The sequence below is a fragment of the Muntiacus reevesi genome, chromosome 2 (assembly GCF_963930625.1).
Source record: "Muntiacus reevesi chromosome 2, mMunRee1.1, whole genome shotgun sequence".
Taxonomy (NCBI): Eukaryota; Metazoa; Chordata; class Mammalia; order Artiodactyla; family Cervidae; genus Muntiacus; species Muntiacus reevesi.
In genome coordinates, this window is record NC_089250.1 from 70,249,853 (window position 1) to 70,320,362 (window position 70,510).

Sequence of the window (70,510 nt, forward strand, 5' to 3'; positions counted from 1 at the left end):
CTTGTGCAGATAACCAGATTCCATCTGGTACCAGAGTGACCTCCCTGCTCACTGACTCCAGGCTTCTTAGGTTCTGGTATAGACAAAGAACGTCACCTGAGTCACTTCAGTAAACAAAGGATGTTGCCATCAGCCACTGCAGCCAGCCCTGACAGTGTACCCTGAGAAGATTCAGAATGGAGAAAAACAGGATACTGGCCCTAGATAGTTAAGGTGCAAATCAGATGAATAATGTCAGTACACCTAGACTTTTGGATCTTCCTCTACGTAGAAAAGTGCTAAATTCATTAACTTGAGATGTCTTTTCTTTAATTAACAATAATCACTTGATGTTCTGACCCCTGTTTTTATTTTTTGTTTTATAAAACTCCTGTATAGGAAATTCCCTGACAGACCAGTGGTTAGAACTTCGCACTTTCACTGCCATGACCCTGGTTCAGTCCTCGGTGGGGAAATAAGATTCCACCAGCCGCGAAGAGTGGCCAAAAACAAAAAATGAACAATTTCTTGGCTCCTCTCTTACTTCTTCAGAATAGTTCCCTCAGAGCTATCTGAGAGGCTGTATGCCAGTCTTAAGTCCTCAGTAAGCCTGCTGAATAAAATGTGATTCTCGACTTTTAGGTTGTACATGTTTTCTTCATTCAGAATGTATTGGTCACCTGGCAACTGGAGACAACTGCTTCCTATCTCTGTCCTTGCCAGTGTTACAGCAGGTAGGTAGCTAGGAGAAACAGGGGCGGGGGCCAAGTGGCAGGAAATCACGTGTCTTGTAAACAGCGGGGGTCCATGGACAGACAAAGAAAAGCAGGAACCTCCAGACTGACAGGAAACCACACATTTTAAGTGATGTGTGTTCTGGAAGCAGACAAAGAAAGGTGCCCAAAGGCGGGAATCTCCTGGGTCAGAAAGTAACCTGTTGCTCTTTAAGCTCTCATTACAATAAAATTAGCCTTACTGAGTTAGATAAAATGTTCCCATCACGCACCAACGCCATGACTCTTCAGATCTAAGTTAAATAAGGACAAAAATACTTCTTCCCCTTCGGAAAATGGAGCTGGGATGAAAATCAGGGAATATGACCCCCTTACTCCTCCTTCCCCAGAGAATATTCTACCCTTTCATTTGTATCCCCCTTAGAGCCAGCTTGCCAGAGAAATCCCAGGGCAGTAGCTCCTCACCTGTCTGCCTGCTCCCGTTCTGTGGGGGTATTCTTGCTTAAATAAATTCTCACTTTACTTTCCTAATCTCCTAGCTTCGTTTCTAAATTCTTTGAGACAAAGAAAGAACTTTAACTGAGAACACCAGGTTCTTTTTCCTAAAATGAGACTAATTAGCCATGTGAGAGTATGTGCTGTGTGCAGTGCAGCTTCCTAGACCTGAAAGGACAAGCATGAGAGCAGCTGAAGAGTAATAATAATAATAATAATACAATAACAACAAGTAATGTAGAGCTTATCACGTGCCAGGAATCGTTCTCAGGGGTTTACATATATCAAATTATTTAATCCTACAACCACCTCATAAAGTAGATAACCAGTGTAGTGATCAAGAGCATAGACTCTAGAACGAGACAGCCCAGGTTTGACTCCCTGCTTTGCCATTTATTAGCAATGTGACCTGGGGGAGGCCTGTGTCTCAGTGTCCCCATCTGCCAAAAGAAGAGACTACTATTGTTAGCTCATAGGAATAGATGAGTTAAAATTTGTTGTTGTTCAGTCGCTAAGTCACATCTGACTCTTCCGTGACCCCATGGACTGCAGCACACCAGGCTTCCTTGTCCTTCACCATCTCCCAGAGTTTACTCAAACTCATGTCTATTGATTTGGTGATGCCATCCAACCATCTCATTCTCTGTCACCCCCTTCTCCTCCTGCCCTCAATCTTTCCCAGCATCAGGGTCTTTTCCAGTGAGTGGGCCAAAAGTATCGGAGCTTCGGCTTCAGCTTCAATCCTTCCAATTGATTGAATATTCAGAGTTGCTTTCCTTTAGGATTGACTGGTTTGATCTCCTTGCTGTCCAAAGAGTCTTATAAAGCAATAAACCAGTGGCTGAAGGTGAAAGTGAAAGTCATTCAGTCATGCCCAACTCTTTGGGACCCCATGGACTATACAGTCCATGGAATTCTTCAGGCCAGAATACTGGAAAAGGTAGCCTTTCCCTTCTCCAGGAGATCTTCCCAACCCAGGGACCGAACCCAGGTCTCCTGCACTGCAGGTGGATTCTTTACCAACTGAGCTATGAGGAAGCCCAAAGCAGTGGCTAGCACATAGTAAAAAGCTATCTAAGGTCTTGGTAAATATCACTTTTATAGATGAGAAAACAGAGGCACAGAGAAGCTACTTGCCTGTGATCCCACAACTAGTAAACATGGAGTTGGGAATCAAATCCTGGGCAGTCTGGCTTCAGAGCCTGGACCCTTAAATACTATGCTCTAGCAATGAAGAGGGGATGTCATCATGAATTACTTTATAAGGGAAGTAGGTGGGGGAAGCCCTGAGATAATTGCTGAGGAAGCTTCCAGCATGGAACATGTCAGTGTTTCCTCTGTTGTGGTAAGTGAAGTTTGCAGCAGCTGGCTGGACTGTCCCCAGGTGGCCAGAAGTTTCTGGAGAGTGATCTGAGGCATAAGCAGGGGCTAAGAGGCTGAGGTTCAGCCCTGTGTCCCCAGGCTCCCATCTCAATTCATTTACTTTTCTCTCAGCACTCCTTCCAGGACATGGCATGAAACTCATGGTAAAATGGCAACTTAAAATGGAAAATCATTGCTAAGACTCTAGGAGTTTAAGCATTGTGGTAAACTGAATTCAATGCAACCGCTGAATTCTGGGCCTTGGGGATACTGCTGTGAATTGAGGAACCCCTTGGACTTCAGCAAGCCCATAGTTCAGATGAGGACGTCCATAAGCCAGCAAGTAGACTGTGGGCTGTGGGCTCTTAAGGATCAACAGGAACTAGTTTCGGTGGGAGAGGTGGGAAGTGTATCCGCCCCATCAAAGACCAGGAGGCTGAAGAGTTTCCTCTCGCGAGGGGCAGGGTGGTGATCTGGCAGAGTACTATAAACCTGATTGCAGAATATTTTACCCCGAGGGAGAGGACAGAGATTTTAAGTTCTAGAGAGGCAACATCAGGTTTGCTTTTTAGGAGGCTTGCTTTGGGCTGCCAGAGCAGGAGCTGGAGTCACTTGAGTTCGAGGCTGGAAAGGAAGAAGGGAGTGCGTTCCAAGTCTCAGCCCTGGGCTAGGTCTAGGTGAGGAGGCCTCTTGGGGGTGGGGGGTGGGGATAGGGGCCTAGGAGCTGCTTGGACTAGCGCTGGGCTCTTTGCACAGGTGGTTTCCCCCGGCCTGACTCTCCCATCCTTGCGGCTCAGTCCTTTTTCTCAGTCTTCCTTCCTCCAGGCCTGCCCTACGGCTCTTGGCCGGGCCACACCTCAGTCACCGGGTTGCGGGGTCAAAGCCGCGCCCACGAGCTCTCAGCCCTAGGAGCTTCAGTGCGGTGCCCTCAGGCCCCGCCCCGAGCACGGCCCTCCCGCTGGCCCCGCCCCGCGTCGCTCGCTGGCCCCGCCCCCGCGCACCAGCCCGCCCGCGCGCTGGCCCGGGCGGCGCCGACGCGCTTGGCGGGAGATAGAAAAGTGTTTCTGCGAGCGCCGGCGGCGGCCGCAGTCCCTGTGAGCAGCGGCCGGACCTGCGGTCACCCTGACGCCTCACGGCCCCGGGGCCCGGAGCGGCCGGAGCAGCTCGCACTCTGACCCCGGCCCGGCTCCCGCTCCGGGCTCGGCCGGCGGGCGGGCGAGCGCGGCGCGGCCCGGGCCGGGGGGATGTCGCGGCGGACGCGCGGGTGAGCGGAGCCGGGCGGCGGAGGGCCCTTCCCCCCTCCCCAGGCGCCATCCTCCTCAGCCCCGACCCCTACCCCCACCGCCACCCTCGCCGGGGCCCTTCCGAGCCGGGCCGGGCCGGGCGCGGTTGGGGTCGGCAGAAAACTCAGGTGTCCTGCGTCGCCCGACGCGGGGAGACGCCGGGGGTGCGCACGAAGCCGGGGGGCTCCCGGGGGCCCCTCGCTTGGCACCCCCGGGCCTGCTGGGCCTCGGAGCTGGGGCGGGCGGGTCTCCTGGGACCCGGGCCAAGCCTATATGATGTCATTTTGTCTCCCGCCTAATTGCGGGGTGGGAGTGGGACGGTGGGTGTCAGCTGGAAGGGCCTTTACCGGGGAGGGAGGCGACCCCTGGAGAAGAAAAATGGTTTTCGAAGTCGCGGTGGGTGGAAGGCCAAAGCATGGAAGACGCTTGTCTTTCGAGCCTTTGGCGGGGGGGTGGGGGGGGGTCTGCTTTTGCGAGTGGGCATTTCTTAGCATTCGGGGAAGCGCGGAACACTCGGCTCTCTCCCCTGACCTAGGAGGGTTGCTGGGGCCGGGAGGGACTTTTTGGTCCCCCACCACCTGGCCTCGGGGCCTTAGGTCGGTCTCGCTCCGGAGACCTCCTTCCTGTTCGACATGCGGGGGTTGGGGCAGCTGGGGTTGAAAGCGAAGGGAAGAGAGACTGATCTGTGCCAGCAACCCCTGGGGCGGAGGCGAGAACTGCAGTCTCCATTTTACTTATCCCCCCAGAGTTTGAGTGGCAGAGACAAGCCAGGAATCAGGTCTCTGGGCTCCACGTCCCTGTCTTACACCTGTTCCTTCAGTGTCTGAGTTCTAGGCTTTTCAACCAGTCTGGGAGTCACAGTACAGAGTCACAAGGGGTTCTGACCTGTTCCCTGCCAGGATTCATGCATCCCAGATAGCCTGAAATCCACTTCAGGTGGTGTCTGCCTTCACAGGCTCAGCAGATAGATCTGAGAGGCGATGGTTGCTGCTTTCCCTAGGATTCTTCTCAGCAAGGAAGCATCTGATCCCTGGGCAGATCAGGCACAGGGTGTGTCTTCCTCAGGCCATGGTTTCTCAGGGCAGCTCCAATTCCCTGGAGTTATTTTCTGGGCAGGCACTTGTCAGGCCCTGAATTTCTGGTTCAGGAAGTGTTCACTCCAGGCAACAAACCCAAGGCCCCTGACAATCCCCAGGTCCTCTACCATCTATGCCCTGGGGCTCAGTGGAGGAATCGCGGCTCCCAGGTGAGGGATAGGTTCTGCACTCTGGAACCCCACAGCATTAAGTTTGTTTCTTGGCCCCTTGCTGTAACTCTCTTCTGCACCAGTGCCCTGCTTCCTGCTCAGCTTCTGACTCACCCCAGCTGGAGCAGAGCCCAGCACATGGAAGGGCATAGAAAGGGTGTGTGGGACCTCCACGTGGTTGCCACTACTGACTTAGCCCCTGCTTTTCCCGCTGGGATTATGAGAGGAGGACCTGCAGGTGCAGGTTAACCCCTGCGAGCTTCGTGTGTGCGTGCTAAGTCGCTTCAGTCGTGTCTGACTCTTTGCAACCTTATGGGCTGTAGCCTGCCAGACTCCTCTGTCCATGAGATTTTCCAGACGAGAATACTGGAATGGGTTGCTACACCCTCCTCCAGGGGATCTGCCTGACCCAGGGATTGAACTTGTGTCTTGTATGTCTCTTGCATTGACAGGCGGGTTCTTTACCTCTAGTGCCACCTGGGAGCTCAGTTTTCACATCTATTAACTGGGAATAGTGAGAATGCATGTGAAGTAGACAGTCATTACTGTGATGGTAATATAAATATATTAAACCTCACAGAATTCTCCCAACCATCTGAACTGCTGTCCCCGTTAAATAGAGTATTGGAGCTCCAGAGTGTTCACACAAAAATTACTTTGTCCTTGAAGGAACATTTGCTGAGCATCTGTTAGAGGCTGGGTGTCAGAGAACCAAAAATAGTTTTAGAACAGAGGCCGGGGGCAGTTGATGTTAAGCCAGCTTCCTTCTGTTATTAGTATCTTGTAAAATTTTTTCCACCTATTTTGTGATGGTAGAGGACTCCATGAATTGGGTTGGGAATGACGAGACAAGGTTGAATTCCAGCTCCCGTGACTTGTGTTGCTGGGTTTCGATGGCGTCTGTCCCTTCCTTACCTAATTCTAAAAGTTGACTTATGTTAGCATTTCTGATCGACTAAGAGGCGACAGCTTTGCATGTTTAGTCATTCATTCCTATATCTGGCCATTTCCAGAGCAAACATTTCTTAGGCATTTTGTTGCCATCCTCCGAAGGCAGATAGGGAGGTGGAGGTGACCTCTGTCCTGGTTGTCAAGGAGATAGACAGTTGCAACCTAAGAGCCTATGTTATATGACAGGATTTCTGAGGTGCTGTGGGGAGTGTGGGAGTGACTAGGGAGATGCTGAGAAGGGGAAAGGCTGCAGAAGGAAGTCCTCTTCCTTCTTTTGACACCTGACCTCTGCTTGGAGACTTTGACTTTTCCTACTTGAAAATTCATGACTAAAGAATGTCCCTGACAGAGATCCACCTGAGTTGGAAGGGTGCTCCAGTGAGTCCCAGACGTCCCTGGGGGTGGTTAGCGTGATCTTCATTTTTCTAACTACGTAAATAGGAAGATTTTGGAGTGACTTGGAAAATTACTTGTTAGAAAATAAAACCATCTAGAATTCAAAGTTGCTTGTATTCTGATTTTTTGCTCCATAAATTAGACCTGTGTGTAGGCAGGGATTGAGAAGGGGTATGGAAAAATGGACATAGTTACTGAGGTAGTTTATTTTATTTTTTTAATATATTTCTTTGGCTGTGCTGGGTCTTAGTTGTGGCACGTGGAATCTCTAGGAACTCTGACTTGCAGTATGTGAGATCTAGTTCCCTGACCGGGGTTCAAAACTAGACTCGCTTCGTTGGGAACATTGAGCCTTAGCCACTGGACGACCAGGGAAGTCCCTGAGATAATGTATTTTAAATGGTTTTCTCAGATAACCAATATTTCTTAAAATCCTGGTGCATAATGATTACATACATCTTTGGCTTTAATCCTTAAAATATCCATGCAAGTTAAAGTTTAGTTACTGAAAAGGAAATATGAAATGGGTGTCTGGTGTTGAATATCCTAATATTCTTGGTGAAATCTTTTTTTCTTGTAGCTTTTGAAGTCATAAGGGTGTTGGTGAAAAGACAAGAATAAAAAAATAGACCATAATTCTATTTCTTCTTTTAATATTTATTTTTATTTATTTCTTTGGCTGTGGTTGGTCTTAGTTGCCACATGTGGGATTTAGTTCCCTGACAAGGGATCGAACCTGGGCCCTACGCATTGGGAGCTCAGAATCTTAGCCACTGGACCACCAGGGAAGTCCGCATAACCCCATTTAATCAAAAACCTTTTAGAAAGGGGGAGGGTGGAAGTACCTACATTTGTACCTACAGTAGAAGCCCACCTCCCTGAAACCTTTCCTTTGAGGTCACTGGCCTCTGTCCACAGTGTCCATCCATCAGGTGGCAGATCTTGGAGATGCATATCCTTGACCTTTGACTTTTTTTCCCCTGCAGTGAGGAGCTGGATGAACTGCACTACCAGGACACAGATTCAGATGTGCCAGAGCAGAGAGACAGCAAGTGCAAGGTCAAATGGACCCAGGAGGAGGTGAGTGACACTGAGGGGCAGTTGCGGGGGATGGAAGTGATGGCAGCTGTGGAGTGGAGGAGGGGAGGGCAAACTGAGAACCGAACCTGGGGTGTGTCTGCCTGATGCCCCGACCAGTATGATGAAGGGGGGGGGGGGGGGGCGCTGTGGAAAGAAGCCAGTGGGACCTCTGTTCTCTCTGATGCTTCTCAGAGCATTCCTGGACCCTATCAGTATTGAGGACTCTGAGAGGGATGTATCTCTGAGGACCAGCAATTGTGCTCTCTGGGTAGCTGGCGTGTTCTGTATCCTGAACTTGAATCGTGCTGCTTGTCCTGTAACTGCTGGGAGGTTGAGTCAAATCTGCCAACCCCTACTTTATTATCATTTAGAAAAATAATAATTGTATTGAGTCTGTAATACCGAACTCTGAATTGATTTCTTTTTATTCTTTAATCATGTTTATGGAGTGTATATGTATAGTGTATATATATATATAGTCAAATGCACCTTTTTAAAGTGGAAAGTTCCATCACTTTTAATAAGTGTGTATTACTTACATAAGTGCCATCTTTCTGGCTTGTTCAGTGTAATGTTGCATGATTCAGTACTTTGTTCATTTTTTCTTGCTGAATAGTATTCCATTGTATCGTTAGACCATGGTATGTTTCACTTGTTGATGGGCAGTTTGGCTGTTTACAGAATTTGCCTATAGTGGCTAGAGCTACTATGAAAATTCTTGCCTAAGTATTTTTGAGGATTGTTTTCATTTCTCTAGGCGGGATAGTTTGGGATGTTCACGGGGTAGATATATGTTTAGTTTTTATAGACTGTCGAGTCTTTTTGTAACTTGACTGTACCATGTTAAACTGCTATTGGCCTTATCTTTTTATTCTACGTCTGTTTTCCTGGATGTGTTTGGTTGTGAGTCTCTTCCCCCCCACCCCTTCTTAACTTACTGTTTGAGTTGTGAAACACTCTTAAATCCTAAAAGATGTTTCTTCACAGGAGTGCTAGGCCAGCCTTTTCTCTTCATCCCACTGTAGACCAGGGACTGTATTCCACTCTTGTGGTCTTAGGAGACCAGACAAGATGGGATTCCCTACCCCAGAGCATCTCTCTCTGCCTGGGATGGAAAAATAAGACCGCACTCAAGGCCCGTGGACATGCTGTGGCCATCACAGTGCTGGCAGGACCGATGTCCTTTGTGCCCACCGTGGTGTCTCCTGTCTTACACTAAGCCTCCTAGACGTAAGAGGTGCCTATCATTGTCTTAAATGCCTTTAGAAATTGAGTTTACTGTTGTCTGAGAGGTTAAGGAACGCTTCATGGGTGAGGATTTGGAAGTTCAGCCGTCAGGGAGGTATGCAAAATGGTGGATGATTCAGAACAGGAAAGGGTTGTAGGTGGGAAAAGGCAAGTAGAGGGGCCCTGGTGTGGCTGGAAGGAAGGGTCCTTGAAGAGGTTTTGAAAAGGTTGATTTAGACGGAAAGATGGAACAGGGTCCAAACAGGAAGGCCTTGAAGGTTGGGCTCAGAGACTGAGGCTTGCTCAGCTGGCAGGGAGAAGCCAGTGACGATTTTTAAAGCAGATGAATGATATAACCGTAGCCTGGCTTCAGGGAGCCGGTCTACTGGATGTGGAGTGGATAAGAGATCTGGGGGCAGCCTGAGGCTGAGTGAGCAGGGAAGGGCGCTGCGTTATTCAGACAGAGGATGGCTGTGGAGGGACCAGGGCAGTGCAGGTGGGAGTTGACAGGTGGAGGGGCCCATGGGGTCTGGGAGGAATTGGAGGGGGGGAAGTTGTCCACCCCAGTTGTCAGAGAAGATGGTGGTGCTGGAGATGGACACAGGGGACATGGGCAGAAGGCAGGGGTTAGCCTGACCAGGTGGGATGGGCAGCATGGTGTCTGGAGCCGACTATGTGGATGTGGGCTGGCCCTGCAGCAGGATTTATGGGAACTCAATCCAGCTGGTGCTGGGCTGTGGCGAAGCTGCAGCTGAGGGTCTGGATGTCTGTGGTGGCCTTTTTTTCCCCTGCCCGGGAGAGAGAGAGTGTGAAGAAACACCTAATGTTAAACCATTGTAACTGTTTTTAAGTGTATGTTCAGTACATGAAGTATATTCTCACTGTGCAGCAGATCTTTGGAATTGGTATCTTGCAAAAAAAGCTGAATCATTAAACACTAGTTTTCCCTATCCCCTCCCCCTAGCCCTTGGCAACCACCTTGTTTTACTTTCTGTTTTTTATTTCTTTTTTAATTTGGCTGCACTGGTCTTCGTTGTAGCCCATGGGATCATTTTTTGGTGCCACATGCAGGATCATTAGTTGCAGCATTTGGAATCTAAGTTTCCTGATCAGGGATTGAACCTGGGCCCCGTGCATCGGGAGCACAAAGTCTTAGCCACTGGACCACCAGAGAAGTCCCTGGTTTTTATTTTTGACTACTTGAGATTCTTCATAGGAGTGGGCTTAGACTGTCTTTGTCCTTTTGTGTCTGGCTTATTTTGCTTAGCATAATGTCCTCAAGGTTCATCCATGTTGTAGCTTGTAACAGAATTTCCTTGTTTTGAGGCTGAATAATATTCCACTGTATGGATAATGCTACATATTCTTTATATATATAAAGTTTAAAAAAAAAACAGTTCGGGGGATTCCCTGGCCATCCAGCGGTTAGGACTCCAAGCTTTCACTGTGAGGGCCTCGGTTCAATCCCTGATCGGGGAGCTCTGAGAACCTATAAGTTGCAGGGGGTAAAAATGGTCAGTTTGCTGGAGGAATATTTTACACACAATCAGCTACAATTGTTGAAGTACAATCCAATGAGTTTCAGTGGATGTGCTGCCGTGAAACTTGGAGCAACACCATCTTGTAGGGCATTTCCGTCACCCCAAGCATCTCTTGCTCCCTGCTGTTCATTTCTCCCTCCCACCAACCAACCCTGACCACAGACACCACTATCTTTTTGTCCCTATAGCTTAGTTTACCTTTTCTAGAAGTTCCTCTGCACAGAATTAAGCAATGTGTACTCTTGTTATGTCTGACTTCTTTCTCTCATCCTAATGATACTGTGATTTTAATGTTGTTGTGTGAATCAATAGTTTATGTTCAGGAGAACTTTCTAACAGGTACTGTTTTCCCTTCCAAGTGCCCACGTTCCCACATCTCCAGGGCTGGGTCACTCGCCTCCGGCCTGGATGACTGTAATGGCCTCCTCTCCTCCATTCTGCCCTCCTGCAGCCCTTTCTCCTGCAGTTGCCAACATGAAGGTCACAACAAGCACGTTGGACCGTGACCACCTGTCAGTGGTGATGCTTCAGTGCATCAGTGGCTTTGCATAACGCAGAGGCCTGAATCAACCCTGTGTGTGGTCTGGTCCCAGCTGCCCCCCTCCCCACCCCCAAATCCTCTTGCCTCCCTCTTGCCTGCTTCCTGCAGCCTAGCCTCACTAGAGTTCCTTGGAGCCTGTCCCTTGGTTCCCCCATAGGCCTCACCATCCACCTCTCCATCCCCACAGCACAGGGTGGCCCTCCTTTTGTTTGCAGGAGCCTTTGATTAGTGTCTGCTTCCCTCCAGACTTTAAGTCCCAAAAGTTGAGCAGCTCTGATGCTGGCGTACCTGGTGCGAAGTTAGACGATCGCTTCATGACGTGAATGGATGAATGAGGCTGTTCCCTTTATTGGGGGGAGCATGGTCCAGAGCAGCCACTTTCTGCCCATGTGTGAGCTGAGCCCTCTGTCTTCCTGACTTTGGCAGGATGAGCAACTGAGGGCCTTGGTGAAGCAGTTTGGACAGCAAGACTGGAAGTCCCTGGCCAGTCACTTTCCTGTGAGTGCAGCCCCTCTGCCGCCCCCACCCCCACCCCCGCAGCTCTCCCAACAAAACAACCTTCCAGCCTCCTGAGGCCATTTCTACCCAAACTGGAATCAGAGGTGCCCTGACGTAAGCATCCTCACGTGGCAGCCTCTGGGTGCCTGGGGGCCTTAGGCTCCATGCTCATGCGTCATATCAGTGGCATATTTGCATTTCTTCCTGCAAGTCACTGACGAGTTGCTGCTCTGAACCATGAAACTGAACGTGAGAGGAAACAATGCTTGAGCAGGCTTCATGGTGAGGCCTCCGCAGAACTGACTGGAGCCACCATGTCCAGCATCTAGAGCCTCCTGGTGATGTGGGTCCCCCTAGGGTCCCCCACCCCCAGTTCTGCAGGCGGCCGACAGGGAGGGTATGTGGCAGGAGCTGCTGTTCTCTTTCCTGGCTCGTGGGCAGCTCGGGGACCAGGTCACCAGACCCTTTGGCCCCATTCCTCACGCCCTGTCCTCTACGGGTTCTGAAACCTTCAGGGAAATGGCCCCTCTCGGAAGCAAGCGAGAATCCCTGGTGTATCCCACAGGCTGGCACAGGGCGGTCATGGGCAGTGGCCCCACACAGGGTTCTGAGTCTGTCTGCTTCCATCCAGGCCCGCTTGTAGCAGAGGGAAGCGTGGTGTCCTAGTCTGTGGGTGTGTAGCGTGTGGTGGTTCTGGGAACGAGGCGGGGCCACAGGCCAGGAGTTCTCAAGGATGCCTGTCCTCTTCCCAGAACCGTACCGACCAGCAGTGCCAGTACCGGTGGCTGAGGGTCTTGAATCCAGACCTCGTCAAAGGGCCATGGACCAAAGAGGAGGACCAGAAGGTGACGCCTGGGCCTGCCACACCGCGGTCTTTACCCACCCCGGGGAAGGGGGTCAGGGGACTGAGGATGACGTCCCCGTGGTGGGTGCTGGGGGGGCGGGGGTCCCGCCGGCCTCACGGCAACTGTCCCCCAAGGTCATCGAGCTGGTCAAGAAGTACGGCACGAAGCAGTGGACGCTGATCGCCAAGCACCTGAAGGGCCGCCTGGGCAAGCAGTGCCGGGAGCGCTGGCACAACCACCTCAACCCCGAGGTGAAGAAGTCCTGCTGGACGGAGGAGGAGGACCGCATCATCTGCGAGGCGCACAAGGTGCTGGGCAACCGCTGGGCCGAGATCGCCAAGATGCTGCCGGGGAGGTGAGCCGCCTGCCGGGGCCGGGCCGGTCAGGGGACCCTGGCCTGTGTGGGGAGCCCAGTCCGATTTCTCTGGGGTCGTTCACTTTCCCCAGAAGAGGAGTCCTTCAGATTCTGCCTTGGGCGGTGCAGGGACCTGGCTGCTGGGAGATGGTGGGGCGGGGCGGCCTGGGGGCCTCCTGTTCACTGTGCAGGTACTCATCTGGTCCCGCTTTCGGCTTCGGGCCCTGGCCATGGTTGCGTGCGTGCTCCGTCGCTTAAGTCGTGTCCTGACTCTTTTGCGACCCCATGGACTGTAGCCCGCCAGGTTTCTCTGTTCATGGGATTCTCCAGGCAAGAATACTAGAGTGGGTTGCCTTGCCCTCCTCCAGGGGATCTTCCCAGCCCAGGGATCAAACCCATGTCTCTTGGATTTCCTGCATTGGCAGGCAAGTTCTTTACCACTTGTGATACCTGAGAAGCCACGTGGCCTGGGTTGCCTGGGCTTTTTCTTTTTCTTTTTTTTAAAGAGAATAAGTCTCTTTCCTCCTGCCTGTGAGATCAGGGCCAGGATCTGGATATCTAAACCACTGTCTGTTTTCACTCTAGTCCTCACTGGGCCTGGCCTCTCCAAGCACTGGGCCTCTTGGGGTTCTGCAGGGAGAACTAGAACAACTTGAGACTTGGGCTACAATCTTGCCAGATCTTCATCCACGGTCAACTCCAGTCTCCTGAGTTGCTTCCCATAATTGCTTTCCATCTTCTGGAAACCTATAAAAATCTCCTACTACCCACTGCCTTCTACCCTGCTCTCCTTGTCTGTATACGTTTTTTTCTGTGTGTGTTGACCACGTTCTATAGCATGCAAGATCACCGTAGTTCCCTGACCAGGGATTAAACCCATGCCCCCTGCCTTAGGAGTGCTGCATCCTAATCACTAGCCCTGTCCATGTGGATTTTTACTTTGCTTTATTTTTAATCTTTCTTTACCATGGCATTGTGGTGCCATGGTAGATGGCATGGAGGGAAAGGAGATACCAGATGGCCTATTTTCCCTGGAGTCTGAAAGCATCTGTTTCCAAACTCGGACCCAAGTGTGTTAATCCTTTTGGTGCTTCCTCTAACCCTTGGAATGGAGACTCTTCCCCGTGTGGCCAGCCTGACCTGGCCGATGCCATGAGCCTCACCTTCATCCGCAGTCACCCTCGCTCACCCGTCGGCCTTCACACTACTCCGCTCCCCTCGCCCCCACAGACACGGAGCCTGGACGCCCCCTGCCTCGTGCCCACTGTGTAGCCGGCTCACGCTCGTCCTTTGGTTGTTAGTGGGGAAGGTTTGTCTGTCCTTCCTGACTGTGGTCAGTCCCTGGCCACCTCCCCGTAGTGCCCAGACCCTCCTCTGAGACTGGTGGTTCAGTCGAGCTGTTATTCTGGTGGAAAAGCACTCAGCTCAGGGCCCAAAAAAGGCGTTGTCTGTGTGTCCGCGCTTCTGCACTCTGTGACCCGTGTGCTTTGAGGATGCTCGCGCCAGTGCCAACGTGTGCTTCCACGGTTCCGTGCATCTCCATGCCTTGTCCTGCCCACCACGCCTGCTTCTCTGCTGCCCTGTCCTGCTCTCCTGAGCACCCATCGGCCTATCTCCATCCTCACTTCCCTGCTCTCCTATGCTGCCATGCTGCTCTCTGCTTCTACGGGTCACTACTCTGATTTATACGACTATACGTGTTTCCTCTAATCTGTAACAAGTGATGGAGGAGGAAGTGATCTGATTCTCCAGATTAAAAAGCCACAGCTCAGAGTAGTCAGCAGGGGACCCTGTGTCCTCTTGCTCTGCCCTCTCTGGCCATTTTCTATCTATGGGAGGTGATCAGGACTCGTGTTTGAGGTCCCTGAACCTCTGGACAGGGGCTGGCAGCCAGCAGCTTGCTTCCAATTTCTACAGATGCGCGGTGAGCCGGGAAGGGACTGAGAGTTGCCAGAACACTTCAGTGTTAGGATTCTTACCCTTGTCGATTGAATAAGATGTTTGCTTACTTCGCAGAGGTGTGTGGGAATACTCTGTAAATCATGCCAGGCTACGGGCCTGTCAGACTTCATCTTAGAGCGGAGAGCCCTTAGAGGTCCTCAGGTTGACCCCTCCTTGACAGAAGCCAGAGCTCAGTTCAGGGAGGCTAATGGTGCGCCCGGTGGGGCGCGGGCCACAGGGCTGGGGTCAAAGGTCCTGGTTGGCCCTTGCAGGACGGACAATGCTGTGAAGAATCACTGGAACTCTACTATCAAGAGGAAGGTGGACACGGGAGGCTTCCTGAGTGAGTCCAGAGACAGCAAGCCCCCCATGTACTTGCTGCTGGAGCTGGAGGACAAGGACGGCCACCAGAGTGCCCCCTCCTCGGAAGGCCAGGTGAGCAGCGGGGAGCGGAGCTCGGGAGGGCTTGGCCACGGCGCTTGGGGTGCTTGGGTGGGTTGGCTTGTTTTCACGTGTATCCAATGCCATCCCATCAACACCTGCTTCTCCCTTTTCACCCGTTCCCACAGCTGTTCTTTAATCCTGCAGAAAGGTCTGTGTGGCCACATGTCTCACGAGGGCCTTTCCCTGTGAAACCTGTGTCCACGCTTGGCACTCACCTGCCCAGAGATGCAGGATGCAGAAGCCAGCATCAGGGAGGGTCAGGCGGGGAGGTCTTCAGCGTCATCAACAGCTTCCTTCCCACCTGTTGCTCTCTCCAGCTTTTTCATAGTAAAAGCATGTATGTACTTTAAAATCAGATGTGTCAAGGTGCAATCACAGTAAAATTCATCATTTCCTGTGGAGGTCAGGACCGAAACAGTCATGTCACCACCACCGCAGTCAAGATGCAGAATGTTCCCATCACCCCCCAGGCTCTTGTGCCACTTTCAGCCCAGAATCTCCCATCCTTAGTCCCTGGGACCCTTCATCAATTTTTTTAATCTCTGTAATTTTCTAAAAAGTCATATAAATGAAATCATATGGTGTCACATTTATCATTGTTAACATCTCACGTCCCTTGTGGCTCAGCTGGTAAAGAATCCGCCTGCAATGGGGTAGACCTGGGTTGGATCCCTGGGTTGGGAAGATCCCCTGGAGAAAGGCTACCCACTCCAGTGTTCTGGCCTGGAGAATTCCATGGACTGTATAATCCGTGGGATCGCAAAGAGTTGGACACGAATGAGCGACTTTGACTTTCACATCCTACACCATAGGGCACACTTTTTTAAAAAACTGACATTTCAGTTTAGTTCGGTCGCTGAGTCGTGTCCAACTCTTTGCGACCCCGTGGACGACAGCACGCCAGGCCTCCCTGTCCATCACCAACTCCCAGAGTTTACTCAAGCTCATATCCATTGAGTCAGTGATACCATCCAACCATCTCATCCTCTGTTGCCGCCTTCTCCTCCTGCCTTGGTAGTAAATGTTGGCATATGCATTAAACAGTTCTCTCTGGAAGTTGGGATTTATAGGCTCAGTCTTGAGCCTTACAGGCTTGTTTCTAACCCTACAATGACCATTGTATTATTTTTGAAGCACGGAAAAAATTTGTAATTGCAAGCATTGACCAGTGAGGTAATCCCATACACACAGAAAAGGCGAGCATTTTCTGGCAGGCAATCTAGCAAAATGCATTCAAGTTTTTAAAGCATGTGTCTGCCTACCTCAAGGAACTTAAGAAAGAAGTGAGCAAATGAGCAGTGATTTAGCTACCAGGACAGTCATTAAAGTTCTGTTTCTAACAACAAAAAGTCGGATGTTAACCTTAGTTAAATAAATTACCAGCACAATAGAATCATTAAAATAACAGTAGAGAGCAGTGGGTGAGGCTGAACCTGTGAGGTCCAGATCCAGGTCTAGGCACCCCCTTGGGCCAGCAGGGCCAGCTCCCCAGACACAAAGCATCAGGGGGTGTTTTGTGTAAAATTAGACCTTCAGTTTCAGTTCAGTCGCTCAGCTGTTTCTTTGCAACCCCATGGACTGCAGCACACCAGGCTTCCCTGTCTATCACCAGCTACCAGAGCTTATTCAAACTCATGTCCATTGAGTCAGTCTTAGAAATGGGCTTCCCTGATGGCTCAGTAGATAAAGAATCTATCTGTATTGGAGACAGGAATCTCCTGTATTGGAGACATAGGAAATGTGGGTTTGATCCCTGGGTCAGGAAGTACCCCTGGAGGAGGAAATGGCAACCCACTCCAGTATTCTTGCCTGGGAAATCCCATGGACAGAGGAGCCTGGTGGACTCCAGTCCATGGGGTCCCAAGAGTCGGACATAACTTGGTGACTAAACCACCAGTTTTACAAACATCTTTTTCTCCTTATATCTTCCCCTGTCATTGTGTGTATACAGACCTTTACCTCATTCTTGAATCTGTCGTGCCATCTGTCATATCTTGTGTTGATGAACATCTTGTCACCATGTATGCTGCAGTGAACGTCATTGTTCACATTCCTTGTACATGTGCCTTTTTATGTGTGTGGAATGCTTAGGCGAACCATGTAGACATTTGAAATTTTCCTAAAGTGAAAAGTGAAAGTCACTCAATCGTGTCTGACTCTTTGCAACCCCATGGACTATACAGTCCGTGGAATTCTCCAGGCCAGAATATTGGAGTGGGTAGCCTTTCCCTTCTCCAGGGGATCTTCCCAACCCAGGGATTGAACTCAAGTCTCCTGCATTACAAGCAGATTCATTACCAGCTGAGCATCAAGGGAAGCAAGTTTTCATGGGGCATTGCCACATTCCCACTCAGAGGGCAAAGTCGTTCTGCTGAAGCAGTAAGTCGAGCTGCCTGTTTTCCCACACTGGTCACAGCTGGCTCAGATTTTACGGAATGTCTCTGCCTGTTTTATGAGCAGCTGTGCAGCATCACTGCCTCACCTACATTTCTTTTGCTAGTGAGGTCGACCGTTTTCTCTTTTTTATTTAATATTTTACTTTATTTGTTCTATTTTAGCCACAGTGTGCAGCCAGCAAGATCTTAGCTCCCCAACCAGGGACTGAACTTCCGCCCCTGCACTGGGAGTGCAGTCTCAGCCACCGGGAGTCTCACACGTGCTGTGTTCACGGCTCCTCGGGCTGTCAGTTTAACATGTCAAAGCTTGTTTCCAGATTCTGCAGGAGAACTATTGCCACAAACAATCTTTGTCTATTTCTTTTTTCTTTTCCTGTCACAAAGTTAGTATTCACTCCTTTTACGAACCTTCGTTTTGGAATAATACTGAACATACAAAGAAGTTGCAGGAGTGCTCTCCTGTACCCTTTACTGGGTTCATTCATTTTTAACATTGGTCAGATTTGCTTTTTCTTTCTTTGTATGCATATATATATTTTCTAACCTGAGCTATGTGGTGGCATACATTGTGCCTTTTATCCCTTAGTCTTTGAGTTATATTTCCTAAGAATGAGGACATTCACCAGTGTACCTTCAGCACACACTTGGAATTTAACTACTTGAGGAATTGTAACTAATCTTCCACACGGATTCCGTTTTTTCCTGCCTAGGACCCAGTCCAGGGTTAGACTCTGTCCTGTTGTCCTGTCTCTGACCCACTTTAGCCTTCCGTGGTTCTGATGCTTTTGAAGAGTAAGGTTAGGCTTTGTTGCTGTTGAGCAGCTCAGTTGTGTCTGAATCTACCCCATGGATGGTAGCACGCCAGGCTTCCCTGCCCTTCGCTGTCCCAGAATTTGCTCAAGTTCATGTCTGTTGAATTGGTGATGCCATCCAACCATCTCATCCTCTGCTGCCCCCTTCTCTTCGTGCCCTCAGTCTTCCCCAGCATCAGTGAATTATCTCTTCGCATCAGGTGGCTAAGGTATTGGAGCTTCGGCTTCTTTATCAGTCAGTCCTTCCAATGACAATTCAGGGTTGCTTTCCTTTAGGATTGACTAGTTTGATCTCCTTGCTGTCCAGAGGACTCCCAAGAGTCTTCTCTTAACTCCACAATTCAAAAGTATCAGTTCTAAATATCTTAAAAAAAAAAAAAAAAAATCAATTCTTCAGCACTGAGCCTTCTTTAAGGTACAACTGTCACATCCGTACCTGACTACTGGAAAAACTATAGTTTGTGACTAGATGGACCTTTGTCGGAAAAGTGATGTCTCTACTTAGTTATGTTATAGACTGTCTTTCAATTTCGGTTCACTTGAGTTTCCTTATCAAGTGATAAGGTTGGTAGGCTTCTGATAAGGTTCAGATGGTGCATTTTTGCTGAAACACGGCACAGTTTATATCTCATAATGAGAAACCCGAACTGCATGCCCTGTGTCCCTAGGGAAGTGTCGTGACCAGCTGGCCCCCGGCATTCCCTGCCCTGAAGGAAGAAGAGAGCAGCGAGGAGGAGGTCGCGGCGGCCGTCCCTGCTCAGGAGCAGGAGCCCGTCCCCGCAGAGCTGGACGGAGTGCAGACCCCAGAGCCCCTGGAGGACTTCCCCAAGCATGAAGACCAGGAAGGCTCCTCGCCAGAGACCAGCCTGCCCTACAAGTGGGTGGTGGAGGCTGCCAACCTTCTCATCCCGGCTGTGGAGTCTGGCCTCTCAGAAGCCCTGGACTTGATCGAGTCGGTAATGTTGGTTGCGGGACTTCCTGGTGGGCCCCGAGCACCTCTGGCAGGGAGCACTTGTGCCCCTAGACGGATGTCCTTCCATCTGCTCATAGTCTCACTGACGTGGTTGAGCCGATGCCGAGCGCCCAGCCAGGGCCTGGCAGCCCCAAGAGAGTGGCAGTGCCGTCCCTGTCTTCAGGGAGCTCCTGACTCACCCGTGAAGCCCGGGGTGGTGGGGGAGGCTCCCCAGCAGAAGTGGGGCGACAGAGCCCTCCGGGGATGGGGAGGGGGTGGATGCCATAGCAGCACCGCAGAACACTGGCGTTGGTGGTAGGGCTGACGGTCGGGTTTCCTGGAGAGGACCCCGGGAAGGGCGGGGGCTTGGGGCTGCGGCGGTGAGTGCGTCCTGCTTACTCAGGGAGGGCCACCCCTGAGCCACACTGGCTCTGGGCTGTGCCCTTGGGGAGGGGCTCCGGCGGGGGCTGCACTTCCTGGTGTGACTTCACTGCTCCGTCCGCCAGGCCTGAGGCATGGAGTGGGTTTCAGGAGGTGGTGGGCAAGAGGCTGGTGTCTAGGCAGGCAGTGGGGTTCAGTGGGCAGCGCCCACACAAGCCTTCCCACTTATGCTTCCTCTTATTAGCTGAGCATAATGATGCTGTTGATTGAACATCTGAGTGTCAGGCTGTGGGCCTAACAAGTAGTCCACGTGGTATCTTGGGAGGGGTGTCTTGTCTGTGTTTTTGTAGATGAGGGTGAGGCTCAGAGATCAGATAGTGTACCCAAGTTCACACAGCGAGTAAGGTCTTAACCATCGTGCCCAGCGTCCTGCCCAGTGAGGGGTTAGACTGTGAAGTCGGTCTCAAGGGGCTGCCTGCTCAGACCCTCTGGCTCTGGGTTTCCCCGCTGGCCACGGTGGCAGGTGGCAGGAACTCTGGTGTCTCCTCCACCAGAAGGGACTTCAGAGTTAGCTTGGTGTGTCAGTCTGAACAAACTGCCCTGGGGCCACCGAGGGCAGGCTGAGATGAGCGCTGTCCCGCCCTGCTGGTGCTGCCTCAGTCCGTCCTGACTGTTCTCTCGGGCACCTGTCATGACCCCGTCCTGGTGCTCCTTCTGTGATGATAATTTCTAACCCGAGTGCCTGCCACGTGCCAGGCGCACTGCTTGCTGCCTCTGTATGCTCTCCGTCTTTAAACAGCCTGTGAAGGGGGTTGGGTGGTGGGCTCAGCTCAAGCTCAGAGAGCTTAGGAGGCTCATCTGGCGTCACATAGCTGGTGAGTGCTGAGCTGGGCTGTCTCTACGATGACCTTCAGTGACTGATGGGGGGTCACAGTAGCTGCAGAAACACTGCCGTCCGTCCCCCGGGCCAGTCCTTGGCGCATGTGCTCAGGTCTGTTAGATGCTGTGAATTCCGGGGCCCCCGCAAGGTTGGCGTTCGTGCTGGGAGGTGGCCCTGGAGTCAGCACTGCCCTGAGCCGCCCTCCACCTTCGGGAATGGACTTGCCAGGCTCCTGCGAGCTCCAGGGACCGGAGAGGAAACTTGTGTCTCCAGAAGCCCTAGGGCTAGGTTGTAATTAACTAGACAAAGGCAGAAAGGACCCAAGCATACCTCTCAGAATTATTCTTAGAAACTTGGTGACCTTGGCAGGATCACACCCTCTCTGACTTGGCTGCCTCGGCTTGAAAGGGAGAGAGTAATACTCCCTCAGGGTAGCTAGTGGGTGGATACAGTTTAGCTGAAGCACCCAGTGAGGTGCCATGATGGACAGGCTCATGGAGCCCAGGGCTGCCTCCTGTCTGGGAACATGACTGGCAAATGATGACCCTTCATCCTGCTCGTGGCCTTGGGCCCAGGTCTTCACTTCCAGGTGTTTATCAAGAAACGGATTTATGTCCAAGATGTTCATAAAGAACATCTGTATTTAATCTTTAAGAATTAGGAGGAAGAACCCAAATGTCCAACAGAAGGGGATTGAGTAACATATGTTCAAACGATAGAACATTTTTCAGCTGTTAGAATTATTATAAAAGTTAATGTTTTTATTATAACAACAACTAAAGTCTACTGATGGTAAACATTAAACTTTGGTAATAGAATGAGGTGCCAGCATTATTCCAGCTCTACAGAAATTTTAAATGGAAAAAGAAGTGAAATAGAAATGATTTGTACTAAAGTTAGGAACGTTGAAAATACTAAATATTTAGGGACACATGTAAGTGTTAATTGATAAAGAAATGCATAAGGATGGTCAATACTTAATTTCAGCACTGGTTTCCTGCATGCAGGCAGAGGTTTGCCAGGTAGACCTGGAGCTTTAGTGATAAGGTTTTATTTCTTAGGCTTCTTGATGGGCATATGAGTTTTCTTTGTTTTTTTCTCGGTGTTTTTTGTGTATCTTAAAAACGCATAGCACATTTTTTTTTTTAAATAACAGTGAGCAGTCATGTACATGATAGGATTTCAATAACGTTTACAAATACAGATATACAGACATCGAAGAATCTTTGAGGAAAGGCAAAAAAAAGTTAAGAGTGATTGTTCCTGGGCTATGGAATCAGGGTTTTTTTGTTGTTGTTGGTTGTGCCACATAGCATGTGGGATCTTGGTTCCCTGACCAGGAATTGAACCCGTGCCCCCTGCAGTGGAAGCGTGAAGTTTTAACCACGGGGCCGCCAGAGAGGTCCCCGTGGGATCGTCCTTGACGCTCTGTTATTTTCCAATAGCACATGAGCCCTGTGGTTTATTAGCCGCTGGGAAAGCCAGTTACTCCTAACTCCGCCTCCGTCTCCCGGCAGGACCCCGACGCGTGGTGTGACCTGAGTAAGTTTGACCTCCCCGAGGAGCCGTCGGCCGAGGGCAGTCTCGTGGGCAGCCCGGGGCAGCCCCAAGCCTGGCAGCAGCAGCAGCCCGCGCCGCCCCGGCCGGCCGCCGCCGCGGTGCCCAGCGTGACTGAGTACCGCCTAGACGGCCACACCATCTCCGACCTGAGCCGCGGCAGCCGGGGCGAGCTGATCCCCATCTCCCCCAGCACTGACGTGGGGGGCTCGGGCGTGGGCACGCCACCCTCCGTGCTCAAGCGGCAGAAGAAGAGGCGTGTCGCCCTGTCCCCCGTCACGGAGAACAGCGCCAGCCTGTCCTTCCTGGACTCCTGCAACAGCCTCACCCCGAAGAGCACGCCCGTCAAGACCCTGCCCTTCTCGCCCTCCCAGGTGCGTGCACCCCGCCCCGACTGCTCACTGGGAGCGGGTGACGGCCCCCCGCTGCCCAGTACAGGCCATTCACTGGGTGTCTGCAGGCCCTGTGCCTGGTGCTGGGGACGTGGGACCCCAGACCAAGTCTGGCCCTGCCCTCGTGAAGCTTAGGAAGACCATTTCAGAGCTACTTATTTTTTTCCTTCTGAAAAGAAGCTGCTCTCAGACAGCCAGCTTGCTTTGCCTTAAGTTCATGGCCAGCAGCACAGAGGGGTGGGAGGTGGACCTCCCGTCAGGCTGGCAGAGGGAGGATTGGGCGACGCCAAGCCAAGGGTCCACACGGACTGCCTGCCTGTCCTGGCCTTTGCTCCCCGGCCCTGAGCTCATCACCTCGCCTGGGTTCCTGTGTCTTCCTGGCAGTTTTTGAACTTCTGGAATAAGCAGGACACACTGGAGCTGGAGAGCCCCTCGCTGACGTCCACGCCCGTGTGCAGCCAGAAGGTGGTGGTCACCACGCCGCTACACCGGGACAAGACGCCGCTGCACCAGAAGCACGCTGCGTGAGTGCCGGGCCTGCCCCTCCGCCCCGGCAGGGACCGGCTCTCGGGGCGAGGGACGCCTTGGGAAAACACCTGGGACTCTGGTTTCATGAAGGCAGCCTCCTCCTGGTCATCTCACCTGCTTCATCAGTGTAGTCTGGTGCTTCACTTTTGTTCTAATTGGTTTCTTTTTCTTGTTTTGTTCTTTTGGCACCATGGCTTGCGGGAACATAGTCCCCAACCAGGGATTGAACCTGTGCCGTCCTCAAAGTGCAGAATCCTAACCACTGGACCACCAGGGAATTCCTCTTTTTTATTTTTTTAATTGGATGGTTTTCTAAATTCAGAGATTAGACATGTGGAGAGTCTGCCTTGCCACGAAAAATGTAATGTTTGCGTCATTTTTGTAAGTTTTGAGTGCAGATCCACTGTGCTTGCAAGGACCCAAGGCCCCCCCGTTCTCCCCGACTTTCTGGTGCTCGGGAGGGACAGCTGTGTTCCGCCTTCAGGCCTCTACAGGTTGCTTACCTGCTTCTGTGGAGGTGCTTTCACAATGTTTTCTCCCTTGTATCATCATGACCCTTGAATTCCAGGTAGAGTTGCTTAACTGGTCTTGGCCTTGGTACATTTGCTGGGTGGGGGAGAAGCATTGCTATTTATGCTTCAGGAGTCAAGCTGTAATTCAGGGATCTGTTCAGGAATTTTAGTTCTCATAATGATAGGTAATTTCAGATAAGATGCATGGATCCTTTCGGTCAGAAATCAGTCTTTCAACGACAGATCTAAAATTTAACTTATATAGGTTTCATGAGAAATGATTCTCCTGTCAGGTTGAAATGTTGGTCTTCAAATCTTAACTCTTAGACATCTGGCACCACAAAAGGAGTTGCTGCTTCTCCGGAGAGATGTGGGGGAGGGGTGTGGTCTTCCTGGCCCCCCCGCCCTCCTTGCCTGCCCCTTCTCCCGCTGGTGCTGCAGTCTGGCCACAGGCCACCTTGTTTTATGGAAAATCCTAGTGACGGCAACACCGTCAGCCGTTCTTCCACCCATTCGGGCCTCCCGGCCTCCCGCAGGCTCTTGCTGTTCTCTGCTGTTTCTGAGGAGGGCCCTTCCTCTCTGCCCCAGGACGCCCCCCTTGCAGATGGGGAGGTGCGTGGGTGGGCAGGTGGGATGGGGGCTGCCTTTCTGCCGCTGAGACCAAAGGTCAGCTGGGGGGGTGGGAGTCAGGGGCAGCCCACGGCAGAGCCCTCCAGCGCCGTCGCCCAGCCTCCTCCTCCGTGCCCGGCAGGTTTGTAACCCCAGATCAGAAGTACTCCATGGACAACACTCCCCACACACCGACCCCGTTCAAGAACGCCCTCGAGAAGTACGGACCACTAAAGCCCCTGGTAGGTGGTGTGGCCGGGCCAGGCCTCCAGGCGTTTATGGTCACTTGTCCTGTCCTTCTGAGATCCCATTAGCGTCTCCCGACTGCCCTGAGGAGTCGCGATTCCCTAGTTTGGTAAACAGGGCCCCCTGTTACAACGAGTTACCGGCTCGCCAGACGTCTCTGGAGCAACCACCACGCAGGCAGTGCTGGCTGCTGCTGGCACCACAGCGGCGTCCTGGTGGAGCTGGAGGTGGTGGAGGCCCACATCCGAGTGACCAAACAACTCAGCTCGTGGCCGTGCCAGGCAGAGCGCAGGCGGGCGTTGGGATGGAGAAGGACTTGGCGTGGGTGCTGCAAGCTTGTTGGGGAAAGTGGCAAGTTGCTCTTCAAGCCTGAGCCTGTTGACTGGCTGGAGACAGCTGGCCAGTGCAGACGTTTCCTGGGTTGCTTGCTTTTCACGCAGTGTGAGGATGGCCCTTCTCCCCCGACTCCTCCCGGTTCATCAGATGGTCCTGCTTTCCCCCAGGGCAAAACAGGGCTGGCACCCCGGGATTTTCTGAAGCAGGCTGTTTCTGAGAACCCAGCTGCAGGTGGGAGGAAGGCAGGTCCTGGAGAAGAATCCCTGCAGTGATCTCCCCTCCCGGCTCACCGTGGGGGGCTGGCGTGGAGCTGGCGGAGTTGCACAGCCCCGGGCCAGGCGCAGTCAGCCCGGCTGTTTCCCAACCCGGACTCACTTCCCAGATACTGAAGTGTCTGTGCTCGCGGGACACATCCAAGAGGGCGAGTCTGACCTTGGCAGGATAGTTCAAGTATGCAGGGCTTTTAGAGCGACTTCCCCAGTTTCACTGTGCCCTACACCCCCTGGCCTCTGCCACCTGAGCGCCCAGGCCCAAGAAACGGACATGGAACTAAGACCTCTGTTAGCGTGGGGCGGAGGCATGGAGGAGTTGGGCTCTGAGCGTGTCCAGATTTTAAGCTCACAGCCATGTGGCCCTGGGCCAGGCTCTCGTGCTCTCTGAGCCTCTGTACCCAGTGGAGGATGCCAGCTGATTCCTCGGGCTGGTTGAGGGTGGCTGTGATGAAGTGGAGTGCTCCCACCCTTCAGGGAGCCGAGGACAGTTAACGGCCATGGACACCGTGTGTGAGGCCAGCATCCCAGCTCCAGGCCGCCTCCGGCATCACCCAGGGCAGCAGAGGTGCAGCCTGTCTGTCCTGCCGCCCCCACGAGCAGGCTCAGCCCGTGTCCTCTGGCCTGGGCGCGGAGCCTCACCCTGGCCATCCCCACCCGCAGCCCCAGACCCCCCACCTGGAGGAGGACTTGAAAGAGGTACTGCGCTCTGAGGCCGGCATTGAGCTCATCATCGAGGACGAAGTCAGGCCCGAGAAGCAGAAGAGGAAGGCTGGGGTGAGCGGCTGGCAGGGCGGGGGGGTCGGGGGCCCGGCCGTCCGTTCCTGCAGCCTGGAGGTCCACGACATCGGCTGGTGCAGCTGCCTGCCACCCTTCCCTCTCCCCTTGAACTGCTTCCTCGCTTATTCCGCATTTGGACCCTCCTGAAGTGGGCTCTGGGTTGGGCGGGGTGGGTAGAGCAATGATTAAGACCCAGAGGGGGTCGCTCCTGGAGTTCAGTGGGCGGAAATGGCAAACACCCTCAGTGACTCAGTACACGCAGCATTCGGGGACAGAAAAGGCCCAAAGAGGATTTCAAGGGGCATCCTTCAGATGGAGCCGCCGGCCAGCTGTCGGGGCAGCGTGAGGAGGTGGGGCCAGCCGGTTCAGGTGAGGTCGGGAGTGGGTGGGGACCCTGCTCTGGACGCCTGGGTGCGGAGGGCCGGGCCGTGCTGGACAGGCCTGTCCCGCCCCCAGCCCACGTGGTTTCCTGACCGCAGGCAGCTCTGTGTCCCTTGTTTTGAAGCCCCTTTCTTCCCAGGCACTCTCTAAGGAGAAGGGAAAACAGGAGTGGGCCAGGGTGGTACTGGGTGGGGAAGGTGGGTGGCCAGGCGGGGAGGGGACCCTCCAGCTGGGCCCCTGGGTGTGTGGGCAGAGCATGACTAGGGCCCTCCCTGGGCTCTCTGTGTCTGAAGGTGGCTCCGAGCCAGGGTAGCAGCTATTTTGGGCACAGGGCTGAGTTCGGGGACAGGTGTCAGTCTCAGAGGCCCTCCCTGGGGTCGGAGCCACCCCCTGATCTGCTTATAGGAGGCGCAGGGCTTGGGGGCTGGGCATTCCCATAACAGCCTGTGTCCCACGTGGTCTTGTGTCTCTGTAGCTCCCCAGCAGGTGGGTGTTCTAGTTGTAACTTGCCTGTGTGGGGGAGTGTTCAGTGTGGTAGAGACTTGGACTGCACTTGGTCCCCCTGGGGATGAGGTTGGGTGGAGGTGGCATTGGAGGTGGAGTTGCTTGCTGGTGAGCAACTGGCAGGACAGCCTGCTCTATGGAGAGTCTGCGACAGGGCCAGTGTCATCAGGGCTGGGGGTGACGGGAGTCCAGGCCTGTGCCCTAACCACCACCTCCCCCCAGATGCGGCGAAGCCCCATCAAGAAAGTCCGCAAGTCCCTGGCTCTCGACATTGTGGACGAGGACGTGAAGCTGATGATGTCCACGCTGCCCAAGGTTGGTAAGGGGTCTGGGAGAGAAGCTGTCGTGAGGCCACCCCCTACTCCCCACCCAGCTGCAGGAGGCTGAGAGTATGGAGCCGCCCTGCGCCTCTGGGGCCCTTTAGCCTGGAGAGCCCTGGAGGTGGAGTCAGCGGGGAGGAAGGGGGCAGGTGGCACTGGGCATTCCACCACTGGTGCCGATCCAGGCCGCCCTGCTCTTGTCCTTCACAGAAGGTTCGGTTGGCAAGCGCTGGCTGCTGGAACTTATTGGGCATGTGTGTTTTCTGAGTCCCCTGCACCTTGCCTTGTATTATACTGCTAGGGGAGACCCCGGTCAGTGAGGTGCCTCGGGGCCCTGCCAGGTGATGGGGGCACCTCTGCCCTGTTCCCAGGCCAACCTCTGGAGGGGCCACTGCTTCCACAGAGCCTGGGCCCCAGAAACTGTGCTGGGCAGTCGATCCCTTGCAGCAGGCAGTGGGGTGAGCTTGTTTTTCGCTGGTGGCCAGTAGCAGACAGTGAAGGCTGTGGAAAGGCCCACGAGACGGATCATTGCCTGGCAGCTCCTATAGGTCCGCCTGCCACTCTCACAGTCCTGGCAGAGAAAGCTCCGTCTAATGAGGCATCCACGGCAGGCCAGGAACTTGGTGCTCTCCACCCAGACCCTTGAGTGAGTGAAATAACTAGTGGAAAGAAAAAAAGTCAGGTGAAGTGATTAAACACAGAGGAGGTGGAGCGGAGGGTCTGGTCTCTGGCGTCTCAGCTGCCTGTGCCTCAGGTTCTTGCCTGCAGGGTAAAGCCCTGTCCGGGAGGCGGCCCAGGCCTGGGGCTGCCTTGACCAGTCCCCCAGTGGGTGCTTCTGGTCCCCGGAGAAGCCGGAACACCCTTGTCTCCACCTGAGACGGGGAGGAACCAGTTCATGTAAAAGGAGCCTGCGTTCCTGGGTGTTCATCAGGTGCCAGGCTCTGATACAGGCACTTGCAGCTGTTTTCCTCCTTCATCTTTAAATGAAGCGGAAGCTGAGGCTCAGAGAAGTATCATCTCCTGCCCACATCTTCTGCCCAGACCTCCCGGAGGCGGTGGCACTGGGATGTGCCTGCTCTTTTATGTTCTCCCTCCCACAGAAAGCCTGTGACAAAACGCTGAGCCTCTGACTTGGTTTTGCTTTCAGCCGACCAGCATCCTCGCAGCGGGCTCCTCAGGCTTCACCCCGTCGGGCAGCAGAGAGGACAGCAGCCTGCTCAACGAGGGCTTCCTACAGGCCAAGTCTGAGAAGCCGGCGGCCCCGAGGCCCCGGGGCCACTTTCCCACCCCTGCCCCTGTGAGTGCTGCCCCTCGGGGCCTCGCTCTGTGACCTCCACACCACAGGGCCTCTGCACCGGCTTTGCCTCTGCATGATGCCCTTCTGTGGCTCTGCTGACTGATGAACGTGGGCTCCACATCTTTGTCCCGATGCCACTCCCTCAGGGGACCTGGGTACCAGAGATCTCCCTCCACAAAGCCACTCCTTCACGATGTGGTCTCACTCGTAATTAAGACATGTCTTTGTGACTTTGTCCTTGAAGACAGGGATCCCCTGCCTGTTTTCCCAGCCATCTGCAGCCTCTCTGCTGCTCTCCAGCCTGCAGAGCTGTAGCTTTTTTCCTCCCCTGGGGGCTGTTGCCACATGATGGGCACGGGGGAGGGTGGGGGCTTGTGTCCTGGTCCAGCCTCCTTGCTCTATCCCTGAGGACGCCCAGATGGCACTAACTCCCCAGGTCCACCAGGAAGGTGCAGTGAGCACAGATTGTGGCTTCTAGAGAGAGGGAGCGTGATAGGAATGTCCCCACCCCACCCCAACCAGGGTCTCCAGGCTTCCCTAGGAGCCCCGGCCACTGCCTGGATGGTAACCCCCTTTCCTCTTCCCAGATGACCAGCGCCTGGAAGACAGTGGCCTGCGGGGGCACCAGGGACCAGCTCTTCATGCAGGAGAAAGCCCGGCAGCTCCTGGGTCGCCTGAAGCCCAGCCACACGTCTCGGACCCTCATCTTGTCTTAGGGGCTCGGCAGTCACGAGCCCACTCTCATGTTTACAGGGGGCTGGGGGACCGATTCTGAGCTGTGAATTTGAGAATCACACTCAGACGACCGCCTGCAGGGAGCCTTCTGCCACCAGCCCCTCCCAGACTGCTCAGGTGGGGACAGGCAGGCCCACCTACTGACCTGTCTCCGAGCCCGGCTGCAGCTGCGGGCAGTTCCTGGTGCTAACAGAACAAAGTCCCACCTCTGAGCTGGCCTGGCCCTCCCCGAGTGCCATAGGGAGCCCCTCAGCTTCTCCCAAGCCCTGGTCAGGCCTGGCCTCATCTCAGACCCCTGCTTAGGACAGGGGACCTACCTAGCCAGCGTGCTCCTTCTTGCAACTTGTTGATGCATTTTCTTGAAAAAATAAAAGTTGTCTTTCTCCTGTGCTCTGCCTCCACCTTCCTCCTGGATCCTGCTTGCAGTTCCCTGGTGACTGTCTTTAGGGCCCTGAGGGATGGGGGGACCTGACCCATCCTCAGAGTGCCACCTTGTCTGTACAGCCCAGGCCTGGGGCTCTGGACCCTATTGCCCCTGGGAACCCAAGGTGCTGGGAGGCAGTTTTCTCTGCACCCAAGTGTCTCAGGGCTCCGAGGTCTCTTGGCCGTTGGGTGGGGTTGGGGGAAGGTGGGACAGTGGTGGGCCTTTGCCCCAGGTGGCTGGACTGGCCTGTGATTGGCCCCACACCCAGATCAAGCTGGTAAAGCAGGAGTAACCATCAGCTGGGTGGAGCCTGGCCAGTGGTTCTAACTTCCCAAGGCCGTGGCAGCAGCTCCAGCCTGGGCTCTGGCCCTCCCTCATCATGGCCCAGTGCACAGAGACTGGGGCCCTTGGCTTGTAAGCTGGGAAGAGTCCCTGGGTGGGTAGACAGAGGGGCAGGCCCCAGGTCCCAGAATGTCTATATTGAGGAGCGATGTTTATATCCGCAGGATCCCTCGGATGGGGTCTTGTGGCCATCCCCGGGGGCTGGGATCTCAGTTCACCACAGGACAGCCTGGTATCCACAACCTGCTTCAGCGCCTCTGGTTCACCAGGGAGACTTGGGGGCAGGGCATCTTGCCTGGGGTCCCCATCCTCTAAAGAGAAGAGGACGAGTTAGCAGGGTTCAAGTCTGACACACCGTCTCGGTCGAGGCTGCTCACTGTCACCCAGTATTGGCAGTCTTCCCCAGGTGGCCCGCATGTGCTCACACATAGTCAAGCCTGGCTTGAACCCTGACCTGCTGCACCTGATGCCTGCTTGAGACCTGGGACCGGCCTTCACTCTCCCCACCTGCCTCCCACAGTTGCCCGTGGCCCAGCTGGACCAGCCAGGCTGGGCCATGCCTGCTTTCCACACCATCTGTGACTTCGCTGATTTCTGAGCTTGGATCATCCCTCTGCCCACTACCAAATTCTTTTCCCGGGTGACCTGTGGGACCCAAGCGCTGTCCCTGACTGCCCCAAGCAGGGCTGCTGGCTTTGATGGGCAACCTGCCCTGCAGTGAGGTGGGGGTGGGGGTGTCTTTACTGTGACTGGAACACCCATAGCAGACCCTGCGTGCCTTGGGACAATTTGCACACCATTTCCCCCACTCCAGGTGCATCACGGGGGGGGAATGGAGGTGGCCCCAGTGGTAAAGAACACGCCTGCCCATGCAGGGGATGTAAGAGACGCAGGTTCGACCCCCGAGTCAGGAAGATTCCCTGGAGGAGGGCATGGCAACCCACACCAGTATTCTTTCCTGGAGAATCTATGGACAGAAGAGGCTGGCGGGCTACAGTCCACTGGGTCGCAGAGTCGGAAGACAACCGAAGCGACAACACGCACGCACAGGTTCATCATAAGCTCACGGGGGGCGGTTCATAGTGACCTGGCCTGCAACCTGTCAGGGGCTTCTGCCCAGCACCCCCTCCCCGCAGTCCTACTCACCCACTCTGGCTTATCCTGAGGTTCTTCCCTGTCCCCTGAAGGAGGTGGCCACAGTAACCGCAGACCTGTTAGCTTGCCCAGGAGCTGTTCGCTCTGCATGAAATACACATCCAGGGTTTTTTCAACTCCTACCACCCTCTGGAGAGGCATGGTTCTGCTGCTGAGCAAAAAAAGAAAGTACCCCCTCCCCCTACCACGCTACCCTCAAACCACCTCACTCTCCTGGGTCTTAGATCCTACCAGGGGCAGACAAATCTACACATGACATGCTGGGGGCAATAGGGGCTTGGAAGAAAAATAGCAGGGGCGTGATAGCATGGGGGCTGGGCTGTCTGCTGTGAGGTAGGGGGAGGATTGAGACGTTTGTCCACCGTGTGGACAGGGAGGAAAGAGCCCACTCAGGAATGGGGGTATTGGGTGCCGCTGAGAGGAGGCTGAGGGCCCTGCTTGAAGTTTGACCATGAGATTTAGGCCGTAGAGCTCCAGGGGGGCCTGCAGCTTTGGGGATCTTGACTATTCCAGCTGCTCCAGAGCCTGGTGTTTTCCAGGCCAGAGTAACAAGCCAGGAAGGAACAAGCCCGCAGAGGCCGAGCTGCTAATCTATATACCCAGAAGCAGGAATGATGGAAGAATGGTATTCCTATTTTTTCCTATGTTGAAACATGTTTCGTTCCAATTAGGTTTCTGGTACTTTGAAAAAAAACTTCTGGATTAGTAGCACTTTTGCAATGATGATGCAACTCTGTCGCCCCCTGGTGGCCATTGATGTGTTTGCGGCAGCAGGCAAACTGCGCCCATAGGAGTTTCTAGGTAGGTCCTTGAAGCGTTTTTCTGATTTTTCAGACCCCTTCTTGAACATCTACATCAAACAGGTGTCTGGCCTTTGCTTGAACACTTCCACTGATGAGGAGAGGTGACTCTATTACTCAACAGCCAGTTCCATGGTGGACAGAAGTTGTGAAGAAAATGATTCTTTACCCAGAGAAAAAAAAATTCTCCCTTGTAATACCAAAGCAATAGGAAAGCTGATAGGGGAACTTCCCTGGTGGTCCAGTGGCTAAGACTCCATGCTCCCAATGCAGGGGGCCCAGGGCTCCATCCTTGGTCAAGAACAATCCCATAGGCCACAACTAAGAGCTTGCATGCCATAACTAAATATCCCACATGCAGCCAAATAATTTTTTCTAAAAAAGAAAGAAAAGTGATTGGTGGGAAAATCAGGCTCTCAGAACAGGTAATTGATAGGCCATATTAGCTTGGGACTGAGGTTGTCTAAATGAACCACTTTCTCAGCAGTGTGAATCATTTCTATATTCCAGCTATTTCCAGAAATCACCAAAGCTCTGATGAATGGTGATGGCAGTGATTTAACTCCCTTTAAGATGGATTTTATGTTTCCACTCTTGGCTGGATATGCTCGAAAGCAATTAAGTTGAACTTAGATATGAGTTGAAAATCGAACTTTTCACTGATACATGCCATGGTCTCAGCTGCGCAGAATGAGGGTGTTTCACTTGTATATTAGCTAGGGCTGACCTATAGGTATTTAGGTTATAGTCCATGATGCATGGGACAGTCTGACAAGGACAGGTGCAGACCCTGAGTCTCAAATGCCCTGCAGAAAGGCATGGTTGGGGGATGTCCTGAGATTAGCAGGCTTGGTACCCAGTAGTTGCTAACTAATATCTCATCCTGCCATGATGTGACGTGGCAGAGGGAGAAGCCTAGGGCAGCTAGAACTAGAAGGGTAGGGAAGGCTTCATCATTTTTAGTGTTAATTCTTAGCTTAATCCTCCTGTTGTCAGGGAGCATGGTCCGTGTGACTTTAAATCTTTGAAGTTTGTTGATATTTACTTTTTTGGTCAAGCATAGGATTGATTCTGTCAGTATTTCTTATGTGTTGGGAAAAAAATGTGAGGTCTGCTAGCATGGGCAGCAGTGTTCCTTTTTTTTTTTTGTCTGCTTTTTTTTGTGGGCTAGATTAGCCAACCCCTGAATGACACATGATAAGAATGTTGTTGGGACTTGCCTGGCGGTCCAGTGGCTAAGACTCCATGCTCCGAATACAGGGGGCCCAGGTGCAATCCCTGGTCAGGGAACTGGATCCCACATGTGCAAATAAGAGCCTGAATGCCACAACTAAAAATTCCAAGTACCGCAACTAAAACCCACTGCAGCCAAATAAATAAACAATTCTTTTTTAGAAAAAGAATGTTGTTTGAAGCCACTGAACATTGGGATGTTTTGTTAAACAGCATTAATGTGGCAATAACTAGCTCATAGGAAGGTCTGCTGAAGAACCTCGAGGAAAATGAAAAATGTCATGGTGGGCTCAACAAGGTGGAAGAGGAACTTAGAAGACTCGGAACTTTGTGGAAATGAGTAGGAGGAAGGATTCTGGAATCCAGAGCTACCGTGAGGCTGCTTGAGTCTTGATTGTCACCCAGGATATCTGGAAAACCTTCCAGGGCTCTCCTGGTAGCCATGGATAAAGCTCTGACTTTGCATCAGACAGACCTAGATGTGAATCTCAGCTTGTCTCTGAGCCTTGAAGTCCTTGGCTATAAAATGGGAGAAGCCTTAACCTTCCAGAGTTGTTGAAGAAGTTGAATAGAATACTGGCACACCCTTGGGGGCTCAGAAGACACAGGCTCTTGTGATGTTATTACAACATGCTTGTTCATTTCTTTCTTGTGCACAAGAACCCTGCAAAGGAGAGGTTTGTGTCCAAGTTTCAGTTAACTGTTCTGAGTGGAAGTTACTAGAAAGTGGTCAAGTCAGGACTTGAGCCCAGTCAAGGCCAGCACTTCAGTGCCCTGCTCCATATAACCCGTCTGTTTCGTAGCCAGGGAATCAGAGAGAAACAGTAAAGAAAGTATCTGCTTTAGGTATAAGTTCAGTTTTTCAGGACTTTTCATGGAGGTTCAACCTATAGGACAATACACAGATCCCAAGTGAATAGCTGGATGAATTTTCACAAAGTGGACACACTAGGGTAACCCAAGTTAAGAAGTAGACCATGACCAGCACCCCGGAAACCCCTCCTCCACTCACCAAAGGTAACTACCATCCTGAATTCACACACCATCGATTTATCTTGCTTTTTAAAAAAAGTTTATGTAAACTGAATTTCACTTTACGTAGGATTTACCCTTGTTGACCAGGTAGTTACAGTCAGTTCATTCTCAGGACCGTAGCATGGTCCGTCATGGATCTTTTCTATACTATACCTGTTTCTCCTGAAGGACAGGTGGAGTATTTGGAGACTGGCATTACAAAAATTAATATTCATTGAATATTAATAGTAATTAATAAGGTTTATTAATAGTAACATTCATTGAATATTCGTTGGCAGGACTGATGCTGAAGCTGAAACTCCAATACTTTGGCCACCTGATGAGAAGAGCTGACTCATTTGAAAAGACCCTGACGCTGGGAAAGATTGAGGGCAGGAGGAGAAGGGGGAAGCAGAGGATGAGATGGTTGGATAGCATCACCGACTGAATGGACATGAACTTGAGCAAACTCCAGGAGACAGTGAGGGACAGGGAAGCCTGGCGTGCTGTAGACCGTGGGATCACAAAGAGTCAGACCCAACTTAGGGACTGAACAACAACATTACAAATAGTGCGGTTGAGAATAGCTGTCCTCCTCTTTTGGCAAACTCATGTACACATTTCTGGTTTCTACAAATTTAGGAGTGGAATTGCTGGGGATGGGTTCATTAGGCTACTCATCCCTTACTAACTTTATGAACCAAGGCAAATTATTTAGCTTCTCTTAGACTCACTTTTCATATCTGTATATTGGAAACAAAAATACTTTCCTCTCAGGATTGTGGCTGGGGCTTAATATCGGCAAGGCAACTGGCCCCAGGGTAGCTCCCCACTTTTTCCCCCAACCCTGCTGGGTCCTTGTTGCCTCGCACAGACTCCTCTAACTGTGGTGTGTGAACTTGGCTGCCTCACTGCCTGTGAGATCTTAGTTCCCTGACCAGGGATCAAACCCACATTCCCTACAGTGAAAGATGGATTCTTAACCCCTGGACCACCAGGGAAATCTCTGGTCCCCCCCTTCTTTTTTCCTTCCTCTGCTGTGCCAGAGCCCCCTCTGCCTGAGCACATGGCTTTTCATGCTAGGCTCCACCTTTGCCAGGAATCCTCACCCGGAACGTCGAAAGTTCACCTGCTGCCTGGGGCTCCTGGGGCTGCCTTTACACCCAGCCCATTCTCCTCTGTGATCCAGTTGCTGGCACCCAGCCCAGCACTGGCTTGCTGCGGTCACTGTCACTGCTAACGTGTGTTTTAATGATGGTCCCTGCTAGAGGCTGGCTTGCCTGGATGTCTCCCCTGGAGATAGGCCCAGCAGAGGTAAGGGATGAGGAGACCGAAGAACTGGCTGAGATGTAACTCGGGAGTTTAGAACAGACATTCCTCTCTTGCCTGGTCTTTCCTCTAGATTTCCAGGTAGGATGTTTTCTTAGGCCCCTGAATTTCTTTATTCTTTCTGGAACACGAGTTGGAACGTCAGAGAGCATCAAGTGGGGAACCTGCCTAGGGATGGATGCTGTCAAGACAGAGCTGACCCAATTACCTACAGCTGTGACCCCTTCTCTCTGCTCCTGGATTCTGGCTCCTGCAACGAGCTGGTGGACTATCCGTACTTTCTTCTGGGTCTCTCTCCCTTCAGCCCCTGGCCTCTCATTGGGTCTTCTCTGCCCCCAGTGTGGGTTTTAGTACCTTCCGGGTGCATAACAGACACTTCTGCGCTCTCCGTTTTCTTGTTCAGCAGGGGGTGGGTGCAGGGAAGTGGAGATGAACTGGGGCTGGGGTTGCTCAGCCTGGAGAGTGATGGAGGCAGGGGAGTCAGACAGTGGTTACAGCACACAGGGGCAGACAGGGTGCTCTGGCAGCCGGAAGAGGAAAGGACTTGCTGCGGGAGGTGACACCTGTGAGGACCAAGGGAGAACTCTAGGGCAGGGGTGCTCATGGCACGCTTGGAATTGTGAGTCATGTGGTGTGGCTGGATTTATGGGGCATAGACAGGCAGGGAAGCCTGGGTCTGGCCAGGCTTACTGAGGAGTTTGGGTTTCTTCCAAAAGACCCCTGGAAGCGTTGGAGGACCCCCACAGCAGAGACAGACGGCGCTGTGCAGGCCCAGGTCCCCGAGCAGAAGAGAGAGAGCTGCCTGCTGGAATCTGTTTGTCCAGCCCGTTACACGGGGCCTCCCTGCTGGCTGAGATGGTAAAGAGCCTGCCTGCAATTCTGGAGACCCGGGTTTGGTCCCTGGGTCGGGAGGATCCCCTGGAGGGGGGAATGGAAGCCCACTCCAGTCTTCTTGCCTGGGGAGTTCCATGGACAGAGGAATCTGGGGAGCTATATATATATATAGTCCATGGGATCGTAAAGGGTCGTGCATGATGGAGGACTAACACTTTCACTTTTCAGTTACACAGGTAGCTGAGGCGGGGGGGTCTTCTGATGGAGTTGTTCCTGTATCCTTCCTGACTTGAAGAACAGTGCGCCACCATCTTGCAGTGGGTGCAGACACCCTTTGAAGATGCACTATAGAAAGACGTCACCAGATGGCAGACCTTGAGATCGGACAGAGACCTCATTTCCACCCCGCCCCTGCCTCCATTCCCTTAGAATAGTTTTCGGAACTCCTGTTCACACCAGGCTGGCTCCACCCCACAAGTATGAGATTCCAAATTCTGCTTCTGTAAGCTTTGTACCCACAAGAAATCCTTTTGAACCTGTGGATCTGGACCACAGATTCTTCCAGGGTCTTGGGAGCTGTTCCAGCAGGGTGCAGTTTTTCCTCTGTCTCCAGAGTCAATTCCAGACATGGTGACCCCTCACCTCTAAGCGCTTCAGCATCTGTAACCTAAGAACAGGGACAGTCTCCTATGTAACCACAGGGCAGTTTTCAAACTCAAGAAATTTAACATTGTAGCATCTGATATACAGTCTATATTCAGATTCTGCTAATTGTTCAAAATATAACTTCTTCCCCTCAGGGAAAAAAAAAAAGACAGAGCTGACATCTCTGTAATAGCAGCCAGGAGCCTTGTGTTGAGACGCATTCCGAAGGTATTGTCCAGGCTCAGGAAAGAATGCCATGATCGATTGGTTATGTCCGTTAGGTGTCGGGGAGGCAGTGGTGCAGGTGGTGGTGGTGGAGTCACTAAGGCGTGTCCGACTCTGCGAGCCCGTGGACTGTAGCCCGCCAGGCTCCTCTGTCCGTGGGCTTCTCCTGGCAAGAATCCTGGAGTGGGTTGCCATTTCCTTCTCCAGGGGATGGGAGCTGGTGGCGGCATGTATTTCTTAAAATCTCTGTTAGTTAGTATTGATAAAAAATGGACATATATTCGATTTAGAACTATAAATAGGATTTTTAAATAGGTAAGCTAAATCCTTTTACACCTATATGAATATTGGTATATTTGGGTTGATTTCTACCATCCAAATTTTTGTTTTCTCTTTACTATCTATACCTTTTTTCCTTTTCTTCATTGAATTTGTGAAGTTTCTGTAATATCCTGGTCTGTTTTCTCCTCTAGGCTTGTTTGCAACATAGAAAAAATTATTTTGGGGGCTACATAAACATTTTTAATATACACATTTGCTATTCAGTGTTTCTTTCCTTCTGAACAATGCCCCTTCCTAGCTTATTTTTATCATGGTAAATGCAACATTGATGATTTTTCTGAGTTGATTAAATTTGTTTATATATTTTATAAATTGACTTGCTGATCATTTTTTCCCTTACCACATGACATTTTCTTTTTGCTGAATACCTCCACCATTACCAGCAGTTAACATTAATCCAGGGCTTCCTTTGTGGCAGACACTGTCCTAGTAATCCTGCATGCGTTAAGTCCGGTAGTCCTCCACAACATCCTGTGAGCGTATCATCTCTGCTCTGCGGATGAGCAAACAATCACAGAGGCAGGCAACAGTTGGACATGACTGAGTGACGAACACGACCACGAGGCAGCTGCCCAAGGTCAGCGGGGTTGCGGAGAGTCCAGAATTGTGCTCACTGTGTTGCTCTTTGCTCTGTGTTTAAATTTTATTATTTTGAAACCATTTTAGATTTACAGAAAATTTGCAAGGGTGGTACAAAGAGTTCCCCTATACCCTCCAACCAGCTTTCCCTAATGTTAACATCTTGAAAGACCATGATGCACCCAATAAAATGAAAAGTCACCCCAGCAGAATGCTGTTAACTAAACTACAGACTTTGATTGTATTTTACCACGTTTCCACTAATATCTTTTTCTGTTCCAGAAGCCAACCCAAAATACTATATTGCATTTAATGTGTGTGTATATACATCTCTTTGTCTTACTGTCTCTCAAACTTGGAGAGATTTTTATACAAACTTGAAATATTCATAATATAATACTTAAAATAGTACATATAAATATATTTATATATTTAAACTTTTTAATTAAAATGTAAAATATAATAAACATTTATATGTAATATATAACATAGTTTTTAAATTAAAAAATTGAAGTATAGTTAACTTACAATATTGTATTAGTTTGTTGTAACAGCAAATTGATTGTTATATATATAGTATATATATAGTATATATAGTATATTACTTACATTATTATATATTTATATTATTGTATATATTATATATATTATTACAATATATTGACTATCACTATTATATTTATATTGCTAGTATATTTATATATATTATTATAAGATATGTGCTATTCAGTAGGACCTTGTTGTTTATCTATTTTATATATAGTGGTTTGTGTCTGCTAATCCCAAATCTCTATGCCTGCTACCTCAGAGGGGGCAGTTGACTTTGGGCTTCCTTTGTGGCTCAGCTGGTAAAGAATCTGCCTGCAATGTGCGAGACCTGGGTTCAATCCCTGAGTTGGGAAGATTCCCCTGGAGAAGGGAAAGGCTACCCACTCCCTTATTCTGGCCTGGAGAATTCCATGGACTGTATAGTCCATGGGGTCGCAAAGAGTCAGACATGACTGAGCAAACTTCACTTCACCCACTAATATATATATATATTTATAATATATTAAGTATATCATAAAATATATTTAAAGCTATTTTTATTATTGAAGACTTCAAGTTTATATATAATACATATTTTAAAAATTATTTTTATTAAAACATATAACATCTAATTTATATGAAATATATAAGATTGTATAATGTATTTATATTAAAATATATTATAAATATATTAAAATACATTTAAACTATTTTTATTATGTAAGATTTCAAATTTATACAAAAGTAGAGAAGGCAATGGCACCCCACTCCAGTACTCTTGCCTGGAGAGTCCCATGGACGGAGGAGCCTGATGGGCTACAGTCCATGGGGTTGCAAAGAGTCGACTGAGCGACGTGACTTTCACTTTTCACTCTCACGCATTGGAGAAGGAAATGGCAACCCACTCCGGTGTTCTTGCCTGGAGAATCCCAGGGATGGGGGAGCCTGGTGGACTGCTGTCTATGGGGTCGCGCAGAGTCGGACACGACTGACGTGACTCAGCAGCAGCAGCAGCAGAGAATAATAAAATAGTAAAATAAACATTTAAATAAAAGTAGTATTAAAATTTATTCTTTACTCAGCTTCAAGAATAACTAACTCGTGACCAATTTGTTTCATACTCCAAACCAAATTATTTTTTTTCCTTGTCTTTTTGACCTGAATTTCATAGATATATATACCTTACATACCACTTTCTTATTTTACCTACTTCCTATGTGGCAATTCTCTAGTCCAAGTATTTTATTAACCATAGAGTTTCTAGAGCCAACACTGGGAACTTCTCTTTTTTTTCCCAAGAAGTCTTTGCATACCACTTTGTAGAAACAGTTGAACAGGCTAGGGGTGGCAAAGTTACAAGTACTTAAAAAAAACAAAAGCAATTTAGCACCAAAGGTTAGGACACGTGGCCTGGGGACTGACTCATCTCTGTCCTCTGCTTTAGGTTATGTTCCCATGGCCATGCCATTTCTTTCGTTTAAACCCCAATCTCCTAATTTACAAAGTGTGGATACTTAATCTACCTCATTGAATTCTTGTGAGGATACCATTAAATAGTATATTTTAAAGCCATTTTAATATTGCATAGTTTCTATGCACATATAAAGTCTTGTACGTCCCTGGTGGTCCAGTGGTTAAGAATCCGCCTGCCAGTGCAGGCGATGCAGCTTTGATCCCCGGTCCCAGAAGATCCCACATGCCGCAGAGCAAATAAGCCTGTGCACCACAACTGCTGAAGCCCCTGTGCCTAGAGCCTATGCGCCACAACCAGAAAAGCCCCTGCAATGAGAAGGCTGAGCACAGCGATGAAAAGCAGCCCCAGCTTGCCGCAACTGGAAAAAGCCCGTGTGCAACAAGGAAAACCCGCGCAGCCAAAAATAAATTAAATGAATCTGTTAGGTGGGTTTAAAAAAAAAAAAAAAGGCACCCCAGTGTAGTTTGTTTTGTATGCCTTTTATTCTGGTGAATTGTATCTCTCATCATGCATTTAAGAGGTTTGTATCTTCTTTCTGCTGCTGGTGGTTCACTCTCCCGGTCTAATGATCTTCTCGGGGGGCGGTCAGGAATGGGGTGTAGTCGTCTGTCTCTGACTGCCTGGTGTCGCTTTCGCAAACAAGCTTCTGGGGAACGAAAGACTTAAGGACAAACATGGGGCGGCAATCTGTGCTATCAACATTCCAGACGTCGGGGCTGGGGAGACGGGGGGACACCGCAGAGGCGTTTCCGTGGCCCTTCTGCCCTGCGTTTGGAAGGTTGACCTTCAGGGGACTCGGGCTGTCCTCCTCCTCCACTGTGCTTCTGTTGACACAGGCAGCCTCGTGCTCCTCCAGCTTCTTGATGGGGACCATGTGGCAGGCGTTGTATTTGCAGCTGGCCATCTTTTTGGCTTTCTTGGGGTTGTTTCTCAGGCATGATGCCAGATGGTACTGAAATCTGCTGAGTGGGATTCGGTGGTGAGGATTGTAAGGGGAAATTTCTAAGGCTTCTGGCTCCATGGGGACTAGTTCTTGAAGTAGGGTCACCCACTGCCTGGAGTCACGATGAAATGCCCTTCATGGAAAAGCCCTTTGGTAAGAAGGATGGAGCGGTCCTCCGCTCCAGCGCTGCCCCTTGGAACTCTGGAGCCGCAGGTCTGAATCTGAACAACTCGGGCTGCCTATTCTCGGGACCACGAGCAGTGGGTCGGAAGAGGGACAAGGGGATGAGAGGAGCCACTGCACAGACAACAGGCGGTCATCAAGTGGCATGTGAGACAGAAGGACCATTCAAAGCAGATGCCAGAGCCCAAACCGCAGTGGCCCCTCGGAGCTGCAGAACGAACGTGCCAGCCGGCCTTTGCCTCGAACTCTCACTCATGTGCTGCTGCCGGGCAGTCATGGACAGTGACACTGGGCATTGTGAGTCACCAGCCGAATTCTTGTTGTCCTTTACTTTCAAGGCATGAGGTGGGTTTGGGGAAAGCTGCCATTTACAACTAATGGTGACATGTCATCATTTAGCTGTCTTTCTATTTTGTTTTTTTGTTCCAGTTGAGGTCTATGTTAGTTTCTGGCATACAGCCAAGTGATTCAGCTATACACACACATATATTCTTTTTCAAATTCTTTTCCATTATGGTTTATTACAAGGTGATGAATATAGTTTCCCGTGCTGTAAAGTAGAACCTTGTTGTTTACCTATTTTACATATAATAGTTTGTATCTGCTAATCCCAAACTCCTAATTGATCATTTACCAGTCTTTAAACCTACAGGTTTAATATCATTTGTGATACATTTGGGTTTAAATCTACCATCTTCTTTTATGCTTGGTTCATTTTCTTCTATCTTCCTTTAAATAGACTTTTAAAAACTCCATTTCTTTCACTAGTTTGTAAGTTATACACTGTAGAACTAATCATTTCGTGGTTACTCTACAAGTGAAAACAAAGATAATTTATCAAGGCTTAAAGTTAATAAGTATTAGCTTCTTTCTGGATAATACAGAGCTTTTTCTTCATTTACTTTCCTATGATTTATTATGTTATTATTCCCTGTATTTTTTTTTTTTTTTTAGCCATACCACACGGCATGTGGGATCTTCCTTCCCTGACCAGGGACCAAACCTGTGCCCCCTGCAGTGGAAGCACAGACTCTTTAACCTCTGAACCACCAGAGAAGTCCCTGTTCCTTGTATTTTAAGCTTAATTATAAAAATGCTTTGCAAGACAGCATTGCTATTATCAAAGTTCGATTACACTTGTGTTCACATTTATTTCTCTCTCTTTTTGCACTTCGACTCACTATGTGGGATCACTTTGTTTCTGCTCAAAGTTTTCAATTTTTAGAATTTCCTCTTGACACATACTTCTGATTTCATTTGTCTGAAACCATCTTTATTTCACCCTCATTCTTTTTTGTTTATTTATTTCTAAATTTTATTTATTTATTTTGACTCCGCTGGGTCTTCATTGCTGCACGGACTTTTCTCTAGCTGCCGAGAGCCGGGGCTGCTCTCTAGCTGCACCACGTGGGCATCTCTCTGCGGTGGCTTCTTTGCTGGGGTGCACAGGCTCTAGGGTGCTCAGGCTTCAGCAGCTGCAGTTCCCGGGCTCCGGAGCACAGGCCCAGTAGTTGTGGTGCATGGGCTTAGTTGCTCCCCAGCAAGTGGGATCTTCCCGGACCAGGGATTGAGCCTGTGTCTCCTGCATTGGCAGGCAGATTCTTGACCACGGAGCTATCATGGAAGCTCTCACCCTCATCCTTGGAAGGTAGTCCTCATCCTTGCTGACAGTAGTCGTGCTATTTTCTTTCTTCGTATTGAATCAGAGCCCAATTTCTTCTAACTTCTGTGTTTGAGAATTCAGAATCTCACAGTTACCTCAACTTCTTTTGAAGCCCATCTGTGTCTTTTCATAGGTCTGTTTCAAAGAACTTTTATCTTTGATTTTCCTACAATTTCACTAGGTTGTCGACCTGTGGATTTCGTGATATAGTCTCTCCTTATGTTTATTGGCTGCACTTCTGGGTTAGTGTCTTTCATTCAGTTTGGAAAATGCTCAGTCATTGTCTCTTCAAATATCTCTTCTACTTTATGCTTTTACTTCCACTGAAATGACAACGTTTTCATTCTACTGACATTTCATGTCCAAAGTGAGTTTCATGGTCACACCTAACTTCAGGGATCAAGGAAGTCCAGGCTTGTCACATGCGTAGAAGGGGGAGAATAGAAACTTTGACAAGAGTCCTGACATTGTCCCCATTCTGTCTTTTTTGTCACCAGTAATTTTTCCCCCTTTTCTCTCTACATGCAGAGTATGCTGCCTCCTCCCCAAGGGAGAAAACCCCCCAGACTGGGAGAAGATGCTCAGTCAGTACCCACTGGGACCTTCCCAGTTTCCACGCAGGACCTTACTCTGCATGGGTGGGAATTCTAGCGCCTCCAGTTAAGCTCTCCCCTATGAGGAATGAGAGACTTGCAGAGTTATGCTCATGGTACCCCGGCCACCCACTGGAACATCCTCTACACAAGGACGGCTCCTGGTATATTTGCTGAGAAAGGGTCCTTGGAAAACTGTAACTTCCATACCATATGCAACAGACAGTCCGTTTTCTCTAAGCCTGAAACCCAGTGTCGAAGGGCCCACGGGGAGTTAACAGATGGTTCAGCACATGCTCTGATGTGTCCCCAGAGCCCAGCATGGTGCGTACTGATGATGCTGACGGTGTTTGCTTTTTTCTTTTTTGTTCCCATTCCCATAGCCTCTTTAATGCCCAAACCAGAGGTAGCGGAGACTTGATTGATTTAAGCAACTATAAGTCTGTGAATGAAATTGATAATGAAAGCATTTCTTCTGTCACTGAAATTCACATAATAGGGAACAGGGCATTAGCTGTTGTAGGTTTCTTTGTGGCCAAGAACGCATTAGTGGGGCGGGCTAATGTTTAGTCCATTAGGGAGAGAGGAAAGACTAAGCTCATTAATGCGTCTAATGGACCTCTTGAATGGTCCTCCAGCTTTCAGCCTTCTCCCAGCATCTACTTCATCTCCGGGATCCGACAGGTCACTCACCATAGCAACCAGATGGGAGAGGAGGATGCAGATACACCTGTCTGGGCTGCACTTCTCAGGCCTGTACATGTCAGAGACCAATAACGCAAGCGAGGTCAGATCTGCCTTCTGCTCGCTCCCTCCCTACTCTGATCATCTTGAGAGATGCTGCCGACAGCTGGAGATGCAGGCGTGGAGAAGGGGTCACAGAATGTGCAGAAACTGTTTCCTGAAAAAGAAAAACTATGTGTCCTGGGCAGCCAAGTCAGCAATCATCATCATGAGGTGGGATGGAGGATCAGAGTCACCATAAATCCGAATCCTTCAGCATCGGAGAGACTTCAGGTCATCTTCTCTCTCAGGGCCAACATCCCTTCCCAGGCATCCCTGAAGGGTGATCACATAGTGACAGGGAGCTCCCTGTGAGCTGCCCCGCCCAAACATTCCCTAGTTAGCTTTATCCTCCTCCCTCACTCAGTCATGTCTGACTCTTTGCAACTCTATGCATTGTAGCCCACCAGGCTCCTCTGTTCATTCTCTCTCTCTCTCTCTCTCTCTCTCTCTCTCTTTTTTTTAAATTAATCTTTTCCCCTTCTGTCCATTCTTAGGAATTCAGTGTCAATGCAGGAGACAAGGAGACATGGGTTTGATCCCTGGGTCGGGAAGGTCCCCTGGAGAAGGAAATGCAACCCGCTCCAGTATTCTTGCCTGGAGAATTCCAAGGACAGAAGAGGAGCCTGGTGGGCTTCATACAGTCCATGGGGTTGCAAAGAGTTGGACACGACTGGGTACACATACAGACAGTAGTCTACTAAATGTGCAATAGTCACACAATTATGTCTAAAGCAACAGTCTACACACTTTAAAATTACTTTATGGCTAAAACATTTCTAACCATTATCTCAGCCTTCAGCGAGCTGTAATCTTTTTACAACAGTAACATCAAAGATCACTGATTACACAGATCACCAAAGGACATTTAACAATATCTTAAAAATTCAAAATACTGCAAGAATTGCCAAAATGTGACATAGGGACATGAAGTGAGCAAACGCTGTTGGAAAAATGACTCCAATAGACTTGCTTGATGCAGGATTGCCACAAACTTTCAGTTGGTGAAAAACACAATAAGGGCTTCCCTGGTGGTCCAGTGGTTAGGAATCCCAGTGGTTAAGCCTGCCAACCTAGGGGACACGAGTTTGATCCTGTCTAGGAAGATTCCACATGCCCTGGGGCAACTAAGGCCGTGTGCCACGACTTCTGAGCCTGCAACAGAGAAGCCACCACAGTGAGAAGTCCGCACGCTCTAACTAGAGAAAGCCCTGGCACACCCGAAGACCCATCACAGCCAAAAACCAAACAAAACACAATAAAGCAAAGTGCCATAAAAATGAAGTATGCCTGTACCAGGACGCTTCATACATAGTTGACCCTCAAGAAATAAGAGAGAAACATTAACATGGAATTTCCTGAAATATGTTCAATGGAAAACTATCTGCTCGAGTCAGCGTGAGGAGTTGGGAGCAATGGCTGTGCTCAGGAGACAGTGAGCGGAGCCAAGGTCCACAGTCACTCTGCCCGAGGGCTTCCTGGGTCCGTGCTGGGGGCACCAGAATCCCCAGAGCTACTCACAGGGTCCGTGCTTCAGGGAAAGTCAGCTTGGAAGAAACAAGCTCTGTGTCATAAATTAATACGAACGGAAAAGACATTTCATTCAAGCATCTGTGAGGAACTGAAAGAAACATGCCATTCGAGGCCACAGAGACAACCTCTGAGCTGCTGACAAGCTGCCCTTTTCTGGCCGCATTATCTGACCACAAAACAGAAGTTAAAAACAAAGGGATAAACAGAAAAAAATTAAACCACTTGGAAATTGATTCCTGAATAAAGAATGGAACAAAACTGCAATTATAGGCCATTCAGAACACAACAATTGAAACTCCACATAGCAAAACTCATAGAATGTAACAAAAGAGTCCCATGGCTCAAATGTTTGTTTGATTAAATGGGGAAGACTGAAAGTTAATGAAGCGTCCAACTCAAGAAGCTAGAAAATATGCCACAAGATAAACCTAGGGAGAGAATTAAAAGTTAGGGTAAAAATTAATGAGACAGGAAACATAAAAATTGGTAAAACTGGTAAACCTAAGACTCAGCTACTTGCAAACTGCTATAAGACATCTAGATTTATAAGAATTCCCTAAAGGGAGGGGGTAGGAAGCAGGTGAGAGAGAGGACATGAAAAAAGAAAGAAAAAGAAAGAAAGAAAGAAGGGGGAGAGGGAGGGAGGAAATTAAGAAAGAAAGGAGAGAGAGAGAAGAAGGAAGGAAAGAAAGAAAGAAAGAAAGAAAGGGAGGAAAGAAAGACAGGAAGAAGGGAAAAAAGCAAGTTAAAGGAAAGTTAGCCAAAGATGCAGAGAAGAGCTCTCACATCAGAAGAGAATACTAAATACATATGGCACACTAGTTCATTCGGAACATTCAGTGGAGAATGCATGTCAACTCAGGCTGCCATAATAACATACCACAAACTGGGTGGTTGAAAAAACCCAAGTTCATTTTCTCATATTTCTGGAGCCTAGACATCCAAGCTCTCTGCCTAAGGAGGTCTCTGTTTGCTCAAGCAGCCTGAAGTCAGCCAGACTCCCTTCCCACACCCGGACACAGGAACAACTCAGACCTCATTCCAACATCAGTGGCGGGGTGTGACATGGGGCTGGGGCCCGAGGTGCTAGGAGCCAGCCCTCCCGACGCTCCCCACGGGTCACGTCGATGGCCCTGTGGATTTGCTTCTCTGCTCCCTGCTGCTTGGAGCTCCCCAGTTTTATGGCTGCCTCCCAGGGATGTGACTCTGTCTTCACCTGGCCTCTCCCAGAAGCTTAGCCTGAAACAAGGATTCAAGTGAAGTGCAGGTAAGGTTGGGGAAGTCAGACACCTTTGTATGTATGCTCACATACAGATAGTAAAAGAGAATGAGACGGGAACTTCTTGGCAGTCCAGTGGTTAAGACTCTGCACTCCTAATGCAGGGGGCCTAATGCAGGGGTTTGATCCCCACTCAGGGAACTAGATCCCCCATGTGTTCTAAGTTGCCTCAGTCCTGTCCAACTCTTTGCAACCCCATAGACTGTAGCCCACCAATCTCCTTTGTCTGTGGGATTCTCCAGGAAAGAATATTGGAGTGGGTTGCCATGCCCTTCCCCACCCAGGGATCGAACCCTCCTCTCTTATGTCTTCTGCATTGGCAGGCAGGTTCTTTACCACTCGCGCCACCTGGGAAGCCCAGATCCTCCAAGCCACGACTACAGATCCTGCATGCTGCAAGGAAATATTGAAGATCCTGCGTGCCACAGCTAAGACCCAGTGCAGCCAAACAAGTAAATTAATATATATATATAAAAGAATGAGAGAAAAACGGCAGCAGTATATCCCCTATACTGTTAAAAAAACTTCCATTGAGCATATTTCTCCATAACAAAAAGAAACCAAGGAAAAATCATATTTAGAAAAACATTTATGGAAATGACTGGAGATTTACAAATACTTTAACAAGTATTGTAATAGGGTTGGGGCAGGCGCACAGCTGTTAGCATGAGATCGTTAGCACATGCTCATCAGCGCACCTGTTTGCGAGTGAGAGTTATGGCGAGACCTTTAGCGTCAGACCCTGAGTGCAAGTTTCGAGGTCCCACTCTGCCAATGGTCAGCTCGCAGGGGTCCTCGAGGCAGAGTGTGTGAGGGATGGATCGGTGCCTTCTCCCAGGTCCCTCCAGGTCCTTCAACCTCAGGGCAGCAGGTGAGCTGGGGGCTCGGGGCCACGCTGAGGGCTGTGTCCCCCAGATCTCCTGCATCCTCGCCTCACCACGGCCTCCCACCAGCCAGGCCCCCGGGCCCTGAAGCAGGAGGGAACCCTCCTACATCCCCACCTCTGTGACCTCTTGGCGGTGGCTGTATCCGTGGGTTATGGTCCATAGAGGCCTCATCGGTTGGAGTATATGGACACCGCCATTAAGGTACTAGCTTCAACCAGCTTGTCTCTTCAGTCAAGTTTCCAAACTTGGCCCAGCAGAGATCAGTCGCCTACTCCTAGGGGGTGGCCAGAGGTCACGGTTAAGTTGCAAGGACACTGCACAGCATTACCTAAGGTCCACCTCTGTGGTCGGGGCTGTTCTCAAAGGAGGACAATTGTGATGAGCTGAGTGGGGAGTGAACCTGCTTGGTATCTGCTACATGTATTTCTCTGGGTCTGGTACAAATGATTCCTTCCAGGTTAAATGGCAAGCGCGAGGGCAGGTGGGGTGCTGGGCGTCTGGCTTCCTCGGTGATGACGGCTGGGCGGGGTCTGGAGAACCCGATCCTAAGGGCGCCGCCAGCTGAGATCAGTCACCTCTGTTAATGTCTGAGCACTGACGGGAGGATGCAGACAGGATGCTGGATGAAGCCTCCCGGGCAGGATAATTGACCCTCGCAGGAACCCCATCTTTTTAGCCCAGGCCTGGACCTTGAAGGATGAGAGTTGATCTTTGGGACCCTGCCCTTTCTTGTCAGATCAGAGAATAACATTTGTTTGGTGGAGGTTTCCAGGAACATCCTGATCTGACCTCCAGGAACAAAGAATCTGACACCAAGAAGTTTGCAACAACTAACCACGCCCCTCCATCACCTTTCCTATAAAAGGGCTTTGCTGAAAGTTCTCAGGGATTTGGGGTTTTTTCAGGCTCAAGCCACCCTAATCTCCTTGCCTGGTTCTGCAGTACACCTTTTTGTGCTCTAAACTCTGAGGTTTTGTTTTGTTGCTTGGCCTCACTGTGTGGCAGGCACATGGACTTGCATTCAGTAACAGTATGGGTAATCAAAGCATCTCCCTCCCTCTGAAGGCCTTTGGGGAAACTATGGGAAAAGGTATAAAACACAGAACTCAGAATTACCCCAGCCAAGGGGTAAGGGGGCTGGAACCTGTACACCAACTTCCAAAAGTCTCATTTGTTGAGGGAATGTAAGTTCTTTGACACTTCCGATCTGCCAAGTGTGGTCAATTCTGGGAGCAAGAGACACCCAGCTCCCCCACTCCCCTCTGTAAATGCAGAGACAGGAGGTGGAAGCTGGCCAAAACACTGAAAAGTCCCATGGATATACGTGAGGCACTGGCCACTTCTTACACAGGAGTTTATTTCTTCTTATTTGGTGACTTATTTCTTACTTGGTAAACTGGTAGGCTAAATGTTTAAACACCAAACTCAGTTTTGTTTTTTTTTTTTTTCTGATTTGTAGCATCTGCCAATTTCCATGGTGTAAAAATTGCTGCTAAGGCCAGTTTCAAGCTACCAATGGTTTAATAACCAGCTCCCAAATTTCAGCTCTTGTGAGCGCCACCCAGCTCACCAACTGTCAGTCCTTCCCTTCCATATCACATTTCACCTCAAGGTTGTGAGCGGTCGTTTGGGTTCCTTCCTGGTTTACGTGCTTATACAGATTTTTCCTGGGTTTTCTCTTTGATCACTTCAGTGAGCATCTGAATACCACCGTCAGTCATCTGGAAGTCTCTTCACTTTCAACCTTTAGGTGGCATTTCATGGATGTGGACTTTCATAAACTGCATTGATTTGAGGACAGAGAGGAAAAGTTGCTGCTGCCCAAGGCCCTCTCTGACTTCTTCTCAGAAGGAAATGCCAACTTCATTGGCCAGACTGCAGATTGGTGAGTCCACTTCTACTAGTGGGAAGGTCACCTACTCTTCCACGTGCCGCCTCACGTGGCTGGGTGAGTGCCAACTTCCTCTTTCCTGGACCTCATTTTCTTTTTAACTTATTTTAATTTATTTTTGAATGAGTTTGAGTAAACTCTGGGAGTTTGTGATGCGATTCATGGGGTCACAAAGAGTCGGACATGACTGAGTGACTGAACTGAACTGAATTTATTTTTTGGCCTTGTTGGGAGGCATGCAGGGTCTTAGTCCCCTGACCAGGGATGGAACCTGTGCCCCCTGCAATGGAAGTGTGGATTCTTAACCACTGAATCCCCAGGAAAGTCCCTGGATCTCGTTTTCTAATACACCTGCTCTGGTGTGCTGGGTTGCCATGTAAAATACAGGACACCCAGTTAAACCTGAATTTCAGTTAAACAATGATACTTTTTAAGCTCAAGTTGGGCTCCCCTGGTAGCTCAGACAATAAAGAATCTGCCTGTAATACAGGAGACTTGGGTTCGATCCCTGGGTCGGGAAGATCCCCCAGAGAAGGAAATGGCAATACACTCCAGTATTCTTGGCTGGAGAATTCCACAGACAGAGAAGCCTGGCAGGCTACAGTCCATGGGGTCATGAAGGGTTGGACATGACTGAATGACTAACACTTTCACTTCATGTCCCAAATATTGCATGGGACATACTTATGCTGAAAATATATACTTATGTGTCCAAATTGGATCATGTTTCAATGCACGGTGGCTGCATTTTCCCCATGTTAGAAGGATCCTGGTGAGAGGATCTTTCTTTTTTTTTTTAAGTTCTTAGAGGTCTAGCTCAGACTCCCCAGGGATAGAAATTTATTTCTCCACGATGGGAATGGGATGTTAGCCTCAGTCACACTACAGGGGCTGAGACAAATGTGGAATTTTGGAAGCTTAGACACTCAAGCTTCCAAAAACTAGTAGTTAAAGCTGATGCAAGAGCAGATAAAAATAATAAAATTGATTTTTTATATTCATTAATAAATGCTGTTGTGCCTGGAGATGATTTATCATATAACATGTCAATTTGGGGAGGTTTATTTTTTTATTTTCTTGATCATTTATTGCATGACATATTTCTCCAAAACTAAGTAAATATTTTTATTAAAAAATTAAGAAACAAAAACTTCTTTGGTGTTTATCTGAAAGTCAAATGTAAAGGGGCAACCTGTATTTTACTTGCTCTATTTGGCAACCCGTGAACTGGTGACCTTGTCTTTGTTCTGGTTCAGGCCTTATCATAATAGTGTGGAAACTTTTGGTTTGTATTTTCTTTTTTTTTTTTTTTGGAGAGTCTGTCCCTTGGAAACTGCATGAGGAGGGCTGGTTGGCAGAACAGGAATTGGTATTCCTGGGTCCTCCAGCAAACCACCATCAAACATCAGGAAAATCTTACTTTGAAGTCTAATAATTTGGATTTGGATTTGGGATTCAGTTTAAGTCTCTGATGAATATAACCTGTGCACATTTATTGTCTCACCTATTTTGTTTGGCTTAGTTCGGTCATTTTGTTTCTAATGAGCCATGTTTTCTCTAGTTAGTTTTCTTTGGTGGTTTAGAAGTCATACCTCTTATTTTAATAATACAAGACATTCTAAATACAAAAATCTAGATTTCCCATCATATGCTTTTACTTCCTCTCATGTATCATATTTTTGGGGAAATAATTTGGGATTTTTATAGGCAGATGATTATGGTCATGGTTATTCAAAATAAATTATTTTAACATATTGTGTATCTTTAGCTTTAATAGTTATTTCTGATAATTGGGAATAAGTTGCATGCCTCGATATTTATAGTCAGCATATTTATAGTATGTTATAAATATAGCAATATTTAAAGTCATCTTTGCATTGTGGTTGTTAGTTTCTATTTTCTTTATACTGTTTTTACCCTACCCTTGAATTTGCTGTTTGGATTCTTCAATCTTTTTTTTTTTAATCACTTAGAGGTTTTTGCTTGCACTGAGGCCTTGTTGCTGCACGCAGGTTTTCTCTCGTTGTGGCGAGCAGGGGCTACTCTTCGTTGTGGTGTGTGCACTTCTCACTGTTGTGGCTTCTCATGTTGCAGAGCAAGGGTGCTAGGGTACCAGTGCAGTACTTGGGGTGCATGGGCTGAGTTGCGTCAAGGCATGTGGGATCTTCCCAGACCAGGGCTCGAACCCGTGTCCCCTGCATTGGTTGGTGGATTCCTATCCACTGCACCACCAGGGAAGCCCTGGATTCTTCAGTCTTACTCTCTGCCACCAGGCCACTGAACTCAAGAGTCCTCTGGGCTGTTTTTATTTTCCCTCTTCCTGTCTGTATTGTAGACAACTCACCATAAGCAGCTCAAGATAAAACCACCACTGAGTGCAAACCCACGAAGCCACTTTGCCAACTGATGCCTCCCCTTGGACGTCTCATGGGACCTCACACCTAGCCTGCCCAAACTGTCTGAAAACAACCTTCCGCCCTACCAGGCCCCGTGTTGAAGTTTCTGTCTCAACTGACCATGCCGCCGCCTGTCCATTTCCATCCACTCAGCAGAACAGAGGCTCTGATCCTTGCTTTCCCTCACTTCCGCCCCAGTGTCGAATCTACCACCATCTCCTGCCACTCTTAACTTCGGGGCAACTTTTGAATCTATCCAGTTTTCCTCATCCCATCTCCAGTGCTCTAATTCTAGGAATGACTGTCTCTGGTCTGGTTTAAGGTCTCCTAACTGGCCTCCCCACTTCCTCTCTGGCCTTTCTCTGGACCAGACCCAGAGGGAACATCCAGAAATCCACATACACTGCCCCCTTTCTGCTTCCTAAGGCTATTAAGATATTGGGGAGGGGCAAGAGTGAGGTCGAGGATTAAGGGGTACAAGCTGCTATGTATAAAGTAAATAATCTGCAAGGACATCTTGAACAGCACAGGGAATACAACCAATAGTTTATACTAACTTTAAATGGAGTATAGTCTATAAAAATTTTGCCTAGTCATATTACACACTTAAAACAAATAAAATATTGCAAATCAACTGTACTTTAATAATAATAATAATAATAAAAAGAATCCTGATACAGTCAGGATTCCTCAGGTGCCCACGAGACCCTCCACACCCGGCCGGGCCTGGAGCATGTTTCTGCTTCTCTTCTCCTCTCAGCCTGGCACGGGCTCTGCTCTCTGCCACCACGGGCCCTTGGCATCTCCTGCTGTGAACATCTGATTTTTCTCTTTGTGTATGATTACACTCCTACTCGCCCTTCAGAACTCAGCCTCCCCTGAACTCCCTGCGAGGCTAAATTCCTCTATTCTTTACCCTCGTAGTCCCAGCGCCTTTCCTTCACAGCACTTCATGACGGTGTCACTTTACGATTCATTACTGTCCCTCTTCTGATGAGCTCTGATGAGCCCCTCTTCTTATGAGCCCCCAGGAGGCTCTAAGCCCCCAGAGGCACGGATGATCTGTATCAACTCCCTACTGTATCCCCAGTGCCCGGCAGAGCACCTCGTGCCTAGTGTAGCCAAGACATATTTGTTAACTGAATGAGTAAGTGGAGCTGGTCAAGGCTACCAGCGACACTGAAGGTCACCCCTAGTACTAACAGTGGATCTTGTGGCTGAGACCCCAGGGGAGGGAGGATCCCTCAGAAACCTGAGGGACTGAGAGTCACATGTTAGTATTTTGAGCTCCAGAGTGCTCTTAAAAGCTAAGGCTTTTGATTACAAGAGCCAGAAGCAGGAGAGACAAAAATGTTCCTGTTTGCTTGTTTTTGTTCTTTTGTTGTTCTGGAAGCTTGGCTTGGCATATCGCATGGGGAAGCATGGGTGGCGATGAAGAGTATTTCCCAGCTCTAGAGGAGATGAGTTGAACTAACGAATGTGGAAGGGCCGGATGGGGAGGCTGGGTCAGGGTTTAGAATTACCAGGTTCCCCGAGAAAGTGTCCGGCATCCCATCCTCCAAGGTGAGGGCAACCTCAGTCAAGGTTGTAGCGATCCCAGAAAAGGCCTCAACAGAGAAGCCCGATATGGTGCCTGACTAGTGGAGCCTAGTGGCCAAGGGAGGTGTAGAAATGGAATGACCTGAGGACAGACATCAGTGAGACCTGCGACTCCAGCACAGCGGAGAGGAGCAGGCGGGCGTCCCCCGGCCCCCAGAGAGGGTGTGCATGTGGCTGACAGTGGACGGACGCCGTCCGAGTGGGCTACAGCTTACCGCTGCCTCATCGCTGCAGTTGCGTCCGACTCCGTGGGACCCCATGGACTGCAGCCCGCCAGGCTCCTCTTTCCGCGGATTTCTCAAGGCAAGAGACTGGAGTGGGTTGCTATGCCCTCCTCCCGGGGGTCTTTCCACCCCAGGGATCGAACCGGGGTCTCCTGCTTTGCAGGTAGATTCTCTACCAGTGAGCACCAGGGAAGCCGCGTGGGTTACAGGGTCCCAGGAATTATCGGGGGCCACGGCCGAACTGTAGTTCCTGCAGCCGGAATCGAGGGGACCCAGACTCAGAGGCCAGTGAGGGCTGAGGGCGGCTGGCGGCCGGACGACCCTCCCAGATGCTGGTGCGGCATGTAACCCCTCCCACCCCAGCCTGGCTTGCCTCTGGGTGGCATATGTGCACGTGTGTGAAACCTGAGGACACGTGGCATTTACTGCAAGAAAAGTTGAGTGAAGGGGCTGTTCTACTTAATGTTTGTCATGTTGTTTCCCCACCTTCGGTGGAAACTGGAGCTTATGAATTTAAGCTAGAATGGCTAGAATGAATTTAAATAGGAGGCAATAGGGAAATTAATAGTGTTTTGTTTTTTTTTTTTAATGTTGGATTTGCTTTTATGGGGTGAGCGCGGCAGACCCGCCGATGGACGATGGACGGGTTAGCATTCTGCCCTTGGAGGCGGCTGAATCCAGACATGTCCATACGCCACCTACCTGGGTTAGTGGAACATGCAAAGCTCAGTCTGAGGGTAGAGATGGGGAGTATTAATAGGTTTTTAATCCCTGAGGAATTTTAATCCCCTGAGGTCAGGGGAATTTATACTTACTACACAGACTGACCAACGCCTGCGTTACTTGAGCTTCCAGCAAGAAACAGAATTCAATTCAGCTGGATTTAATGAGGGGAGTAATAGTGGGGAGTGGGTGGAGTAGAGGGACCCAATTACCTGGGCGTCAGGGTCCCTTTGGAGAAGGAAATGGCAACCCACTCCAGTGCTCTTGCTTGGAAAGTCCCATGGATGGAGGAGCCTGGCAGGCTACAGCCCATGGGGTCACAGCATCGGACCGACTGAAGCGACTTCGTTTTCACTTTCACAGGCTCCCAGGGAAGAGCAGCAGTGAGAAGACTGGGGGCGGTGGCAGGGGGTTCCGCTGGGGACTAGGGGCAGAAAGGAGGGGCCCCTCAGCAGGAGCTGTGGTCACGTAGGGGCTGAGCTACTGCCGGGAGGGAGACCCAAAGAAGGGCGACAGCAGGGAAGAAATACTGCCATTTCTGGCTGCTCCCAGCTCGGGGACCTGGAGGCCAGCCAGCAAGGGTGTCAGCGTGGTACAGTCCACAGGGGCCAGGTTTGGGGGCGCAGAGCGGGGTGGGAAGATGGGTCGGGTGGAGTGGGGGTTGAAGAAGAACTAGCACACCCTTCGGATTGATTGGGTGGGGAGACTGAGGCCCAGGCAGGGGAAGGACTTGCCCAAGATCACTTAGCAACTGAAGGACAGAGGACTCTCCCGGGGACCTCATCCTCCTATTAGAGCTCATTGTCCCAACCTGCTCTGCTGTATTTCCTTAATACACAACTGAATTTTCTCATTTCCAAACCTTATTATAAAAAGGAATCAGAAAATGCAAAAATGTAGAAAGAAGAAAATATCAGTAACATGTTGGTGTCTATTCTTTTAGATTTCCTCTGTATGCTTGAACACACACATTCAATAAAAATGAGAGTGGGTTTAATAAGGCGGGACAAGGAGGGGCCGGCATTCAGTGAGTCAGCAGCTGGTGTCCTTGAAGGTGAGGAGAGGAAAATGGAAAAAAACCAAACACAAAAATCCAGTGGAGGAGAAGGATGGTGGTTCTGGGGTGGCCTCGGTTTCCCCAGCTGCTCCTGGGCAGGGGTGTTGTGAGGATTAGAGATGAAATAAGGAAACAGCAGAGCACTCATGAGTCCCCCCGGAGAGTTCCTTTCACCCTCTGGGCCTCAGCTTGCTCAACCATACAGGGTCGTCCCAGCTCCCACGTTCCTCTGGCTTGGGCTCCGTGCTGGGAATTGCCTGGCTCTGACGTTTGCATCCTTAGAGTCGCTCTGGGAGGGGCCGGGTGAAGCCTCATGTGCCCCGAAACTTGGTACAGGCCCTATCGGAGGTATGTGAGTGACATGCGATAGTGTTTCCCTGGGTAGTGTTTCCCTTAATAGCTTTAATGAACGTCAGCAGGGCTGATCATAAACATATTTAAAAAAATATTTATTTTTGGCTGCATGGAGTCTTAGTTGTTATGCACAGGTCTTCTCTAGTTGCGGAGGGTGCTTGGACTCAGGGCGCTTGGGCTTCAGCAGTTGTGGAGCACGGGCTTAGTTGCCCCACGGTGTGGGAGATATTCCTGGACCACGGACTGAACTGGTGTCCCCTGCATTGCAAGCTGGATTCTCAACCACTGGACACCAGGGAAGCCCCCATAAGCATATTTGACAACTGGCATGGCACAAGACCCAACCAATCAGGATGGACTCTGGCAGTAAATGATTCGAGTACGTCCCTAGTTGTCCATAACAAGCAGAGCAGCTGGCCTGGTGATTGGGGTGCTGACTGTCCCCCAAGAGTAGTTCACGTTGTTTTCAGCACGCAGGCTCCAAGACCCTCAAACAGCAGCCCTGGACCCCAGACCTACTCCAAGCTTTGAGCTTTAATCACAGCCCTATCTGCCCCCTAGGAGGGTGGGGGGGGGGCAGGAAGGAATTTGGGGTGGTGTGGAGAGACTGGGCGACCCCATGTTGGTCAGCCTGTTTCTGGGGCATTTATCCAGGTGGGGCTTCTGGCCCCACCCAGCTGTTTTATTAGGAGGCTAGGGCCTCTTCAGAGGATTCTAGAGCCAGGTAGACCCCCCCCACCCCCTACTGCTCACTGTCATTTCCCTTATCTTCAGGTGTGCGTTTGTAAATTACTTGTGTTTCGCTGCTTTTTTTCAATTATCATCAATTTTTAATATGGGATAAAAATACAGGAAAAAAATACATACAGCTCATAGGTTCAGGTTAATATGATTGTAACTGCTTCAAGGGACCCCCTCCATCCTTTCCCAGTTACAGCCTCCTTCCTTCACCCAGAGATGACCCATATCCTGACCTTTAGCATAATGATTTCTGTGCTGTTCTTTATAGTGTCACCACTTGGTCAAGTCATTGCTTATATTTGTTTGTAGAATGATAATCTTCATTTTTAAAAGCCTTGGGAATCCTTGTTTTCTTTTTTTCCCCACTCCATGTTTCTCCCTCCTCCTATTTATGGTAAATTAATTTTTTTCCTCCCTTCTACAGTAGGGATTCCAATTTCTCTTTTAAAATGAGTTATTTTATATACAAATATTTAGAGGGAAAAAAATAATAGTTCAGGTGTCATATGAAATGGGAAAAATGGTGATGTTACCCAAAAAACCAAAGTTGGGGAAACACCGTGTTCCATTTACAAAGGGGGAGAAGTCCTGGAGAGTCACTGGAGAGTCAGGGATGGAAGGAAGGGGCACCCCCGCTGCGGACCACGGTCCTCCGGGACGCCCGGCAGCTGCAGCGCCACCGTGACCACCAGAGGGCAGCACGGCCCCAGTTTCTGCTGCCCTCGCAGCTTCGCCCCCGGGCAGCTGGAAGGGTGGAGGGCTGGGCGACTCACCCCATCGCCACCCCTCCTTGGGATTCACCGGAGTCTAGAGACCCTGAATCGGAGGTCTGGGACACACGCCCTTCAGAATTACCTGCGTGCACGTTAACCATATAGATTTGGGGGCCCTTCTGGACCCATTGAATCCATACCTCTGGAGGTCCAGACACGTGGGAAATGGGACGGGTGTGTGCGCGTGTGTGTGCGTGTGTGTGTGTGTGGGAGTGTGTGGGAGTGTGTGTGTGGTGTGTGTGTGTGTAGCAGAGCAAGTTTGACAAGTTGGAGGCTTTGGGCTTGCATTTTGGCCCCATTTCTTATCCCGACGGATGGAATTTTTTTTTTCTTTTTTAGTATTTTGTATTCATCCATCATCCAACCATCTGTCCATTTATCCATCATCCGTCCAATGTAGTACCTAAACTCTCACGAGTCCTTTTTAGGCATGGGGACAGAATGATGGCCTCCAGCTTCCTGCAGTTCATGCTTTTGTGGGAGGGGCAGATAATAGCAAATAATCCCACAAACATGAAATTACAAGTTGTAAATAGCTGCTTTGAAAGGAGAGGAAGGCAGGTGTGATTGGAGTAAAGAACTATGGGAGCATGTGGGAGGGTAGGAGGAGCTCTTCCTTCAGGACATTAGGCTTGAACTGAGACCTGAAGGGTGAGTAGGAGTTACCTAGGTAGAGAGTCAGGAGGAAGAGTGTTTCAGGTGAAGGGCCCTGTGTGTGCAAAGGCCCTGGGGTGAGAAGGATTCACTGCTTTTGAAGGACTGCAAGGGGGTAGCAGGGAGAAAGGAGGAGAGGGGCTGGACAGTAGATAGGGACATTTAGGCTCTAAAGTGAGGCAGTAAGGCTTGTCTTGGGTTCCCAGGTGGTGCTAGTGGTATAGAACCCTGCCAGTGCAGGTAGACATGAAGGACATGGGTTCGATCCCTGAGTCAGGAAGAGCCCCTGGAGGAGGAAATGGCAACCCATGCCAGTATTCTTGCCTGAAGAATCCCGTGGACAGAGGAGGCTGGCCGGCTGTAGGGTCGCACAGAGTCGGACACGACTGAAGCGACCGAGCACCCATATACACACGCAAGGTTTGCCTTGCACAGATGATTAAGTGTAACAGTGAGTCCAAAACATCTTGTTTAGTACACAGTGTCATAGATGTGGAAGAGTGTGAGGGGAGGGCACCTAGAGGGCACGGCTGGGCTGTGGGAAAGCCCGGGCAGGTGTGGGCACCGGGGGCGTCTCGGTTGACGGTCCACGGCAGGGCCCAGCTGAGAAGCGTGTTTTCACCGCGGTGAAAATTACCGTTGGCATCACTCTCTTGCTGAAAACAAAGTGAAATTGGAGAACAGGTTGTTGTCTTGAACTAGGCCAAGATGACTAATTATTAGATTCGTTTTTCTGAAGGTTACCATATACAGACATGCGACTGGAAGGAGAGAGGAGAGTTTGGAAACCTGACTCATTCTGAAACTCCGATTACATGGAACGCGTGCGAGGTTTCTGAGCAGAATGACTGTGAACATTCAGTTTCACTCAGCTGTCACCGCAGGCGTGACACAGAACAAAATGTTTGCATCAGCTCCAGCGAGCATCTCGGGGTAGGTCGCCGCACCACCTGGGGGAACCTCGGCCAGGCTGCAAAGGCTGTGGATGTGGGAGTGGTATTGAGTTAGGGAGGGAGCACCAGACCCCCAGTCCCAGCCATGGCTTTGACCCTTAGCGACCATGAGGCCTTGGCTAACGCTCTCTTTTCTTTTTTTAATTTATTTTTTAATTGGAAGATCATTGTTTTACAATGTCGTGTTGGTTTCTGCCACACAACTCGAATCAGCCATAAGTGTACATGTGTCCCCTTGGTCTTGAACCTCTCTCCCTGTTTCATCCCCGTCTCACCCCTCCAGGTCGTCACAGAGCACCCAGCTGAGCTCCCAGTGTTACACGGCAACTCCCCACTTGCTAGCTGTTTACACATACCATGTCATTGCTAGTTACTCAGTTCATCCCACCCTCTCCTTCACCCGCTGTGTCCGCAGTCCGTTCTCGACATCTGCATCTCCACTCCTTCCCTGCAAACAGGTTCATCAGCACCATCTTTCCAGATTCCATCTATGCATTGATATATGGTACTTGTTCTTCCCTTTCTGACTTGCTTCACTCTGTGTAAGAAGCTCTAGGTTCATCCACCCCGGTTCAGCTGGTTCACGTTTGTTCCTTTTTATGGCTGTTACCCTCTCTTTCCTTTGGAGCTTAATTCTCCATCTGGGAAAAGGAGGGCCAGACCAGCTGCATGAGCCTAATGTGGTCCAGTCTTTTTGAGATGCGCAAGTCCACTGGGGTCCAAATGTTCCCAGATCCAAAGGGCCCCCTCAAGGCCGTTGAACCCCTTCAAAACTCACTTCCCAACTCTGGGACTTGCAGTGGAATATTCATGAAGCCAGTACCAGGGCTGAACATGGCTGAGGGCTTTCTAAGTGCCAAGTGCAGTACTGGACACTTGGACATATCTGGTCTAATATCCTTTTCACTTGGCTTTTCACGTGCAAGGTAGGTACCTTTATTCCTGACTCTGAGGCTCAGAGGGGCTAAGCAATTTTCCCAAGCCTCCCAGTGAATATGGGGCAGAGGTGGCTTGTTCCTCAAGCCAATTTGATTCCAGCCCCTTCCTGATTTTGGAAACTGACTCTACCATCTCATTTAATCCTTATAACAACAAAGCCATGAACAGATATCCAGGTTGAAAGGCTTCTTAGCAAAACAGTGGAGGAGACCTTGCCTGTGAGCAGGAGGCTTGGTGGTTTCCACACCCATCCTCCACTTACCAGCCTGGGACGTGAAGGCAGAGAGGTTTCACTGCCCACGTGGCTGCATGAGACTGTCCATTAGCCCCTTCCTGTGGTCAAACTCATTGGTGCCAGAGCATCACTGAATAGACCTGAAGCCATGTTTAGTTCGCTGGGTTGGTTGTCTAAAAATCTTCCAATGGTGGTATTAAAAACACACAATTTTTGCCTTAAACCTTGGCCTCATGGCTAAGCCAGACCAAGTCAGATGTGTCTTCCTGGGTACTTCCTGAATGTACTCACTACCATGTGGGTGTCTGATACCAAGCAACTAATTGGTTATGTCTGGACCTGAATCTCACCACCCTACAATGGGATTGCCCAAGAATCAGTCATCCCATAGACCCTAAGCTTGTCATTCTTATCAAGACAAGAATGGTGCTAAAACTGAATGCAAGCCACTATTCATTATCAGCAATATATTTAAGAATATAATGCATAATTTAAAATAATTTTTAAAGAGTTTTCTTGATATGGACCATTTTAAAAGTCTTTATTGAATTTGTTGCAATATTGCTTCTATTTTGGTTTTTTGGCCATTAGGCATGTGGGAATCATAGCTCCCTGAGCAGGAACTGAACCTGCACCCCCTACACTGGAAGGTAAAGTCTTAACCACTGGACTTTCCCACAACTGGGGAAGTCCCTAAAGTAATATTTTAAATCAATGTAAAAGGCTCCACACAAGTAAAAGTTTCTTACTCCAAATAGACACCTGACACCATCTAGGGATGAAGGTGACCCCCCTCCCATCCCCAGCATCTGAATATGGTTTTTTATACTGTTTCCCAAATCTGACCATTTCTGACCATTTCCACGTTACCACCTTTGCTTATTGCAGGAGTCTCCTCGCTGGTCTCCCTCTCCCCCCACCCACCAGCCCCGCACCCCGACCTTCTTTCCCTGCAGGTTACTCTCTGCACAGCAGCTGAAGGATCCTGTTAGAAGCTGGAGTCAAATCTCACCCGTCTCTGCTCACTGCCCTCGAGCGGTTTCCCTTCCACTCAGGGTCAGAGCCGAGGTCCCTGCGGTTGCCTGGTGGCCTCAGATCTTGCCCTGCTCCCTGTCTGAGCTCGTCTCCTGCTGTTCCTCCCTTTGCTCATCTTGTTCCAGCCGCTGTGGCCTCTGTGTTCTTCTTCCAAGGGTCTTCCCACCTCAGGGACTTTACACTTGCTGTTCTCTCACCTGAAATGCCCGAGCACATTCCCCCAGGTATCCATGTGGCTCCCTCCCTCTCCTCATTCAGATTACTGCTCAACTGACACCTTCTCAGAGGCTGTCTTGGCCGCTCTACCTAAAATACCAGCTCCTGCACTCTATCTCTCTGCCTGTTTACCTTTTCTTCATGGTCTGTCTCCACCTGACGTAGGATGTGTTCCTTTATTGTCTTCCTCAACTAGACAATAAGCTTCCTGAGAGCAGGGACTTCGCTCTGCTCACTCTTACATCCACAAGGCCAAGACCAGTGCTTGCGTAGCCAGACATCAGTAAAATTGGTTGAAAATGAAGGATCAAACAAACAAACTGGGTTCCCATTTGATGAGCATTTTTGTCTGTGAAGGAAGCACTTTCTGAGTTTCATGAGTCACATTTTCTGATTTCCGTATTGAATGCACTACATTGAAGTCATTCATATGGTCGATTTGAGCTACGCTATAATTTGATATTCCTTTTCAGTATATATAACTCTACATCATCACTTTCTTGGATGCCTTCCCTTTTTCTTCATTTCCTTTTCATTCCTCTTCTATTACCAACATAAGCAGTTGGATTTATTTTGGAAGCATTTCTCAAAAAAGCAAAGTTCCATTACTTCTTGGGAGTAGTTGGGGGACACAAAAGGACCAGGACGGAGCAACAAACCCTGTTGAAATGCACTGGTGGTGGACTTGGCTCACCCACTCGCCAAGGGACTCTTTCAATACCTCCTACACTCAGCTCTGCCGTGCATGTAATTTGAGTTCATTCCTCAATGAAATAACAGGTAATCTCATGTTGACATGTTTGAAGATGTCTTACAAATAATTCACAGTGACTTCATAAATGCCAAAGAGTCTGTTGGGTTTCTCTATTCAATCTCTGCTCAACCTTGGTGTCGTCTAGGCTTCTGTGACTCCATCCCATTCTGAAGTTCTCTTTGTTTACTCTTGGTTCTAGACTCCCAACCACCGGGCTTCCATCAAAATCTCTCACTGGGAGCAGAGAGACATGTCACTAGCTGTTAGGCAGTAAGATGGCTATGTTTGGTCTCCCAGTGTTCTAATGGACTAAGCTTTTAGCCATGTCCTCCTTCTCCCTTGACTTCTCTCTTACATTGTAGAAAAGTAGACAGTGGTCAGGATTGAAAATTCTGAGATGCTTTTTTTACCTTTTAAGCTCATGGAGGATTTTGCCCTTGGGCTCTTAATATGTGATCTGCTGTATTCCAGCTGCATGTATTGAAGGCTTATGTGAACCATGGCCCTCCATGGGATAGAGGAATGAGCAAGATAGAACTCTTGGTTCTCAACGATGTATGGTCCAGGAAGGGGGTAGAAGAGGCGTGGCAACACCTATGGAATAAGGAGAGTGACACGCATGCCATGGAAGGGAGGGTGTGGACCTGTGACTCTAGTTAGGGTAGGGCCAGGAAAGGACTCATTGCTTTCATAAAAATAGTGCATAGGTGTTAAATTGCAAAAATACAGACGGGTACAATAAATAAAAAGACTGCCTCCATCCCCCTCAAACCATCAAACTATGTTTCTATATGGAGTTTCTAGGTGGAGAGGTAAGTAGCAATATTTTTGTGAAATGGGATACTTTTGAAAGTAAGCCATTCAGTGTAACTTTACTTGACTGTGATAGAAGAAAAGGAAACCAATGAAACCAAAGGAATTTCTGAACCTCAAACATATTTCGTCAGTCATTACCAAAGAAATTGTTTCCTAAAATATGCTTCCAGGTTCAACAAGAGATTAGGGAAAGCATTGTGGTTGGAGTCATCTTTTTAAAAAATCTGTGTGGTTTTTTGTTGTTGTTGTCTTTTGGGGTTTTGTTTGTTTGTTTTGGCCAAGCCTTATGGCTGGCTGGTCGAACCTAGGTACCCTGACCAGGGATCAGACCCAGGGCTCCAGCAGTGACAGTGCCAAGTCCTAACCAGTGGCCTTCCAGGGAATTCCCAAAATCTATGTGTTTTATCATAAGCACAATTAACAGTGGTACTCCCAGATAAAATATTTACTTAAATTAATTCAACAGTGGAATTTTAGAGAAAGCAACATAAAATTGCCCGTTAGATCAAAAGACATGGCATGTTTTGTGAAAAGTCTGTGACTACTGTCTGCATTCCTGTCCCAATGCATTTTTCTTTTTTTTTTCCTAATGCATTTTTCACGGAGCAGTGTAGAGTCAGTTCTATGAGTTTTAACAAATGCATAGTCGTGTTTACACTACACTATGGTGTAGTCACACCATAATCAATCAAGATGTGGAATGGTTTCATCAGCCTCCCTGCACATTTTCTGCACCCCTTTCTTCAGTCAACCCCTTCTTCCACTCATGGACCTTGGCATCCACTGATCTCTTTTCTGTGCCTGTTGTTTTGCCTTTTCCAGAAAAATCATGTAACATGTACAGAACATGCTTTTCAGTTTGACTTTTTTCACTTAGCATATTGCATTTGAGATTAACGGGGTCATGCATTTTAGTTCACTCTTTTTTATCACCGAGTCCATTGTATTGAAGTTTGTGTGTGTGTTCAGTTGGTAAGTCATGTCTGACTCTTCACCACCCCATGGACTGCAGCCCACCAGGCTCCTCTGTTTTGCACTCTCTCTGAGTTTGCTCCAGTTCATGTCCATTGAGTCAGTGATCTCATCCAGTCATCTCATCCTTGAGATATGAGTGTTTTTAAATGACATATTTGCATGTTAGGTAGAATGGAATGTCCTATTCTATAGGACATCACACTGGCCTTCTTCCATTTCTTTCCTACTTCACTCCTCATCTTCATGATTATTATTGGAATTTAACTGCTCTACAATGTTGTGTTGGTCTGTTCTGTACAATGAAGTGAATCAACCATATGTATACCTATATCCCCTCCTTCTTTCATCTCCGTCTCCCACATCCCACCCCTCTAGGTCATCTCAGAGCCCAAGTTGAGCTCCTTGTGCTATACCTCAGGTTCCCACTAGCCGTCTATTTTACACATCGTGGTGTCTATAGGTCAGTCTCAATCTCCCAATTGGTCCCACCCTCCCTTTCCCCTTTTGTGTCCACATATCCGTTCTATATATCTGCACCTCTATCCCTGCACTGGAAATAGGTTCATCTGTACCATTTTTCTAGATTCCATATGTGCATGTTAATATATGATATTTTCACACTGATACATTTTAGAACATTGATATTTAAATGAAATGACAATTAGTGTAAACTCTAATTTTGGATAGACCCATTTCTCATGCTTAGTCCTTTTTTCTCTGAGTTTTCTGTTTTTTTATTTATCTCTTCCTTGCTAGATTTTATTATTAAGTAGTTTTTCCAAGAGAAAGTCATAAGTAAAGTAGACTCTTAGTTAGCTGATGCCCGTTGTCTTTGTACTTGAACAACATCTATACAGGACAGAAAGACCTTGGCTCACATGTATTTTAAACTGAAACACCATTTTCCTAAATCTTCTGGCTTTGATTGTTGCTGAGTGGAAGTCACAGTCCAGCCTGAGGCCTTTTCTCATTTGTAGATGATTTGCTTTTTCTGCCTGAATGCTTGAAGATTTAATGACTCTTAAGTTTATTTTTCTAAAAAAAAACAAAAAACAAACACTTAGTTTCCTTTTAGAAAAAAAGTGTAAATGCACATAGTTTGAAAAGTCTAATTGTTTTCCCAGTTTCATAAGGAAAATCAACTCTCTCCTACTTTTCTTCATTCTTGCCAACCTCCTTCAAGTCTAAGCTATTTCTTCCTAGTCTTACTTCCATATTTCTAAATAACATCTTACATTGCTCTTCTTATTTTTTTTTAATTTACTATTGAGTTACCCTTGTAATTTTACTTTCCCTTTTCTCATCCTTCTTCAGTTGTGTTGGGCTTTTGGAAGCTATGTTCTATTTACTTTGTTCTTTATCTTTCAATTTTCAAGTTTTCCTCCAACTATCTGGTGATCCCTGGCTATCTGCTTGAATTTAAGAGGAGGCACTAAAAGGCTTATTGGAGTCTCTGAGTGAGTTTGGGATTGGGGTGGTGCTTATTGGCTGGGTGCTTCACGTTGGGGTAAAGAGACAGAATTAAGATGTGCCCTAGGGAGGCCTAATGTCAGTATCTCTAAGTATTTTCTCTTGGGCTTGTTTTCTCTGAGAGGAGGCCTTTGCTCTCCCACCTCAGGGCAGCAGGCTGTCTGCCAGTGTTCTGGGGGCCAAGCAAGGATAGGACTTCCATCTTCCCCTGTTTAGTGTACAGTCTTGTACTAAATTCTAGTGTTTTCATTACAGCACCCCAGACCAACTAGTTAGCTGTGACTGATGTTCATACGTGAGCCTCTGACTTCAACCTTTCCAGGGAGGAAACGTCCCACTTTCTTCTGCTCCTTGGTGGGAGACACCATCACCTGGACTTGCAGGGTCAGGAAAGCAGGTCTGGAGCTCTAAATGCTCAGCATATAGCCTCTTGGCCACTTCTGTTTCAGTGTCTCCTGCACCCCGGCCTCACTGTACTCTGGTCGATGCAGAGTTCTGTGGCTTCTATCAGTTTTCTGTTTGCAGGTTCACCCTGCATGCACACACACACACACAAATCTCAATTTTCTCTTTTTCTGGGTCAATTACTACTTATACATTCACTTTTTAACTCTTCAAAATTTTGATGTCTCTGTCATTTCTTTCATTATATTTGTTATTGAGAGTTCATGCTTTTAAAATATTTGTATTCTTATTATGCAGTTTTATAGCAGCATTTTGGTAAAATTTTCTTTTGCTCTAGGTTGTATTTTCTTCTAGACTGGATACTTTACCTTTATATGATTTTTTTCTGGGGCTGTTGGCTAAAGTATGTTTGCCTTATGTCCAGGCATTTCTCATTTCTGTCCAGATTTATTATTATTATTATTCTGCTGTTATATAGAGTAGCTTTGAGACTCAGTGTTCAGTATATCTAAGACAGGTTAGTTTTTCTTGTCAAGTCATAGTTTCAGGTCTTGGTATTTTGTGTTCTGAACACTTAAAAAAAGTGTGACTTGGTGGGATGAGGGGCAGGAAAAAAAATGGGAAAGCGCATGCAGATCAGTATACAGCCTTTGGAAGAAATAGCTGGGGTAGTTCTCTCACTTCTGAGATTTTTGCCATCACATTATGCTAAGTTTACAACCCTTTGTGGGAAGAGAATAGCTTTTCTTTACAATCTGGGATAGTTAATATTCATTGCCCCCAGTTTTGTTGGGGGTATAGACACTACACGTTGCATCTATTAGAAAATAAAATTTAACTGAGTGAATCGAAGATTTAATTGGCTTTATTAAACAATTTATGAGTCAGGCAGCATCTCATCTGGCAACGAGGAGATACACTGAGGGGTTACACAACATGGAAGCCTTTTATAGCAAGGAGGGCAGGGCAAGGAAAGGAAGTCATCGTCAAGGAAAAAAATTCAAGTTCATTGGAGGAAAGTAAAAGTTTAGGTGACAACAGTCTCTCATTGGCTGGACTTGTTGCTGGGCAGGAAGGAAGTCTTCCTTCCTCCTGCTGCAGTAGTAAAATAGTGGCACTTCTGTCAGGGCAAGGTAGGTATCTTCCTGTTGGGGTCAGTAACTGAGGTCTTCCTGTTGGGGGTGATTGCTGTCTTCCTGTTTGAGGTAATTGACGATGAGTCTGAGTTGGAACTAAAGAGCCTCTTGATGGTGAAAGAGGAGAGTGAAAAAGCTGGTCCAAGGAGATCAAACCAGCCAATCCTAAAGGAAATCAACTCTGAATATTCACTGGAAGGACTGACGCTAAAGCTGAAGCTCCAATACTTTGGTCACCTGATGCGAAGAACTGACTCCTTGGAAAAGACCCTGATGCTGGGAAGGATTGAGGGCAGGAGGAGAAGGGGGTGACAGAAGATGAGATGGTTGGATGGCATCACTGACTCCGTGGACAGGAGTTTGAGCAGACTCAGGGAGATAGTGAGGGACAGGGAAGCCTGGCGTGCTGCAGTCCATGGGGTCGCAGAGAGTTGGACACGACTTGGCAACTGAACAACATTGAGTAGGAAAGCACCATCTATAGGCCTTCCTAACTACAGGTTTAGTTGCCATTTCCTTTTATCAGTTTTCATACACCCAATATCTGAGACAAATGAAGGTGGCCGGTGAGCCCAGTGGGGCAGCTGATGGCTGAGTCAGGCTAGTCATTTGGAAAGGTTAGGATGAGTTCCCTCGAATCTGGAGCATCCCTAGTCTCCTTAATGGCCATTATGAGAGTAAGCAGGTGGGGCCAGGTGGGACGGCCCAGTCTGCAAATGGTGGGAGTGGACAAGAGGCCCCCTGGCTGCTTTTGGAGGGTCAGGATCAGAATCCTGCAGTTGAGAATCTAGAAGGCTCTGACCCAGCGGCTAGAGAATCCAACTCCATAATAAGGTCGAATCACCAGGGACCATTTTTTGATGTTTCTAGGGAGAAATGAGAAAGAATATATCAATTGACTAAGATGATGTTCGTTTATTACATCTATGATGTCTTTCAAGGCTTTGAAAAACACTCTTCTTTTGTCTAATTAGTCATTGTGACCAGGTCTCCATGGAAACCATTATGTTTGTACCCACAATAGACACGTGTGCATCCATTAAAGGGACATAGTTGCCAAATGTGAGCCATGGGCCCAGGGTGGAGTGGCTTTTTACAGCACAGCCATCAGAGCTTCTGTGAGAAGTGTCAAAACACGAGCAAATAGCTGGCCCTGTCCATAAAGAGAGACACTCTCTCTGGTGTCAGGCCCTGAATTTAGGGGAGTGTGAAACTCAGGAAAAGTGAGTGCTCATGTTCATGGTGTGAGCCCATAGGATAGATTATCTTTTTTTAAGTGTTAAAAGATTTTTTAACCCATTAATTACTGAAAAAAACTAATAAAGTGTTAAAAACTGGTTCAGAAGAGATTCCAGAGAGCAGATGTGAATATAGGAAATTAGGAAAGTGGAAATGAATTGGTTAATAGATGCAAAATTAGCTTCTTTCAAGAGGGGTAAGGTGAGCAGAGAGAAGGTTTAGGTTTTCATTAAAAAAATATTGAGGGAAAAATCCCTGGCAGTCCAGTGGTTAGGGCTCTGTGCTTTCACTGCCGTGGGCCCCACCTTCATTTCTTGGTCAGGGAACTAAGATCCCACAAGCCATTTGATCTGGCCAAATATATATTTGTGTGCGTGTGTGTGTGTGTGTGTGTGTGTGTGTGCGCGCGCGTGCGCGCGCGTGCTAAGTTGCTTCAGCTGTGTCTGACTCTTTGCAATCCCAAGCACTGTAGCCCGCCAGGCTCCTCTGTCCATGGGATTCTCCAAGCAAGAATACTGGAATGCCCTCTTCCAGGGTAATCTTCCTGACCCAGGATTGAACCTGGGTCTTCCACACTGCAGGCAGATTCTTTACTGTCTGAGCCAGCAGGGAAGCCCATGTATATACAGAGAGAGAAAGAGCCAAGTACCCAGTTGAGATAAGTGAGAGCTCTGATGGAGGGGAAGATAGGCTAGGATGGGACCATACTACCCAGACATGGACTGTCCAAGGGGGCTTCACAGCACAGGAGCAGGAGGCTGTCAGGGGAGGAGGCTGGGTGGGTCCCATCCTGCTTATATGATGCGCGCAGTGCAGGTCCAGAACCAGGTAAGTGCACCGCAGACCTCGGGACCTGAGTGTGTGGGAGGGGCCTGCCCAGGAGCTGGGAGCTGGAACAGACCCATCAAAGCTCAGGATTACAGGACCCCAGCTCTGCTCCGGGGTCAGGAACCAGTCCCTCCCAGTATCACTTCAGCACTCATTTCTGCCTCAGAGCCAAGAGCTGCAGAGACATTTGTGTTCCTCTTGGCTGCTTTGTCTGATGAGATTTCAGGACTACACAGACCTGAGCTAACTTGTCAGGCACAGACCATCAACACAAGCTACAGAAATACTACAGGAGTGAAGTCCTCAGACCCAACAGAAAGCTTTTAATTAAAGCATTCAGAATGAAAAAAAATGTACTGGGGAGGCCCTTGGCTTATCTAGATACCTCATGTCTGTAGACCTAGAAACAAACAGAAGTGAAGCTATCACAGATCTCACTGTCTGTAGACCCATGTGAGGCAAGCCCTTATTCACGGCCATTATCTCTTGTTTTGCACACAGTTCTAATAACCCCAGTATTTTTGGCTTCCTGGTCATAATGGATTAAAAGTAACAAGAGCTTTTGGTGTGGCGACTGGCAGGCACATTGACATCAGCAGGAAGGAACAGCTGAGAGCCTGACAGTGAGGTCAGGAAGCTGAGAAATACAAAATATTTTATAAAATATAAAAGCAGTTACAAGAGGCTGAGGCCTAAGGATGCTGGGGCGATTTCAAGTTGGAGTAAAAAGCCTCCTCCTTACCCCCAGCCTGGTCCTGCTATTGACTTGCTAGTGATAGCCTTGAGTCAGCCAGGAAAAAGTTTCCTGAAAACAGCAGGAATTTGGAGATTATACATTTCTGAGTTCAGCTCGCTACTTATTGTTTGTGGGACTCCAGGCAAGCCACTTAAGATAATGGTTTCATCTTAAGAGTGTTGCGAGGATTAAATGAACTTACCCAGCACATAGTAAATGCTCATTAAAAATTAGCCACTGTTAGCAGAGAGGTGGGTGATGGTCAGCTATCTGCCATGATGTGGACAAGTCTCAAAAGCATTATGAGGACTTCCCTGGAGGTCCAGTGGTTTTGACTCCATGCTTCCATGGCAGGGGGCACGGGTTCAATCCCTGGTAGGGGAACTAAGATGCCGCATGCTGTATGGTGTGGCCAAAAACTAAAACTAAAACAAAACAAACACACACAAAAACACCCCAGAACATATGAGAATTTCCTGGTGGCCCAGTGGTCGGGACTCAGCACTTTCACTGTCCACGTTCAGTCTTTGGTCAGGGAACTAAGATCCACAAGTCAAGTGGCCGAAAACAAAAAAGACAAGGGGAAAAAGTCATGCATGAAAGGGAAGCCACTGTGTGGGTCCATGTACAGAAATCACACAAAAGGCAAAACCAACCTATGACGTGAGAGGTCAGGATGGCGGCTGTGGGATTTAGTGACTCTAAGCAGGCCTTACCCCTTCTGATGTAAAAGAAGAACAGATACAGAAATCCATCTGAAACAAATGT

At 49.1% G+C, this 70,510-nt stretch overlaps 2 protein-coding genes across 2 annotated transcripts; one reads left to right on the forward strand and one right to left on the reverse strand.

Annotated features, from left to right (window-relative positions):
- Positions 1-3,593: 3,593 nt before the first annotated feature.
- MYBL2 (MYB proto-oncogene like 2) lies at positions 3,594-29,195 on the forward strand. The gene is made up of 14 exons (XM_065922036.1): positions 3,594-3,834; positions 7,433-7,526; positions 11,262-11,333; positions 12,086-12,178; positions 12,313-12,533; positions 14,747-14,909; positions 18,795-19,082; positions 21,857-22,270; positions 22,673-22,812; positions 24,080-24,179; positions 25,452-25,565; positions 26,676-26,768; positions 27,921-28,070; positions 28,658-29,195. The coding sequence occupies exons 1-14, from the start codon at positions 3,815-3,817 to the stop codon at positions 28,784-28,786; spliced, it is 2,091 nt and encodes a 696-aa protein (XP_065778108.1). The 5' UTR covers positions 3,594-3,814; the 3' UTR covers positions 28,787-29,195.
- Positions 29,196-40,291: 11,096 nt separating this feature from the next.
- On the reverse strand, positions 40,292-40,750 carry GTSF1L (gametocyte specific factor 1 like). Its single transcript, XM_065919780.1, has 2 exons — positions 40,466-40,750; positions 40,292-40,390 (listed from the first exon to the last, which is right to left on the reverse strand). Exons 1-2 carry the CDS (start codon positions 40,748-40,750, stop codon positions 40,292-40,294), a joined length of 384 nt encoding a protein of 127 aa, XP_065775852.1.
- Positions 40,751-70,510: the final 29,760 nt, after the last annotated feature.

Coding starts and splice junctions, on each gene's coding strand:
- MYBL2 (XM_065922036.1), top strand. CDS start 3,815: ATGTCGCGGCGGACGCGCGG. Junction 12,534..14,746: donor GCCAAGATGCTGCCGGGGAG/GTGAGCCGCCTG, acceptor TGGCCCTTGCAG/GACGGACAATGCTGTGAAGA. Junction 26,769..27,920: donor TGATGTCCACGCTGCCCAAG/GTTGGTAAGGGG, acceptor TTTTGCTTTCAG/CCGACCAGCATCCTCGCAGC.
- GTSF1L (XM_065919780.1), bottom strand. CDS start 40,750: ATGGAGCCAGAAGCCTTAGAAATTTCCCCTTACAATCCTCACCACCGA. Junction 40,391..40,465: donor GCCACGGAAACGCCTCTGCG/GTGTCCCCCCGT, acceptor TTTGTCCTTAAG/TCTTTCGTTCCCCAGAAGCT.